General features: G+C 37.3%; 1 protein-coding gene across 1 annotated transcript; it reads right to left on the bottom strand.

The window, feature by feature from the left end:
• Window positions 1-20,295: 20,295 nt before the first annotated feature.
• Window positions 20,296-48,724, bottom strand: Tmem47 (transmembrane protein 47). The gene is made up of 3 exons (XM_046468117.2): window positions 48,243-48,724; window positions 33,417-33,557; window positions 20,296-23,703 (listed from the first exon to the last, which is right to left on the bottom strand). The coding sequence occupies exons 1-3, from the start codon at window positions 48,466-48,468 to the stop codon at window positions 23,525-23,527; spliced, it is 546 nt and encodes a 181-aa protein (XP_046324073.1). The 5' UTR covers window positions 48,469-48,724; the 3' UTR covers window positions 20,296-23,524.
• Window positions 48,725-72,089: the final 23,365 nt, after the last annotated feature.

Genomic DNA, 72,089 nt, shown 5'->3' with positions numbered 1-72,089 from the left:
TTGTGCAGTGGGGCATGCCCTTTTGTGCTATGAGAATATGTCCAGGACAGACTAATAGAAATTAAAGCACATGTACTATAGAGTCAAGGACACTAAGTCATCCCAGCCTAGGTCATTTGAGATCAAAGGACATTTTACCTACTCCCAGACTTGTTAATGGGACCGAACACGATCAGTACAACCATCCTCTAGCCAACCACCATCTATAAATTTGTAGTTATAAACTACAGAGGATTTACCTTTATTATAGTGGCCATAACTAGCAGATACAAATGAACCTAATTTAATTCACACAATGAATCTGAAGGCACTATTATCATCTCCACTGGACAAAATAAGATGCTGAGATCCAGGGAAAAGTTCCCTTAACTGCCCTGGGTTATATTACCAGACAGTAAATGACAGAAGAAGGGTTTGAAATTAGAGATCCTACCTCCAGAGGCCATATTCTAACCAGTACACTAAATGGCTTTGTTCTCGTGAAGATGACATGAGATCTTTTTTAAAAAGTGCTTTGTCAATGTTAAATCACACTATAAATATAAGGCATTATTATGAGAATGCAACTCCTTTTCAAAGATGCTATAAAATTCCAGTTAAATTTTTTCTTTGTCTCATAATAAAAAGAAAGAAAGAAAGAAAGAAACTCCAGGCAAGCACTAGATGATTTAAAATGCACTGTTCTTTGATATGCTAGTTACATAGGGAAAACTGATAAATGGTGAAATTTAACATGCCACCTTCCTTCTGAATCAGTGATAGACCGCTGCTATTTGCTAGGCAACTACCAAGTAAACAGAAAAATAAAGCCACAGTTTTCTTGGTAAGTGTCATTAAAAATAGATTAAGTTTACAGTAAATGTAATCTGTAGCATAGATCATATAGACAAAAAACCTGAAGGGGAAATGAGGACATTAATAAGATATTTCTTAATTTTATGAAGCGTTACACACATCAGCTCACTGAACCAAAATAACCTTGGGGAATCGCAATGAAACAGGGCATTTATTCCTCAGCTTCAGAAGGCATGCATATACAAATGGTGCAAAACAGGAAGCAGATTATGCCTTGAAATTGGAATAAACAGAAAAAAAGGTCTGGAGATGCTAATATGCATTAAGTTTATGAGGTGTGACTTTATTTACATGGAGTATTCTCTGTGGACATAAATTTTTTAAATTTCATTTGATTTTTCATCTTTCCATGTATTGAAACCTCTCAAAGTTTTTTTTTTTCTCTTGAAAAAATTAACAATAGAATGCTTTTGTGGGTGCAATGAGTAATGGGGAGCATGACTCTATTGAAGTATAGGAACTAAATTGAGCAGGGCATGACCAGCAGAGGGTTCTCTTGAATTGAAAGGTTTCAGAGTATAATGTTCCCTATTTATATAAACTTCAGAAATTACACTTTTAAAAAAGGAGAAAGAAAAAAATGTACTTAGAAGAAAAACAGAGGAGAAAAACAGAAAGCAGCCAAAAGAAATGGGTCAGGCAGCATAAGAAAAGGTAGTTCAACTTTGAAGAAGATAACTATGACTTAAATAATTTATATAAAACCTGTTGTTTCATAATGTCTCCCCCAAATCCTTGATTTGATTTGACTGGTTCTTATTTTAATTGTTTGCTTTTTTCTTTTTCTTTCTTTTTTAAGACTGGGGCTTGAACCTGGGGGCACTTAACCACTAAGCCACATCCCCAATCTTTTTTAATTAGAGACAGGATCTCACTAAGTTGCTGAGGCTGGCTTTGAATTCAGGATCCTCCTGCCTCAGCCTTCTGAGTTGCTGGGATTATAGGCATGTACTACTGTGCCCGGCTCATTTGCTTCTGTTAATAATTTAATAAGTGTCACCTAATTTTCATTTTCTTTCAATAAAAAGGATTTACATGGAAAGAGACACCATGCAGATAAGCCTTATTTTGGAGTATTTATAGTCTCTAATATTCCACTTTCAACACAAACCATCCAATCATTTATTTATCCATTACTCACTAACTTAGCAAACATTGAGTGAAATGGTCATGCCTTGTTGGGGGTTGGCTAAACAAACCGTTATGATTTGGATGTGAGGTATCACTCAAAGGCTCATGAGTGAGACAATTCAAGAAGGCTTAGAGGACAAATGATTGGGTTATGAGAGCCTTAACCCAATTAGTGAATTAATCACCTGATAGGATTAATTGAGTAGTAACTAAAGGCAGATAGAGTGTGGCGGGAGGAGGTGGGGCTTTGGGGGCATGGCTTTGAGGTTTTTATTTGTATTTGGCAAGTGGAGATTTCTTTCTGCTCCATCATGTGAGCTGCTTCCCTCTGCCACACTATCCCACCATGTTATTCAGCTTCATCTTAAGCCTTGAAGAATGGAACCAGCTGCCTATGGACAGAGACCTCTGAAACTGTGGGCCTCCAAATAAACTTTTCCTCCTGTACAATTGTGCTTGTTGGATCTTTGAGTCACAGTGGTGAAAAAGCTGACTAAAACAAAGCTCTGCTTAGACAAAATTGTCCCTGCCAAATTTGATTTGGATAGTACTTTTCCTTCTGATTGCTACATCTTAGTGACATCCCACCATCTTTATCACATAAAATTCTGTGACACTGTTTCTTCATATTACTCTTGGCCAGATGATGTAGTTTTGTACAGCTTCAGCTGAATTTTATATTATTTCCATTGCTCTATCATCCTAGCCTGTTATTAGTTTTCATCCTGACCATATAATTCTATAATGCTAGTGATAAATTCTTGCATACTCTTAAAGTCATAGAAAAAATTTTAATAAGTCAAATGATCAAAATATTAAAAAATCAGAGCTGGATACAGTGGTGCATGCCTGTAATCCCAGCATCTCAGGAGGCAGTGGCAAGAGGATCACAGTGTGAGGTCAGCCTGGGAAACTTAGCAAATCCATGTCTAAAAATAGAACAAAAAAGGGCCAGGAATGTAGTTCAGTGGCAGAGTGCCCCTGGGTTTGATCCACAGCACAAAATGAAATAAATAAATAAATACCAGAAAAATTTAGCACTCTGTTGAACATTGCTGTTGGGCACACAGATTGGTACCACCACAGGGGAAAATTGCTTAAGACTATTAGGTTGAAGTTGTGAATTCCCAAATTACCCATTAATTATGTTACAGCTTATAAATATGCAACAGAACTGTGTCCACAGTCTTATATAGGGGCCTGTACAAGAACAATTACAGCATCAAATTTGTACTACTCTAAACTGAGAGCCACCTGTATATCCAACTATACTGCTTTTCAATAACTTGACTGCATATCTATTTATTGCTATACATCCTTGGTTTGTTTTTCAGTTTAGGAAAATTTGGACTTGTTTGGTGATTTCTATCTGTCTTATTTTGCTTAACATTATATTCTTGAGATTTGGCCATATGGATGCTCACTCTGAGAATTTACTAAACTCTACATATGTGTTTCTACACTTGTGTGTGTGCTTTATTTCACAATGAAAAGATAAAAAACCAAAACCAATTCTAATAAGAATGTCATGTATGAAAGCACTTCTGTAAAATTCTCTCCTATCTCATTAGGGTTAGTCTAAGATTCCACTAAGTATCATAATTTTAAGAAATAATTGCTTTTATATACAGCAACTTTTTCATATATTCTAAAGAAAGTCTTATCTGACATTTATCATCATTACTTTGTGACTAAATGACATATTAACCTGAATTGCTAGGCTAGAAACATATATCAGAAAATACACAGAGAAGACTCCTAATATTAAATGCAATGAAAAATATTGATACAAAGGTACTGAAAAGAGTGATATAAAGGTACTGAAAAATAAAGATGAAGTAAAGGCACATAAAAATAAGATACATAAAACAACTGACTCTTTCTAAATCTCAGATATTTTAATTGTAACCAAGAGCTTATTGTGTGATGAGTATTATTTAATTATTTACAAATAAGTAATAATTATGTTTTTTTCAATCATAAGTCTTTTTTTTTTTGTACTGGGGATTAAACTAAGGGGTGCTTTACCACTGAGCTATATACCTAGTTTATTTTATTTTATTTTTTATTTTAAGACAGAGTCTCACTAAGTTGCTGAGGCTGGCCTAGAACTTGGGATTCTCCTGCTTTAGCCTTCCAAACCATTGGGATTACAGGAGTGCACCAGCACACTTGACTCAAGGTGCATCTTATAATCAATAGTATCTTCAATCTATGTCAGCACAGATTGAAGTAAAGGTTTTCCAGAGAGAATTTTTACTGTTTTGCTATTTACATTCAGATAGTACCCCCCTGAGATGACTTTAAACAGAATTATCTGCTTGAGGTTGTTTAGACCACAATGGAATTATGAATTCATCTAGTGTGTCTGAGTACTGATAAGTTGTTCAAATTCTCCACCCAGTGTCAAAATTTATAAGTTGAGTCTTCATTGCTATTTCTTGTTCTGTGGCTACTCTGTTGAGTCACATGGTCTCACACTGAATCTATAGCCTTTGGTGTTCTAGTTTCATTCAGGGGATTCCTATTAGACTACCCTTCCATGAAAGCTTTATTGTGTTTGTCCTTTCTTATTAGTACATAAAAAATTGGAATTAAATTGAGATTGTAAAAAATAAGAAGTCACCAGTAATTAGAAATGTGCTTTTTTTTTCCAACTGGACAAGAAAACTCAGAAAGATTCTTACATGTATCATTTTGTTTAACCATGTATTAAATTTGGTCAAAATGCTCTTATATATTCTATGTTATTAATAAAAGTATGAGGTACATTAAATTAGTGAACTTACTTTGAGAACTATAAGTCTTTCTACAATATAAGGCATAATTATTATTTCTATGAACATACTTTGTGTTTCCAACCTAAATTATAAATTCCTGGAAGTCTCAGATTATATCTTTAATAATGTCCTGGTGCTTTATATAGTATTGCACCCATATTAAAGATGCAATGAAACTTGGAGAAGGGTTGGAGGGCTGTGTTATGGTGTTATCTGGAATGTCCCCCAAAAGCAATTCAATGTTAGGCAATGCAAGAGTGTTCAGAGGTGAACTAATTGGATTATGAGAGCTATAATCAGTGGAGTAATCCATTTGATTAATTAACAATTTGAGTGGACAACTGGGTGATATCTATAGGCAGGTGGGGCACAGAGGTAGGAAGTAGGCCACTGGGGGTGTCCTTAGGGATTATATCTTCTCCCCTCTTCCCCCCACCTCTCTCTACTTCCTGGCTGCCAGGATCTAAGCGGCTTTCCTCCACCATGCTACTCCACCATGATGTTTCTGCCTTGAAGCAGCCAACCATGGGCTAAACTTGTGAATAAACCCAAAATAAATCTTTCCTGCTCTCAGTTGTTCTTTTTAGGTATTTTGGTTACAGCAAAGAAAAGCTGACTAACCTAGGCTAGAAAATAAATATATGAAATACACTTGTAAGAGACAAACAAAAATGTTGGCAACAGGTCCACCTTGGCCCCTGGAGCCCTACCTCCACTAGTTTGTTCTGCATGCCAGTGTGGCCAGCTCACAAGGCCATGGCGAACTTGCGGTTTTTCTGTTCCTGCTTGTCCGTCTGAGACATATGTGTCCCACGGGAATGCCTTGACCTTTTCTGGTCTGATGGACTTATTGTTAAGGGAGGTTTCGGTACCTGACAATAATAGATGTTGAAACTAAATTTCTCCCCCCTCCCTCCTGCTTTTGGGTAGTTTTCCACTTCTGCTGCTTGGGGTATAAAAAAAGGTGTGTTAGCAATAAAGATTATTATTGACTCCTGGATGAAGAACCTTGGTGTCCTGTGTGTCTTTTAACCTCGCCGTCCCTCGCCGGACTCGGCTCCCTTGGCCGGACGCGGCAATTGGAGGTCCCACCGAGATCCGGAAAGCAGGGGTAAGCGGACGGGGCTCACCTTCTAAGAAAGAAGGGGGAGGATTGGTTTAAAGATATTTTAAAGAGACAGGGTACGTACCATGGGTAACTCAACAGCGAAGGTTCGTCTGGCCAACGAACTGAAAGAGCTGTTAAATACACAAGAAACAGAAATAAAAACTAAGACTGCAACCGAATTCGTTGAAATTATTGCCCAGGCTTGTCCTTGGTTTCTGACAGGAGGATTTCTTAATAATAGTGACTGGGACCTGGTGAGGCATGACCTTCAGAAATTATTGAGGGACCGGGGCTCGGACAGTGTCCCAGTTGCCACCTTTTCCTTATGGAGGTTGGTAAAGGATGCTTTATTAACAGATAAAGTAAAGATCAAGGATCAGCTTGCTGAATGTGAACAGGCCCTTAATCAGGTGCAGGAAGAGCAAATGGCAGAATCCTTAAAGGATGAGGGTCCTCTTGAGGACTCGGGCTCGGAGGGTAGGAAACACCTCCAGATTTCTAAGCCCAAAAATGATCCTGAGGACCTCAGTTCTCTCTCTGAGGAAGAGGAGGGATTAGAAAGGGAGATAGAGAAACTAGAACATCACCTTAAAAGGGCAAATGTGAGGGTGCCTAGGGCCCCCTCAATTGCCGCACCTCCTCCCTATAATCCTGATTGGAATGAGGACGCCCCTACTAGACGGGCGGGGGTCCACTGGGGTTCTAGAGCGGCTCAGGTTTTTCCAATGATTGAAAACGCCGATGCTGATGGACAGCCGGCCAGAGCCCATGTCCCCCTAGCCTTCAAGGACATAAAACAGCTTAAGGAGGCGGTCATTAATTATGGACCTCATGCCCCTTTCACATTGACCCTCTTCGAGTCCTTCTCAGCCAGTCAACTGATACCTAATGATTGGCAGCAACTTTGCAGGGCTGTGTTATCTGGAGGGGATTTCTTATTGTGGAAAAGTGAATATCATGAAAGGTGCCGCGAGCTGGCTCAGATTAACCTGAATGCGGGCCATCAACGGCGAAATGCTGAAATGTTGACAGGAACTGGGCAGTATGCCACCATAGGCCAACAAATTAATTACGACCCAGGTGTTTATGCTCAAATAGCCTCAGCTGCAGTTCATGCCTGGAAAGCCCTGCCCATTTCTAAGACTGAAGCAAAAATTTCCAAGATCTCTCAAGGACCCTCTGAACCTTATTCGGACTTTATAGCCCGCCTAATGCAGGCTGCTGGAAAAATATTCCCTAATCTAGAACAGGCTATGCCACTTATTAGACAACTGGCATATGAAAACGCTAACACTTACTGCCAAAATGCTATTAAGTCCTCCCGGGCCAAAAGTATAGATGACATGATTCGAGCATGCAAAGATATAGATGGGCCTCATATTACTGGTCAGGTTTTGGCTGCTGCCCTTAAGACTGGAATGCAAAAAGCTGATAACAGGGGAACCTGCTCTAAGGGGTGTTTTAAGTGTGGGAAAGAGGGACATATAAAGAGAAACTGCCCGGAAAGGAGCGAGGGTGCTGGCAGAGGGATGCCTGGACTTTGTCCTCGGTGTCATAAAGGAAATCATTGGAGCAGTGAGTGCAGGTCAAAATTTGACATCCAGGGTAACCCAATACCGTCGGGAAACCGGAGCAGGGGCCCGCCCCGGGCCCCGGAAGCCAAAGTGTACGGGGCAGTGCAGGGACAGAACAGTGCCCCAGGGAGTGGGCGTCTCCGCCGCCTCCCACTGACCAACCCCTTTCTATCTGGGAACTCCCCAGGGGAACACCAGGAAGCGCAGGACTGGACCTCAGTTCCACCTCCCGAGCGGTATTAACTCCCCAAATGGGACCTCAGACGCTGCCTACTGGGGTTTTTGGACCCCTGCCAGAGAGGACGGTGGGACTAGTGTTGGGACGAGGTAGCGCAACTCAGTGGGGCTTGAAGATTCTTACGGGGGTTGTTGATGCTGATTATCAGGGAGAAATAAAAATAGTAGTAGAAGCTACCCAAGGAATTGTTATTCTTCCCCCCGGGGAGCGTATAGCTCAATTGCTGCTGCTACCCTTAGCTTCCATTCCTGGGCACACCCTCCGTGGGTCCCGGGGCGACGGCAGCTTTGGCTCCACTGGAACTCCCCAGGCCTTTTGGGTAGCTCATTTGGATTCGCGTCCCAACCTGACCATTGAGATACAGGACAAGGCTTTCAAGGGAATACTAGATATGGGGGCGGATGTCTCTGTCATTTCTGAAAAACAATGGCCACCTGCCTGGCCCCTCCAGAGTCCCTCGGCCATATTACAGGGGATAGGACAGACCCGACCAAAAAGAAGTGCTTCCTTTTTAAAATGGAGAGATGGTGAAGGACATAGTGGCCATTTCCAGCCCTATGTAGTGACTGGACTCCCCACGAATCTTTGGGGGAGGGACTTGCTTCATCAAATGGGGGCTATTCTCACTACCCAGACTTTGAAAGGAAATAATGACTTTGTTAATGATGCAATGCTAGACATGGGATGGATCCCTGGAAGGGGACTAGGAAAGAGACATGAGGGCAGAATATCACCCGTGGATCCAGCAGAACAGGTTACCCGGCGGGGAAGAGACCGGAGAGGACTGGGAAATTTATCCTAGGGGCCACTGAAGTGCGGCCACCTCCACTGTCCATTACTTGGTTATCAGATGACCCTGTGTGGGTAGAACAGTGGCCCCTAACTAAGGACAAATTACAGGCCGCTTCCCTATTAGTTCAAGACCAGCTTAAGTTAGGACATGTGGTGCCCTCTACCTCCCCTTGGAATACCCCTATTTTTGTTATACAAAAGGGGTCTGGGAAGTGGAGACTTCTTCAGGACCTACGAGCTATTAATAAAACTATGCAACCCATGGGACCCTTACAACCAGGGCTACCCTTTCCTACTGCGATCCCAAAGGATTGGCATCTTATTGTCATAGATTTAAAAGATTGTTTCTTTTCTATCCCCTTAGACCCACGAGACCGAAAGCGTTTTGCTTTTTCCTTGCCTTCCACAAACTTTAGGGAACCTTACCAACGGTATGAATGGACTGTCCTACCTCAAGGGATGACTAATAGTCCTACAATGTGCCAATATTTTGTAGCTGAGGTTTTGCGACCCTTTCGACAGCAGTTCCCACAGCTCTACCTCATTCATTATATGGATGACATCTTACTGGCAGGGCCCAAGAAAGAAAGGCTTCTTCAATCTTATGAAGTCCTCCAATCCCTTCTAAAAGGGGCAGGGCTGGTCATAGCACCCGAAAAGGTGCAGTTTCAACACCCTTACAATTATTTGGGATATATCATTAATAACATAGGAATCTTTCCCCAGAGACCCCAGTTCCAGATAAATCAGCTCAAAACTTTACATCAGTGGCAGACATTCCTCGGAGAAATACAGTGGCTGCGCCCATCCTTTCATATTCCAACTGGAGAGCTCAAACCCCTGTATGACCTCTTGCGAGGAGATCCTTCTCCTACGTCGTGTAGAGTACCTACACCAGAAGCCTTACGAGCACTGAGGCTAATAGAAGAGGCTCTGCAGGACATGCAGATTACGCAGATAGATTATTCTCTGCCCTTGTCATTTATAGTTCTACCTTCTAAAATTACTCCCACAGGAGTGTTCTGGCAAACGGGTCCCATTTATTGGGTCCACTTGCCGGCTTCTAACCCCCGGGTATTGACTCCCTTTTATGAGCTAGTTATTAACTTAATTTGGAAGGCTAAATATTTGGGTGATGCATTGTTTGGAAAAACCTTTGACATACTTATTCAACCTTACACTCAAGATATGATACACAAGTTACAACAAGAACATGACCTTTGGTGTCTTTTCCTGTGCAGCTTCAAGGGTCAGATTGATAATCACTTCCCTAAACATAGACTTTTGGAGAGCTTTAAAAGGTGTCCCATTATCTTCCCAAAGATTATGAAAAGGGAACCTATTCCAAAGGCCCAAACTGTATATACAGATGGGGCCAAAAATGGATTTGCTGTCGTTTTTGATGGATCTCAAATTCTCCGACAACCTGTGTCAGGTCAGTCGGCCCAAAAGGCAGAAGTTGAAGCTTTAATCATAGCTCTCAAAGTCTATAGCTCTATTCCTCTTAATGTATATACTGACAGCTTGTATGTAGCCAATCTGGCTCTAGTCATAGAAACAACATCATATATTGGAAAGCAATCCACCATCACAGAACAACTACAGGTAGTACAGCTTCTCATTTGGGCTAGACGAGATCCTCTATACATTGGCCACATCAGAAGCCATTCAGGGCTCCCTGGACCTTTGTCAGAGGGCAACGCAAAAGCAGACGCTGCTACTCATGCTGTTGGCCTTTCCTGTGTGACGACCAAATATGATAAGGCCTTACAATTCCATAACAAATTTCATTTAAATGCACAGTCTTTACGCTTCCACACAGGATGTTCACGAGACCAAGCTTTACAGATTGTCTCATTATGTCCAACCTGTGCACCATTTATTCATTCTCCTTCCCTTGGGGTTAATCCAAGAGGACTACAACCTAATGATGTCTGGCAAACTGATGTTACACACTTCCCTAGCTTTGGTAAGCTCTCCTTTATACATGTTTCCACTGACACATATTCTGGCTTCATTTTTGCCACCTTACATACTGGAGAGAAGGCTAAGGATGTAATCAGTCATCTTCTAAAAGCCTTTTCCTCCATGGGCACCCCACGATGCCTCAAAACCGATAATGGTCCCGCATATGTAAGCCAGGCGGTTCAACGGTTTTGCACCCAATGGGAAATTAATCATAAGACTGGAATCCCTTATAATCCACAGGGACAAGCTATCGTGGAACGAGCCCATCAACATTTAAAAACTTATTTACAAAAAACAAAAGAGGGGGAGATATACCGGAATTGTCAGGGACCACAAGCACTTCTAAGCATAACCTTATTTACTTTAAATTTTTTACTCACTGACACTGGAGGGCGCACGGCTGCACAACGCCACTTTTCCCCTCCCACTGTACAAGATGCTCAAATAAGGTGGAAAGATTTATCCACCGGAAAGTGGCAACCCCCGGCTCCACTCTTAGCTAGAGTGAGAGGAGCTGTATGTGTTTTTCCCCCAGGAACTGAGAAGCCCATTTGGATCCCAGAGCGCTGCACCAGACCGGTGAATGAAAATTCAAGACAAAATGAAGTTCCCAAGATGGCTGATCCTGCCGCTGTTGTTCTCACCCCTTCAAGTGAGTGCCGAGACACACCTCATGAGCTGGACCCCTCTTGTGGCATTCCTTCTGGACAGGTTTGCTGAAGGAGGGCTTGACCCCCCACCTGGGAATATTCATGAATATCTTTTTGGAGCCCCTTGTGAGTGTAAGGGAGGGCCCCAGCACTCGGCCCCCTCTGGTTATATCCAGAGCATTGATTGTGGGACTAAAGTAGCCTACATGGCGGCTGAACTCAATGAAAACATCGGAGGATTTAAGCAACCAAAATGGGTATGTGTTAATAAGCCCGGACTTGTTGTCCCTAATCCGACTGAGACTCTTGGAAGCTGTCCCGCCACTTGTCATTACACCCCGGCAATGCACATCTCCTGTTATACATCGGCCTCAATTTGTGTTAATAATCAAGGAAAACAGTATTTTGAGGCCATCCTAACTAACACCCGTGGAGAATGGGGGACCACTTATAATTATATTCCTTTTCTTGGTGACCGGGGAGGGGAAGGCATCACGACTCGGTTAACGGAGGCGGGATGTGAGGGCGTCGTGGGTAAACCTTCCTGCTGGCCCATGCAGGCCCCCATCGGAGTCTCTGATGGAGGGGGACCCACTGATGCTATCAAACACCTTCAGGTGATTAAGCTTTTAAAGCCGGAGATCCCTAAGCCTACATACCACCCCTTGATATTGCCCAAATCCCAGTTTCCTGATTTAGATGCCAATACATTAGATATCCTAGAAACTACCTTTTCTTTACTTAACAGTTCCAATCCTACATCATCCTAGATGATGTGCAAACCCTGTCGGGAACCATTAAAGACTTACAAGACCAGATAGACTCCCTAGCAGAAGTAGTTCTTCAGAACAGGCGGGGTTTAGACTTGCTTACTGCCAATCAAGGGGGAATTTGTTTAGCCCTTGGGGAGAGGTGCTGTTTTTATGCTAACAAATCTGGCATAGTTCGCACAAAAATTAAACAACTCCAAGAAGACCTAGAAAAAAGGAGGAGGGAATTATTTGAGAACCCTCTCTGGACTGGACTTAATGGATTTTTGCCTTATCTTCTTCCCTTATTGGGACCATTGTTAGGCCTCCTTCTAGTAGTGGCAATAGGACCCTGCATTGTAAATAAGATAGTACAATTCATTAAGGATCAAATTAATATCTTAGCCTCTAAGCCGATACAGGTTCACTATCAACGCTTAAAGATGGATGATCGCCTCTCTGAGATATACTTCAGACCTATCCGAAGATGAGTGTCCTCCTTAAAAGAAGAACTCCTGCCATATCTTTTCTCTATGCATACCTCTCCCTCTTGCTTTCCTGTACTAGGATCTTTGCTGTCTAATCTCTCGGTCCAATCACATCTGCCATTCGGCGGTGACGGTCATGGGTCCCGTGGGTGGAGACGGTTAAGCGTTTACCGCAATAGTGTCTTGATAGGTCATAACACCTTGAGCTGATCTTGTAGTACCCAGTGACGGGCAACTTTCACGCTTGCTGTGCGACCTAAGCCAGGGAATCGGGGCCTTCCCAGAGACGGGTAAGCATCGCAAGGGCTGTGAACGACCTAAGACAGGGGCTACTTGATTCCCACTGGCATGCAAAAAACAAAGGAGGGGGACTTGTTGGCAACAGGTCCACCTTGGCCCCTGGAGCCCTACCTCCACTAGTTTGTTCTGCATGCCAGTGTGGCCAGCTCACAAGGCCATGGCGAACTTGCGGTTTTTCTGTTCCTGCTTGTCCGTCTGAGACATATGTGTCCCACGGGAATGCCTTGACCTTTTCTGGTCTGATGGACTTATTGTTAAGGGAGGTTTCGGTACCTGACAATAATAGATGTTGAAACTAAATTTCTCCCCCCTCCCTCCTGCTTTTGGGTAGTTTTCCACTTCTGCTGCTTGGGGTATAAAAAAAGGTGTGTTAGCAATAAAGATTATTATTGACTCCTGGATGAAGAACCTTGGTGTCCTGTGTGTCTTTTAACCTCGCCGTCCCTCGCCGGACTCGGCTCCCTTGGCCGGACGCGGCAAAAAAAACTTTTGTAAAATGATGTGTGTGTGTGTGTGTGTGTGTACCTGAATGCAAAGAAAAGGTCGTCATTTGGACACACATCAAGGACAGCCTGTGGGCTGGTCTTCATTATGAAAATGTTTTGGCCTTGGCAGGAATCGATATTATGGAAGAGTGCTTGGGAGGGAATTGAGAAGCCTATCTACAATGCTTGCCCCAACAGATTCAATTCACAGCCTTAGCAGGTAATAAAAGAAGTCTCTGGACCATGTAAGGGATTGCCCAGGCATAGCTAGGTGCATTGGCCATTTTATGTATTAATGCCAATCTCAAATAAATCACTTTTCTGGTGTGCTGTGGAAGAAAAGAGGATATTTCTGTCAGTAAGTGAATGGAGGATTACTGACTTGCTGACCTTTCCTGACTGTGATAAAAGATGACTTCTTTCCTTTCAGCAATACTTCAAAAATGGAAATTGCTCTTTTAAACGTACTATGTGAGAATGAAGTAAGGAGCCAGCTATTATTCCATAAATAGATGGTGGCAGAGGGCACCCCTTGGGAAAGGGAGAATTATCATTAGGGCTATTTTTCTGAGCGCTGTCAGTATGCATGAGTTTGCATTTAAAGGCTGTGGAGAAAGGAGGAGGCAAGTCTTGACCGGATGTATTTTTAAGACTCTAATTTTATTCCTGGAGCATTTAAATATAGTGTGTAAAATACAGCATTCCTAAATGGCTTGTGCTCTGTTTGCTATGTGGATTCTTATGTCATTTTCCTGATGAAGGAGTCAGAGATGCAAAATTATTTTGCCCAGCATTGTTAGTTCCAAATAAGAATGGAAAATAACAAGGCATGTATTTTCCCTTGACCCAGGAAATGTGACGATTGCCTGGTATTTGAAAAACAAATGGGTCTTGTTGCTCAGTTACAGAAAGAGAATGTGCTAAAGGATTGGACTTTTTGTTAAATAAATTCAAGGATCTTTAAAGGCCTGAGACATTTAAATGAATGAGAAAATGATGATGTCGAATACTTAGTAGTATTGAATACTGAAAGAACTAAAATGACACAGAGGTCACCTACCATATTGCTAAAATTTTTATAAATTAAGTCTTAAGGGGTCCTTTTTGCAGTCACAACAGTTGTTAGAACTGCTGTTCTGTTCACGTGCTGAGTCTTTGTGGTTTCTGTACACAATTTGAAGATACTGTACAGAAAATTCAGGGATAGTGTATTGCAACAGTGGATGCTTCTGGTGATGAATCAGTTAATCTTATGGCCATCCGCTGTCATACAGAATCAAAGAAAAATGCCTGTTGAAACTGAAATTCACATCAATCAACAGAACTTTTTTTTTGAATTAAATAGTAGAAAATAAAACCTCTTAAAGTAGATGCTTTACTTAGTCCCTGAATAAAAGCTGCAGAGATGACAGATAATCTGACTACCAATGATACTTTGTAATAGGAAGCAAGTCATCTAGCATATAATTTCAACACCTAATTTTTGGTTCATTACAAGAATAAACTGTCCTTCCATTCTAAGGTGTTTACCTGTCATGATTGCACCTCCAATTGACATATATATTGCACATGTGAATTTTCATGAACAAGTCACAATCTTTTCTTTTAAAAAACAAATAGATTTACTTTTAGAACACAGCAGTGTGAAGTGGAGAATTTTACTTCACATGCCTTGTTTAACCCTAGGTTAAGATGTAAACACAAATATGCAGATGGTTAAGTCCTTCACCTTTGGTTCCAGCCAAAGGATGATGCAAGAATAGTTGTAGCCAGGCATGGTGGCCCACACCTATAATCCCAGTGATTTGGGAGACTGAGGCAGAAGGAGCCCAAGTTTGAGACCAGCCTCAGCAACTTAGTGAGATCCTGTCTCAAAATAAATTTTTTATGAAAGGGACCCTGGGGTTCAATCTCCCAGTGCTGAGAGAGGGAGAGAGAGGGAAGGGGCAGGGAGAGAAATTGTAACTGTTAGATCAACTTGTTTAAACAAACAAGTAGTTTGCATTTCCAGGGGTGTTGAATGGTTAGAATATTTCATCATAGTCAATAGGTCTGTTCCCACATGTTTGATTCTCTCTGGGCTTGATTTCACCTGAGCCTAAAGCAGCACTGGAGTGAAGGTAATAGAAACCTTAGTTGATAGTGTTGTATGTGTGAGATATTGGTCTTCCAGAGAAGCCATAAGTACAAAGAAACTGGTGCTATTTTAGGTGCTAAGGCAGAATGCCAATGTATCCTGGAGGTAAGATCTGGAAGAAACAATCACAAGTAATTTCGGAAATTCTAGGATTTCTTTCACACAATTTGATAATTATTGATCTTCCCCTTAGCACATGACTTTGATCTTGGGAAAAATATACATAGAAGAGAGAGTTAACACTAAAATATTTTCACTTAGTTATATTTTAATGTGAATGAGGTAACTGGGAGTAAGTTCTGATGGGAGACTATAGAGTGTTGAACACTCTGGAATAGGATAGGAAGTGTGTCAAGAAATCTTCCTTCCTTCCTTCCTTCCTTCCTTCCTTCCTTCCGTTTCAAGGATTGAACCTAGGGACTCTTTATCACTGACCCACATCCTCAGCCCCTTTTTTTTGTATTTTATTTAGAGATAGGGTCTCGCTGAGTTGCTTAAGGCCTCTATAAATTGCTGGGGCTGGCTTTGAACTCATGATCCTCCTGCCTCAGCCTCGTTATAGGCATGCACCATCGCACTAGGCTACTTCCTTATTCTTTCTTGGAAAGTCAGCACAACCAGAATACTGAACCCTCTGTTGGAAGGGTTTTTGTTAAGGTTCTCCTTTGTTCAACTAAAACTGGCTTAATCAAAACAGGATATTATTGGAAAGACACAGGAGTATTTCATAAGGCAGCTTGACCTTCTAGGAACTGAAACTACCTCTTCTTTCTCTCTGGGTCCTACATGGCTCCTCTTGCTACTTCTGTGTATCTGTTTTGTCCTTTTTTTCTTTGTTGTTTGTTTTTCTTGCATCTCTGCACACATTCCAAAGCCCCATAGTTTATGCATTTTATTACTAGCTACATGCAGAGACCAATTTCAAATTAATGGGCAAGAGAAACAGAGGGGGCTAGCTGGAGGCAGAAACCATCTCTGCTCTAATCATCTCTGTCCAGGGGTTCAGGGATAGGTGGTGTAAATATGGCTGCCTGCCAAGTCCTCTATTGTTCTCAAAGAAATATTGTGGGTGGAGCATAAATTCCCAAACTAATCAATGACATCAACTGTCCAGGTTTCTACTCTCTTTCTCATACCTGCAGTATTATAACATGCAGTTATGGCTAAGTGGCAACAGTTGGAAGTCAACTGTTTGATCTCCTTTTCCTGTAGGTAATTTCCCCAATCCTTACTGACTTCAACTTTGTATTTTCAAATTGTAAACAATTCTAAAAATGTTTCAATTCCAAAACAGATGCTATACAAACCATTCTAATTATATACATGCATAGAATATATATATATATATATATACATTTATTTATTTATACATATAAATCAAAACCAGGCCAACTTTAGGAAAACAACATATTACATGTGTTTTCCCCATCCAAGCAGCACAAAAGTCAAACAAGCCTAACTGAAGCCAGACAGTGCTTTTGTTCTGAATGAGCATACAAAGCTTTAATTATCTCATCTTTTAGAGCATTTCTTACTAGTTTTTGTTTGTTTTTTGGTACCAGGGGATTGAGCCCAGGGGCACTTACCCACTGAACCACACTCCCAGCCCTTTTCTAAAATTTATTTAGAGATAGGGTCTCACTAAGTTGCTTAGGGCCTCCCCAAGTTGCTGAGGCTCACTTTGAACTCATGATCCTCCTGCCTCGGCCTCCTGAGCTACTAGGATTACACGTGTGTGCCACCACACCTGGCCCTTTAGAGCATTTCTGACTTGAAGATGTCATGCAATAATTGGGAGCAGTAGGTTACTGTATTTTGAATCATACTTGAACTTTCCAAAGCTCATAATCTGGGCTAAATATGTACTAATGTCTATTGACTTTCTGTGAGTGATAGGAAAGAAAAGTTTCACGGCTTGCAAGTTGGCTGGAAAGATATGTGCCAACTACTGAAGGTCTCACAAAGATTCTGAGCAATGGATTTTCCAAAATTCTTCATTGTGAAGAATTTGAAAATATCAAGGTCTTCAGGAACTGTAACTGGAAATTACATATAAAACTTTGTCCCTGTGAGATTTCTGTATTATGTCAAATTTATGCCATGTTCCAATGATAAGTAGCATTCATAGTTTGGTGTCAAATGAGAAACATGCTTTTTATAATCAGGTTAAATGTTTATTTCAATTTCATGTTTTGTGTCATTTACATAGACCACATGTCTCAAGTAATTAATGCAATCATGGGAACTAGAAAATGTTTAAAGGGATGTATTACCTAAAAGGTAATAATGGGAAAACTTGTGCTACATGTGAGGAGTTGCCACATTCTCCTGAGCAGTGGTATGGACAAAAGGGAACTTAGTCTCCCCAAATGCTTTGATACAGCAGAAATTTCCCTGGGAGAAGTTGCCAATCATGATAGCCACTATCTGCCTTTGTAGTTAACACACAGTATCAAAGACCAGCAAAGTTGTGTTTCTTCTGCACTTAACCCTTAAAATTTAACTTCTTAGTTTCCTGCTCAGGTTTAAAACAATTTCTTTGAAGTCTTCCTTGGGAACTATACTTCTATTTTAAAATGGAATATTCTCCATGAATGATTAATATAAATTTCTTATTCCACCTTTATGATGATAAATTCAAAGCAAACTGAGGAGCAGTCTTCAGTACCATTATCTCTTACAGGAAATGTTTTATATTAACTTCGTGGCTGGCTGCCTCTCAACTATAATTTATAAGAAATGCCTTCAGGTCACCTACAGATGCATCCATTTCCATGCAAAAATTGTTTTCATACATACATATATAAAATACATATGTATACATGGCAGGATTTGTGCACTATTCCTTGTTACATGCAGGGGTTGAAGTGTTCAAGGTTTCCAGTGGTTTGATGACATGATTTTCCAGTACTTGTTCCAAGCTTCTTTTATAATCATTATTTCTATGAAGTCATTCAACTTGGAAATAATTGCTTGCCAAAATTGAGTTTCTCTGGTGAACCATTCAACACAGCTTTGGTTTTTACAAAGAACGCCATTCTTTCTGTGCTGTTAATCTTGGCTTAGAAACTACATATTATCCTTTCCACTTGAACAGTTCAGCTCCTGTTCTCTTAGTTATACTCTGGAGCCATTAGACTTACTTCTGGAATATAAATGTGAGTCACCTAGTCAGTGACTCTTTCAAAATAGATTTTACAAATATAACTATATGGAACCTCTTCCCATTTAGTAGCTAGTAGAAATTTGAGGACTCCCCAAACAGTTCCCAAACTCGCTTTGTATAAGAAAACTATTAGTTTTGTATTACATGGAGTTTTGTTACGTAGTCTCATTTTAACTTTCTTTGGTTTGTTTTTGGTACCAGGCATTAAGCCAGGGTTCTCCCCAGCCTTGTAAATTTTGATACAGGGTCTTGCTAAGTTGCTGAGGCTGGCTTTGAACTTGTGATCCTCCTGACTTAGCATCCCAACAGGCATGTCCTGAGGCCCCAAACTTCAATTTTAATTTTTGAGATTGTTGCAATATCATGTCCCAAAACTTGACATAGAAGCTAAATTATTAAAATAAATTAGTGCTTCCTGTAAAAATACGCCTAAGCACTTAATTCTAAATTTGTTTGTTCTTTTAATCTTACCTCATTTAAAATTGCACTTCTGAAATGCTGTTAACAGAAAGTCATAGCTTGAAAATTTGATAAACAAATTAATAATTTAGGTATTCAGCAGATTCATGTAAACAATACACTACAATTTCATTATCAATTTATCTCCCAAGCCGAATGACTCAAAAATCTTTGAAATGGAACATGCATGGACTCAAGAAAGCAGGCTGCTCATAGCCTGTACGTACACTATGGAAATTAAAATTGCTTTGTTTTATGTTCACAATGAAGTCTCTGAAGGTAGAGGATTTTCCTTTGTCAAATACTAGTGAAGTTATGTCTGCATGTCTTCCATTTTCAGAGAAACTGGGTCATGGATAATTACCAGGCAAAACATGTTTGTAAAGGTGATTTGCCCACAAGAATTCTCACACACTGAAAATGTATCAAATTCATGATGCTACTCCATCAAAATTGAATACAGGCCACTGAAAAGGGAAATGTTTAAAACAATAGAAAAACAGAAATTATATATATATATATATATATATATATATATATGGCTTGATATTAAATAATCAGGTGATTTAAATTTTCTTCTTAGCAGAAAAATTAACTGAACCACTCAAAATTTAAAGGTTCATATGAAAGAATGTCTTCATAACAAATGTATTTTATAATCAAACAGATTTTATCAATGCAAGAAAGTTTGCTTCATTGCGTACAAGTCTATTTATACCATCAAGAAAACTTTTGGGCATACATACAAATGAATTCTATTGCATGTCTAATTTAAACTGCTTTCCAATATGCTTGCCATTTATACACACGAAAGGGTGATGAGGAGTTTTTATTTTAATTTATGATTTTTTTCATACACATAAAAGCACATGTATATACATGTGCACAATAACATGCACTGAATTTTTTGTTTCTTTAATTAAAATAGAAAGCAGGCATGCCTGTTTTAATACTGTGCAAATGCTGAAAACTACACAAGAACAAAAAACACTGTCAAACCCTTTTGCTACTCTCATTTCTAATTGTGTGATTATAGAGTAGGAAAAAATGCATCTCCTTTCTGAGCATTTTAAAACAGAAAGTTTAAAGAAGACATTTAATAATATTCCTCACTTTTATCAATGATTGTTCATATAATTCAGGAGCTGAAGACAGTAGGGATCTTGGGTAAGAATTCAAAATTTAAAAAAAACTCTAAATCCTGTTTTGGAGACTAGGAGTATAGCTGTGGTAGAGTGCTTGCCTAGCATGTGTGAGGCCTTGGGTTTGATCTCTAGCACTTAAAAAAAATAAATTTGTCTCACATGCTGGGTTTCCTAAATATGTTTTAAAGAAAAAAAATGAACTGAAGACATGTAATTTAGAAGTGCTGTCTAAATGGTTTACACAGCAGAGAAGACACAAACCAAACCACATCAGTGAAACCACTTTTATTTTTATTTTTTTTCCACATAGATAACTTCATGTCAACTACAAAAATCATGAAATGAACTGCTCTTGAAACTGCAAACTCAAAATCACTGGAGTGATAAACAGGTTTACCCCAGATGACTGTTAAAAAAAAGTAACCAGGATAACATAAATTCATATTTAAGTAGTAAACATGTCATATATTTAAAAAATAATAAATACAGTATAGCAGTAGAGAAATTAACAGCATAAACAGCATGAAATATATTGTATTTTTTAAGACAGATGAAATTTCTAGGCACAGTTTTAGGCATTAAAGAGGACACAGAGGCATAGGTTAGTGTGTGCTGCTCTGTACAAAAATACAGTCTGAATAAATTACATTGCTAGCCATACAATTAGACATCACTTACCAGTCAATTCATTGCATGTTTAATAATATACAGGTACATGCTATTCCATATATATCATTTATATTTCAAACACATAGGTCTCTCTATTTATGACTTTAAAATTTACATGTTGAACTTACAAAAAGCTAATTACTTGTGCAAGAAATCCGAATAACTAGCCCTGCTGAGTACTTTTATGATATGCATGTGTGTATATATATATTATTTCTCTAAGATAAACAATGGGTCTGTGGTTAACAATTTTGCTTATGAAAACATCAAACAAACCTAAAGCCACAAAGACATAATGTTAATGTTAAGTGAAAACTTCACTCATGTTTATTCTGATAGACAAAATAGTTATTTCAGATGAGCAACAATTTTCCTGTTGTACTGAGCCTTGTTAATAATGAAACACTCCCAAATATTAGGGATGGTAGAAATATAGCATAGGGCTATAGGGCTCTTACTGGGAAAGGACAAACGTTTTAGAAGAAATCTACTTTTCAATAAATGGCAATTATGTATGCCTCAACCTATAACATATTCTGTCATTCACTATCCAGCTTGTCATACTGACAAGAAAATGAAAAGTTGATTAGACTCTAAAAATGATATTGGTCTAACAGCACACTGCATCCTCCACTAGATCCAAGAAAAGTGCCTCATTGATGTCAGCACCAAAGTACTGTACTTCCATTATTCAGGAATAAAGACTTCTCACAATAGCGCATGTTTAATAGCTGAAATCCCTATCCAAATATCATATTTCTCATACTGCTCTGACAATACACAATTAACTGCAAGATAGTCTGCCCCAGATTTTACTATTTCTCAAGAAAAATCACTTCAAAATACTCTATAATGCTAATACCTTTCTGGAAAATTTCCTCTCATAGTTTCTTATGATTCTTTACAGAATCATACACGTTTATAAAGGTTTCTCTCTAGGATACATTTGATCACCTTTGTCTATCACTACTAAACCTAGTAATAATAAACCTGGTACTTCATATTTACTTTTTGATTCTATAGAAAATTCACAAGATGTGGCCTTTTGGCATTTGAATAATAAAATAGTTTTATTTGAGGGGAGGAGGGCTGTTGTTTTGGCAACCATTCTTAAGACAAGCTGAAAGCAGAACTCTGTTCTGGGAGGTAAAGCAAATTATTAAACACTATTGATGTGGTCCTACTTTTAATGGATTTTTCAATACAATAGCACACAGGAACGTTTTAAGTTATTTTTCCAATGCTTCTTTCTGCAGAAGGGCCAAACCAGAACATATTATTTTAGTGTCTTTGTTAACAAAAATAATTATTTATAAGTTTTATAGAATTGTATATTTTATATAAAAATAGGTTCATAATTAAACTATCCAAATTTGTATATTAAACAGAATTAACATAAGCTTGCAATGAGAGATTAGTTGCAAACTTAGTACCTAGTATTGATATTTCCTTCCCTTGAAATAGTCAGTAAATGATTCTCCTAACATAAACCCATCATAATTGTGTGCACAAATCAGCCCATCGGTTAACTTTAGAGGACCAGGTGAAAACCAAATTCTACTCCTCTATCAAGAAATTTATATAAATCTATCACTATTTCTTTTTTTTTAAATGAAGACATTTAAAATACTTGCAAAAAATAGCAGCCTTCTATTTTAATGAATTTTACACAAAGTGATCATTCTAATTGCTACTCTCTTTTGAACTACAGTGCTTACAGAAGAATCATTAATTTTAAGGTTAACACCATTTCAATTTTTCTTCTTAGGCAATTCTATTAACACTTTCCAGTGAAACAGTACAGAACATAGAGCAAAAGCTTTAAGGTATATGTATTTTTTTTATAGTAAATAAGTGTGAATACCAATCTAAGCCTCTTAACAATGTGTACAAGGTTAGTGTTTCAATCCACTTCACTAGAGCAAATGTTAATTGTATGTGTAATTAGTAAATGATATGTGGATGGTTATGGAACAACTTATTACCATTTATACTAATGGTTCACATTCTATAAAAATACTTAGGCTTGTTACATATACACAATTGTTTGCTGCAATGTTTCGTAAATAATTTAAAGGGTACAAAAGCAACTCATACATATTTCTTTCTGATTGTCCCAGGGAAAGCAGAGACCCTTAATTTCCCCCCCCCCCCATTCTAGATGGGTCTGAGGCACAATTTCTAATCACATAATGAAAAGCATATGTCTCCAAGTCTTGACTTCCTTCCCAGGGAGATGCTAATTGCCAAAGCATAACCTCCCATTAAAGAGTATTCACTAAGGTGGAATGTGTACCATTAACCAGTTATATTCACAACTCCCATTAGAGGCTGAAGGGCATTCACTTTACAAGAGCTCACTCAAGCAAATAACCAACAGCCAATGTAATTATTGGGTGGGATAAGCAGGTGATAAGGGCTCTAACAGTGGAATCCTTTTCAGTGTACAAAGGAACTTCTAAATGCTGTCTATGCCAGCTGCTCCCCTGCAGGCAACAGGAGACTCAGGCAATTCTCATTCCAACTAGTTTCCCACAATGGTTGCTGTCATACAGACCCTTCACTTTTCAAGAAAAATGACATGAACATATTGGAAGTTTGCAGCATTTGCCTACGTCTAAACAGCTCTCTTAATTTGTGCAGGTCCCTAAAATGGATGTAAAAGCTGGTCATGATGTTGACAGCCAAAAGGCAAAGGATATTAAATCAACTGAGCAAACTGCTTGATGCTCCACAAGTGTTTTAGAAAATAGTGAGTTAGAAAAGATGCAGATGTAAATCTTTTGCTGGATGGTTGCTTTTTCTATTTTTTTAAATCTGAGACTTGGTTTTAGTAGTAGTCTTCATAGTTCTTAGGGTTCAGGCAGTAAAGGATGGCACCCCCAAATGAAAATATAGTTGCACCCCAAGCCAGGCCATAACCCCAGTTGAACTCATGGTAAATTTTCAAGCTCACAGTTTCAATGAACTTGATTGGGTAAAGAACCAGACTGCAAACCTGTAAAACAACTGAAAGAAAAGCAAATAAAAATTAGAAAATGTTATTTACAGGAAATAAAACAACATAAACATATAAATAGACATTTTAATCAAATAAGCATAAAAGCCAAAACATTTAAAACACTGGTTATTCTAGATGGTATATTTCAAAATATTAAGTTTTTTGTTTAAACACTTTCACAATATAGTAAGAATTGCCTTATTAATAGTTAGTGAATCACTAGTATTTGAAGAAATAATTGGTACAATATAATAATTTATATGAGAATACAAAGTAGTGATTCTCACCTTAAAAAACACATATATAATTATCACTATGATGGCAAATAGTACTAGTTAAACTCTTCTATTATACAAAACCTGTAAATAGTACCCTAAAAACAGTGACCTCAATGCAAACTTAAACCCTTGTTATTTATTTATGTGCTTGAGGAACTTGGGAATTCAAATTCACTTCTCCTGATGAAACTGGTCAACCAGTTACATTCATTCAGAATTCATCCAAGATACTCCTCTGTTTTCATTGTTGCTTTGCATCCAACTCAGTCCAACACTCCAGAAAGTTCTCCCTTGATGTGTTTCCTTCCATTGTCTTGATCTAAAACTAGTTTCATTTTTCCCTTTCATTTAGTTCATGCTTCTGATCTTTAAAAAGAGGCTCAAAAATAATCTTTTTTCAAGGAGCTACAACTAATTATACCGTTTCTGTTGGATCTAACAGATTATATTTACACATGTATTTCCCATCTACTTTCTGTCAGTGAAGGCATGGAAGCTAATGTTACTGAAAAACTTGGGATAATGATGGCTACTACAGCAGAGCACAAAATTTAGCTTTTATTTTCTAGTTAGCCCTTAGTTCCCAGCCAGGACCAAAGAGGAAATGTGATGAGTCATATCTAACAAAATAATACATTCCAATTAATCAGGAATGGAAGGGAAGGAAAGTTTTATTTAAAAACTATCTAAAATTAAAATGGCATTTATCCTGTGGATATTTTTATATGGATATGCTGGATTATAGAAGAGATGGTGTCATCTGTTTAAAATTCCTAACTCCCTATTGGATTCATTATTAAATAACTTATATTTTATTTAAATTGATTGAATGAGATTTTATGGGCTGTATCTGCCTCATTCTCTACTATATGACAGTTTTAACTCTCAAGAAATAGACAATAATCTCCCTAAAAATCTAGGGTACAGTTTATATATAATAGGGATCGGCAAACTACTAGATCTGGTCTAGTGCTTGATTTTTTAAAAACAGTTTTACTGGAATATAGTCATGTTCATCCATTGATATACTGTTCACATTACAATGGAAGAGCTGAATTCTTGCAGCAAAAACAAAATGGCCCATGAAGCCAAAAAAAATCTTTGCTTTCTGGACCTTCACACAAAAGAAAAGAGCTAACCCCTGATATATTAAGTAAATTTTTTAGCTAAAATTATTATTATTTAATTCATCCTAAAATACTGTAAATTTCTCAAGTTCAAGAATAAAAATGTTAACAATAAAGGGAACGATTAAGGAATAAGAGAAAAAAACAAATTTTGACATAGTTTTATACATACACACACACACACACTCATACACACAAACATATACATACATAAAACCTAAGAGGCATACATCTTTTGAAATAGTTTACTACACTTTTTAAAAAGAGCAACAGTATGGATAACATGTTTAATAATACTGAAATTTTATGCTTTAAAATCCACTCTCATCAATTCTTTCTGCTTGTAAAGAATCATTTTGTCAATGATTAACATTTCTAGAAAAATCTACTTAACAAATATTGATCTCTGGCATACAACTGAAGAATTATAACAAATTCACAAGGACGTGATTCCTCAAAAACATTACTTTCTCCAAGAACCTGACTAGGAAGTAAAGGGTCATCTGGAGTCAGATATATAATAATTCCAAACACCTTTGCCTGGTAGCTCAACATTGCTCTAAGCTCCCATCTATCTGCCACACTTCCAAGTTACTACTGAGAGTGGATGGATAAATAGGTTCACATAAAAAGTGAATCTCTTGATAGCCAAAATAGGAATCACATCCTGGTTTTAGCTTAAAAGACTTAGAAACTAAGGTTTAAGTCATTGTCAGGATTCAGTTGAGAACATATTATATAACCCACACTTCACCTATTTCTAGTGGTACAATCTATATTAATTTAAAAAGTCAGGTGGCTCTGTGCCTTTGTGAGGGAAAAGAGAACCTTCACATTTTAAATGTCTAAAAACTTACAAAAAGTCAATTGCTATCAACCATGAACTACATAAAAAGAAATTCCAAAGTTACTAAGTGTGTTTTTAAAAAAGGCATTTCTCCTTTGGTTTCTATACTCTGGTTGCTAGTCAAAATATGGCTGATCCTGCCAGGATATGATTGAGACAGGAATGTGAGTTAGATATAGGAATTCATTTACTCCTTCAATGAATTCATAATTCAATAAATATCTCAATGTTTCTAAAGTAACACAGTTTAGGGCATTATTGATAACAAAGGAGACAAGCGGTTATTGCCACGGGTAGGCAGCTCATTAGTAAATAAATACTGATGACAATGGCAAGTACTTTTAAGAGGCATGAAAATCCAAGAAAGCAGGACCAGTCAGAGGGATGAGTGCTGCTCTTTTAGATCAATAATGAAAAAAGGGAAAAGGCCCCTCTGGGAAGGAACATTTGTGCACAGACCAGAATGGAATGAAATGGAGGCACAAGTCAATATAGTGGGAAGTAAGTGCTGCAGGTAGAGGGCACAGTGGTTGTAGTACAGAGAGAGAAAAGCCCCAGAAGGGCCAGCGGGGACCTACTCACGTTTCATGGATAGCCTTGAGAACCATGATTAGGGGTCTGGATTTTATTCTAAGTGTGACAGGCAGCTGCTAGAGGAATTTGAGCATAGAAGTAATAACTAATCTGAATTATATTCTTAAAGTATTACAATGCTTCTTTGAGAACCAGCCAGTCCCTGGAGTAACGTGTTTACCTATGCTGCTTTTAATATTCATTTCAATGTGTTTTATTTAGCCAATATTTGGCTTCCATGTTATAATATAAAAATACTTTCCTTATAGTGCAAAAGCAGAAATACAATTGCATTAGACTCCAGTGGCATACTTTCTTGAACTGCTTCTTTTAGACCTTTATTGTGTTGAATAAAGCCAGACGTAAATTACCCTAAAATGCTTTATGCCTCTGAATTATTTTACTTTCTCTGGAATCAGAGAAAAATACATGCAATAGAAAAATATGATTCTGTATTGGTAAATAATTTTCTCCATGGATGTAGCTAAAAATGCCTCCTTGTCTTTCATAAATTCTGCAAAGGGAGTGGAGACTACTAGAGTTTAGAATTCAAGAAAACGTCATTAAGACTAAATTTCTATTTTACCATGAATCAAAGAAACTTAATAGGCACTGGCTGTGGTATTCTCTGCACTCTGCCTCACAGACAACATAGGAAGTTATGAAAAATTTCAGAATTTATAAAGAATTTAGGGTTCATTCATGTTTCCCCTGGTTTTGTGAAAAGAGGAAATGAAACTACTGACTAAAAATTATATGGAGAGAAGCATGACAAAGCTACTAATTCATGTGCTTTTACATGCATATTTCAATATTAAAATATTCAAAACACTCAATATATTGAAATACTCAATATTTTTTTCTATGGGAATATTTCAACAAACATTTATTGGGTGTCCACCATGTTCTAGGTGAAAAGAATAAGAGAGGACCTGGTCCTTGACCTGGACATTTCACATTATGATTTGATTTGTACTTATCTGATAAGTACAAAGCAATGTGTTCAACAGCAGTTGTGGACATATTTATTTATAATCCATTCAACATGCACTGACCAAGCTCCAATAATATGACAATTACCAATCCTGCTTAGAGAAGGAAGGGAGGGCTTCAGAGTGGAAGCACTGTTTGAACTGGTTCTGGAAGGATGGATAGGAATTGGCCAGAAAAGAAAGATGAAAAGACCCTTGGGAACCAGAAGTGGTTTGTATGAACTCAGAGGTATAAGAGGGTATACCTATAGATAGTTCATGTGGGTAGAATAAAGGATGCATGCACAGTAAGATGTTAGATTCAGATTATAAAAGCCTTAGTGTATCATATAATAATAGACTTGTTTCTCTAGGGAGACATCTGAGATGTTATTTTAATGTAAATGCTGTTGGTGCCCTATCCATATACTCATACTTACCACTTCAGTACATGCCATCTTGTACATGCCATTCAGTACATGCCTTCAAATTGTAAGCACTTGAATTTCTTTGCCTAAATTTCCTCTGGCCACTAAAGCTACTTTGCCTGTCTGAGGGGTGGATCAGAAGTTCTAGAAAATAAACACTGCTATCCCTCAATCACAACTAAGCCCCTTCCCACTGACTTGCAAAATTTGGTGTTCAAACAACCCTGCTCCCTAGTTCCCCAGTGAGGTAACAACTTCTCCAGGAAGATTAAGCTCCAGCTGCTTCTGCTCTGAGTGACAACTGGCTTGGTAATGTTCCCTTTATTGGCTGCCTTCCCAACCCTGTCTCATTTTCCATATCCCTTACCATACCCCTCATTTTAACCTCCCGAATAAAGTATTTACACTTGATTCCTTGTCTTGGGGACTGCTTCTATGGAAACCAAAGTGGCAAATGATGAGACTAGATTTCAGAAATATATCAGTTGTTTTTGTGCAAGACAGACTAAATGGGGAAGACAATAGAGAAGGAAGGGGGCACAATGTATCAGCCAGGCCTAGGTACCTGTGTGCAGTGATAACTAAGGTGGTATCAGTGGAAAAGAAAAGCCAGAGAATATAAAGAAAGACTATAAGAAAGAACTGCAAAACTAAATTCTAGGAAATGGAAAAGGAGTCACAGACATTTTAAGTCAGATATTGGTATAGAAAAATAAAAGGAAGTAGAGGGAGGCAAAATTTGGGAACGGAGATGTGTCACTTGAGGAACATATGTAGCTTCAACCAAGCGGTGTTGGGTGGTGTTGGGCTGGGGTGTTGTGGCTCAGCGGTAGAGTGCTTGCCTAGCACATGCAATGCCCTGGGACTGATCCTCAGCACCACATAAAAATAAGTAAATAAAATAAAGGTATTGTGTCCAACTACAATTAAAAAATAAATATTAAAAAAAGACTGAAAAAAAATAATGGTGGTGTATGAAGACAAGGTGCAGACTTAAGAGAAAATTAAGGCAGAATTGACAGGCCTTTCTAGCCAGGTCCCTAAATACAGAATTTACATAAAGTAAATGACAATTTAAAGAGTAAAGAGATTTGTCCATGAAGAACTGATATGAAGCTATCAATTTCTTTAACTTATAACACCAAAAGTAGTAGTAGTCTATGAAATTACTCATTGGGTAGCGACACCATAAATTATAGTAGCCAAAGTGTAGTTTGATATTGGTACTTGGAAAGTAACATGGAATCTAAAGAACTGTGAGTACAAAGTCCTTTGAAGTTTGAAATCTAAGTTGACTTTTCTGCTAAAATCTAGACTCCAAGTGACTCTAGCCATCTTGTATTAACTTACAGGCTAGTAAGGAGAGGTGTAAACCATAAGCCTCTAATTAGAGACAGCTCAGAAATAGAAGTAAGTTGCAGGACCCTGGAAAAAAAAGTTACCATTCCACATAAATAATCATAGGAGGCTTTTATAGATACAACAAAAAGGAAGCATCTTTAATAAAATAATAATTGGAGATTATGTTATTAAAAATCTGAATCATAAGAGACTAAAAATATTCTGTAATTTGTATTAATAAGGCTTTGGGGAAAAAGAAAAACATCCTAAATCCCTGTGGGGAATAAAAATGATCTCTAGCCAGTTCAAAATCAGACAATAAAAGAAGAGATCCAACAAAGACAATCACTCCAATTTTACCAAGTTTTTCATTAAGAGAACTGGGTGCCAGTTTTCAGAATCGTATCATATCCTGTCATTGAGAGGTATCCTAAAAGAAAATACTGTAGTAAACTGCACTAGAAACACACACAGATTTCATTATGTGCTATAGTTCAGTCATGCTGCACTGATCAGATGGTCTTTATGCCATCTCAAGTTGATGACTTCCTTCAGGTGTTATTCCTGAGATCGAGCAACTGAAGTTATAGGATGGACTCCAATTATAGTACACAGTTGGCAGCTGAATTCAAAATCCAGGTTGATTCTGCTTTGTTTTTTTGCATACATGATTCACACCCCAGTAAAGATGACCGGTCAATTCACACAGATGTCCTGAATGTAAACTCTGGCTCTCCAACTTACCAACTGGATAACTCTGGGATATTACTTTCCCTTTCTGAGCCTGTTTCTTCATAAATAATATGGGGAAAATAAGCATCTAATTTTAAGATTGTTATATCAGAAATAGCACATGTTAAAGTGTCTAAGACTGTGGCATATGGTAGATGCTTAGATGATGATGATGATGATGATGATGATTATTATTATTATTATTATTATTATCATCATCATCATCATAGATAACATCTGGTTCTGAAATCTAGATTTCTAGGACTGGTAAGAGAGTTATAAAAAATGGGGCAATGGTTTAGAAAGGCTGTAATGATGGCTTGCTCTTGCTCTGCTACCAACTTTTCAAGCAGCTAACAAGCTCCCTTGACCCTTGTGGTAATGAAGGACTTCAAGACAAAGAGAAGATACAATCTTTAAAATTCCTTTGCCTGTCTTTATGAGATTTAGTCATCAGCTTTCAGGAAAAAATCCTTAGAATTTATTATCTAATGTTAAGATATTATATTTGCATACTATAGGTGTCTGACATTTGTTAATGAATGAATAAAATTTTAAAATGAAAACAATCACTTTGATAATTATTACTAGCTTTGTGGTCATATGAAAGTTGCCACTTCATAAGTTCCAACAATAGAAATGTTTTTTTAATTACAGTTTCTTGTTTATATTTTTGTATTTCCCCACTGGATTATAAGCCACATGACTTAGTCATCTTTTTAGCATTTATTCAGAAACGATTTACTGAGTGCATCTGAGTACCAGGCACAGCACATGGTACAGAATTAACTATGTAACTCTGGATAGAGATGTTTCTAAGTGCCAGTGATATGTCTGTATTGAATTTATGTGCTACATGTCTCAGCAAAAGATGAAAAAACATTTCTTTTTTGAGATAGGCATCATTCTCTATGTGTGTGAACACCAAAATAATGCTTATTGTCACAAAGATTTAGGCTATTTGGAGAAGGAAACATTTTGAAAAGAGAAACACAGACCATTTACAAGTAGAACAAGATTTGTAAAAGGGGAAAATGGCCTGAAATACACATTTAGAAAGAATCACTACTTAAATGCATGTTTAATAAGAGGCAAGAAAAATAGACAACCATAACTTTAGCTGGCATTGTTTCAAGTAGGCAGATTATCTAACTTTTCCAATCTTAAGCATAAATCAATAATAGATTATTATGCATAATGAATATCTTTCTTATCCAGAGATCAGCTGCAGGCAATTCTTTAATGCTCTTAAAATGGAAGAGAGAAACCTTTATGTGACATGTTACAACAGCCAGTGAATTTTATCTTATATGTACAATGAACACTAAAATAATGGTTATTTCAAAATATGTCCATAATCACACTGTCAAATGATAAAAGAGTAAAATTAAATCTCAATATATGTACATTTAAAAAATATAGTAGTATAATGCTCATTTTAGGTCTCAGAGGGTAGAACAACACTATGTGAATTCTTCTCATCATTTTATATTTTAATAACATATGTAGTAGCTAGAGCTAAATCAAAATATTTATTTCAGCTAAATCTATTACCTTTTACTTATATTCATTTACAATGTATTTTCTATTACAACAAGTACTTATTTTCACAAATTTTCTGTATTTGTAAAAATACAGATATTTTTAGGAAAAAAAATCTGGAAACTTCCAGTTAATATTCGAAACATGTTTATAAGATATGGTATCAACAATGAACTTTTTGAGACAGAATTCCATTTCAAGAATTGTATATCATTGAATTTATCACGAATACTCTTATAATCAATTATCTAATCATTATGTTAATAAATCCTATCTGCAAAGATAGACATGATAAAATTGATATATCTAAATTATTTCATTCTAAGACAGAAAAAAAGTCATGGTAAATCCATGAACCAAGAAATAGATTAGAAAATAGTGATAGATCTTTAGGAGAACCTTCATGTTGTACTAAATCATTCACAACAGACTCTCATTACATGTGAGAGTAATAAAGTAATGATTACTATGGTCACTTCCTAAAACTTAAAAATGTTTCCTGTAACGATGCTTTCTAGGCTATTAGACAGTATCCACGGTGATATTCTGGCCAATTTTACAGTTGTCTTAATACAATGTTTCTATAACAGGTACCCAAGGAATAGTTCAATGAATGTGCGAAGGAGTCAGTAATGAATAAACCTTAAACTAGTTTAAATAAGTCTTAAACTAGTTTAAGATTCAGTAGCCTTCCAGCCCCAGCTCTGTCAGTAATTATTTTGTGATTTTTTGTTTTTGAGAAAAAGGAAAAAGAAGGTTTATTTCTTTGCTAGCAAAGGAGAAACACAGGGGACTCCTGTCCCATAGGCTATGAGTCTACTACTATGTGATATTGAGCAAGTCACTTAAATATATGAATTTGATGTACTTCTGAATTTCTTCAGCCCTTTAGGCCTTTGTTTTTATGACATTGACATTCTGACCATTCTTCATGGGTATAAGAAAATGAAGACAAACAGCAGGGGGCAGCAAAATACTTTGGATTTTACATTTTTAGCTCCAAGTACCCTTCAAAAATTCTGAGAAATTTCATCTATTCCAACCTTTAAACAGCTTTTAAAAATCCATCTAACAGCCTAGATGATTCTGTCAGTGTCTTCATTATTGACAGTCACAGGGGCTTATTTTGCAGTCTTCAAATCAGATATGATTGACAGGGTAAATTGAAGGCACCACAAGAATCTTTCAGTTTAAGTTGAAAAGAATAATATATTCAAGGATATTATTATAAATGAAAATTAAAACTCTCATCAAATAATATACTGGGCTTTTAGTCCACAAGTCCCTTTTCTACACAGTTCTCTTGCTTTTTGGTTTACCTTGGTTGATGTTTTACTTCAAGCTACACATCACAGAAAGACGGTTGTTAAATAAATGAACATACAATTGGCTTCATATAATTAATTTGCCTGATGGTTCCAGGTTATGTGGTGATTTTTCAGTATAACCATGGTTACTTCCAAAGAGATGTATGATTTTTGAGGGTGCACATTTTGGAATTTTTTTTTCCAGTTTCATGTCAGAAAAAAAAATGATGCTGCCTTAAGATCACCAAGGGGGCAGTATAAAGGAGAAAAAATGGATGTAAAAAAAGACTTGGTAAATACATCTGCTGTAATTCCTAAGGCAACATCCCTGACAAGATGTATTATTTATTCACATTTGAGTTCAAAGTTTAGAAGTTGCCACTGTGCTCTATGAAATGCTTAACATGCTAAAAACTGATAATATTATGTCTTCAGCCCATTTGCCTTAAAATATAACAAATGTTTCTCAATTTTTATGTCATATAGCAAATGTATACTGCTTCTATATGAGAAGAGATGATGGCAGAAAAGTTCTTGAAACTTTAATACTGGTTTGGAAGTATGAATATATTTACCTGCTGCAAAAAGCATGACAGCAACAGGTCTGTAGAAGCGCCTTCGAGATCCCACGCAGATAGAAATCAAACCCACCAGGAATGCAATGAGAATGATGGCAGCACCACCCAAGAGTAAAGCCAGAGTAGCAATCTGCCAGTCTGGAAAGAAAAAAAAAAAAAAGAAAGGCATTGCTTTTAAGCATTAATTCCTCAAAGAATCAACAGAACTAACTTAGCAGCCTTCACCTTGCTGCAGTTCAACAAATGTGATTTTACTGCACGCTAAGCATCCTCTGGGGTTTGAAATGTTTTGCAACAAAAATTAATATTAATGTCTTTATTCAGAAATGGCTCCTATGCTAAGCTCAGCAGAGTTTTTAGACTAGGGGTTTGCCATGCTTTTCTTCCAAGCACTCTTATTAAGCATCCGTGTTAAATTGAGTGTCCCCTCCATGACCTATTTTCAATATTAAGATTTAAATTTTTATTGATCTATAAAGCTCACAAATCTTAGAGAAAAAAATAAGGATGAGGATTAGTAATATATATGTATACTAATGTAATGACCATCCAGATTAATGAACAAGAAAGTTTCCATGTCCCTTCCCAGCCAATAACCACCATCCCACCTGGGTTAGTGATCACATCTATCACCATGGATTAGTTCAGTTTGCCTGTTTATAAATAATATTATAAACACTTTTGTGTGTGACTTTTAAATCTCTGAAATTCATCCATGTGGTTGTGTGTGGCAGTAATACATTCTTTTTTAGTGCTGTTCCTTCTTAGAAAGCCTTCTTTGACCTCATAAAAATTCTCCAAGTTTTTATTTGCCTTCCCTCAACCACTAAAACAATTCCCCAGCCAATTAACTTCAGGAGGATTTGTTGCTGTTTGTTTGTCCTCTCTTTTATTTCACTCTTATCTCACTCTCGGATTTACTACTACAAGAATAGTTTCTGAAATTAGGTATTCCTACGGAGCGAGAATGGACTAAAAAATGGCTGCAGGACCCCCCTCTCTTCATGCACAGATGAAACAGCCTATATTGACCACTTAGTATATGCAAGAATTATGGACACATCAACTGAGTCTCCCACACACTTCGTAAAAAGTAAACCTCAATGAATGTTCTCATTTCTTACAAAAAATAAAGAAGTAGTTATAGTATGACAGAAAACTGGCCCATTTTCCTTTCCTAAGGAAGGTAGAATGTTCTCTCAGAAGAAGCAATGTGAAATTATGAAAGCACTACTCAAGTTAGCAAGCATTACACTATACAGTGGTGGTTCTAAGTCCCAGACTGCCTCTTCTGGCCCTTAGTTTAATGAATATGTAGGAAATGCAAATACATTTTAATCTACTGTTAAATTGCAACATATTATAGTCAAAGTACAGACTCATGATATTTTGATGCTTTCTTTTAAAATTATCCTTCTAAAAAGCTTCCCAAGTAGTCAGGCATGGTCGTGCACTCCTACAATACCAGCTACTTGGGAGGCTAAGACAGGAGGATCACAAGTTGAAGGGCAGCTAGACAAATTAGTGAGACCCTGTTTCAAAATTAAAATATAAAAAAGCCTATGAGCATAGCTGGGTAATAGAGTACTTTCCTACCATGTGTGAAGCCCTGGAAAACACCAGAAACACAGAGAGGGGATGGGGGGGTGCACGTGGAAGTGGAGGGAAAGCTAACTTCCAAAGTATACTTTTCCACACTCTTTCCTAAGAAATCCTAATTTTTTTTTTCACTAGTACTTAACTAGAACTTAAATAGCAATCAGGAAATAAATAAATAAGGGGAAAATAGAACAAATCCACACTTCTTAAAATATAAAGATGAATCACAAGAAAGTAGAAAGCAGTTTTATGCCATCTATTTGTAAGAAAGTCATATAACTTCAAACAAACGTGTATCTGGCTTTTAACTAGAAGTTAAAAGGATAGCCATACTATGGCTTTTTCATTCCCGAACAGCATGTAGCTTTGAATTAAAAAAAGCCAAAAGAATAATCCTTACACTTGGAAGCCTCTAAATTTCTTTGGAAAAGTTTATACATAGCACATTATTTAATATATTGGAAATCCTTCTGAAAACTTGTGTGTAAATTGAAATTTCTGAAAGAAAAAAAATCAAAGTTTAATTATATCAAAGCATAGAGGGTACAAAGAAAAGAATAAAATCTACCCATCCATCCATCCATCAATGTAATTCCTGGAGAGTTCGGTAAGAACACCTATGCTAGATATTCTTTTAATTATCTACTACTTTTATAAAATGATTATTATTTAACAACTTTTAATAAATTACTTTATGTAGATTTTTTAAAGTGTTAGTTTCATTTAAACTAATATAAAACTAAATCTCTACCAATTAAAAATATCTTAAAATAAAACTACAATTAGTTGCTTTTTCCTGATAAGCTCCTTTTCATAACTCAACATGCATAAAATATAATACATTTGACTATTTTCACTTCCTATCCCAAATCAAACAGTTATAATTTTGGCTTCTCCTCTTTATCTTCTTTCTTTCTTTTTTTTTTAAAGAGAAAGAGAGAAGAGAGAGAGAATTTTTTAATATTTATTTTTCAGTTTTCGGTGGACACAACATCTTTATGTTATTTATTTTTATGTGGTGCTGAGGATCGAACCCAGTGCCCCGTGAATGCCAGGCGAGTGCGCTACTGCTTGAGCCACATCCCCAGCCCTCTCTTTATCTTAAATAGGCTCCAAGAATAGCTAAAAACACAATATACAATTGTTTTCATTTTATATAGGTAGACTAAGAAAAAACATCAAACTTTCTCTATAAAGAGCCAAAAAATTAATAATTTTGGCTTTTTGGTCACGGTCTCTGTTGCATCTATTTGACTTTGCCATGTAGCATGAAAACAGCCATACAAAATATGTAAACAAAGGAACATTGCTGTGTTCCAATAAAAGTTTATCTGCAAAAACAGGTGGCAGGCTAGTTTTGACCCTGTGGCTGGGTTATTATTTGGTGCTTCCTGGTCAATGTTTCATTTTCAAATGTTCAACTTTTTTTTCCAGGTAAAGGTCTCTCAAATAATAAAAATCACATAATAAAGTCAATTTGGATAAATGAGTAATATAGAGTAAAAAGTGATGTTTATCCAAAATAGCAATAGAAAATAACAACAAAAAGTGCTAATTTTACACCATGTTAAATTTCCTCCAAATAGCGATACTTTATTTCATATGGAGAACCAATAAAATGCCACAGTAGAAAACACCTGGAAAATAAATGTTATTAAAAGGCACTAGAACCTTATCAGGAAAGGAATCTCTTATAGCACAGGGAATACTTGTAAAAAGTAGGTGAACACAAGCAGTTCGTGTTTTCTACTAAATGTTCTATATATTTAGTATTGAGATTGTTGCTAATAAGAAAGTCACTCTAGATACAATGTCAACAAGGACAGTCACCAGTATCATCACTGGTGTGGTATTGCTACCCTTCCCTTTGATCTACAACCAAAGCTTCAACTACTCAAACAGAAAAGCTGTTTTATTTTCCAAGAGAGACTAGAAATGTCCATGAATGCCACTGTCCTAGCCAGAAGCTGTGCTTAGACTGGACTACTGAGACTATATCACTGATGGACAAGTGCCAAGTTTAGCATTATTGTCATATACACTTGGAAGGACTCAGGCTGTTTGTGTAGGACTAAAACTTTAAATAGCTGCCTACCTTAGCCTCAATTAGAAAGCAAAGAATTTGGTTAAATATGGCTACCATAGACAAGGAGGCCTAGGGTGCTTTTCAAGGTTCAGCCTAGGCATTTTGGAGCTGAGAACAGGGTTTGTGGCATCCTGTCTCTTTGAGAATATAAGCAGAATTCACTGTTTAAGCATTAGAGTCAGCCTGACAGGTGAACACAAAGTCAGAAACTGTGTAGATTGGATGGTTACTATTTCCTTTTTCTTACTGAACAAGACTAGGATATGGGGGAAAAAAGTAAAACATACTTTAATGATACCTAGCACTGGCCATTAAAATAATAGACTGGGCTTCCCATCACTCAATTGAAGCCCAGTACTAGCTTTAGCAAGAATATGTACATATAAAATGTTTTATTATATTCTACAGGACTTGGAGAATTTTACAGAAATATTATATCTCTACCCAAAGGGTTTCTCCATTAAGGTTTGCATGCAAATATTTGCTATCTCATATTCAGTGTTTGTAAAATAAATTAAAATTATGATATACAATTCTTAATTTTCAGCCCCATTTCTTTAAAAAGTCGTGTATCTTAATTTCTCATCATCAGTTCATTTCTGTACCAGTCTTAGTCCCCCAGTGAAAGTCCTCACAGTATTTAGTCAGATGAAGTGTTAAGAGTCCTTAGAGATTTATTACTCTGCATTAGTTTTCCAGTTTTGTAAGTGATGTACTTATACTATAGTAAAGCAGTAAACATAATCCAGCCTTGAACAACTTCAATAGCCGTGGTGCTGTTTTACAAATTGCAGTGTTCTGCACAATTAAAACTGGCCATTGTTCAATGTTAGGCCAGTTGATTGGAAATCTAAATTTGTTATCCAAGATGTAGGTGAGCAGGTGGTAATCAGTTTTGAGGAAATAATGTGCTGCCTTGGTTTATAAGCTGGTGAGGGCTCAGATGGGCAGGGTAGCACGTTTTGGATCTGGAAACCAAATCTGAAATGAGGCTGCCATATTACATGTCAGATTCCCTCAAGATTATTTTGGCAAAACTGACAGTATCACACTGGAGGCTTTGGAACTGAACCTAGAGAAGCTGACGTTCAAGAAAAGTACATTTACATGTATTCCCCCACAGTAATAAGATAAAAACCAGGCCATCCCTATATAACATTAAATTTAACATTAATATGCAACTCAGGAACTAAAGTAGAGTCCTCTTTCAAGGTATTTGTATTAGCTGGCATCAGAGTTTTCTATGTCTGTAAATGCTTTAGTATTCTGCAGAATTATGCTGACTTACTTAGTATAATATGTGAGACTAGGCTGAAATAGCCACTGCATTATGAAAATTCTATGGGCTGCATTAAAACTCTTTTTTTTCCTTGGGGAATTCACAGTCAAAATTCACTTACTTTAAGGAAAGGCAAAAATCTTAATGAGGGTACATTTTCCACATTTTGAAGCCAAAGTCAGAGCATCACACACCAGTGCCTAAAGCTTTTCTCCTCTATCCATCTCGTTTCCAAACATTTAACTTATCAAACACTGGCTAATTTATTTATTTCTGTAGAATTGTTTATATGCTGAGATTAGTTCTACTATATGTAAATCCCTAAGCACACAATTGCTACTTCTTTTAGGAAATTAAATATGATTAAAAATAAATGAAAAAACAGTTTTTCTAACCTTTTAAATTCAAGTTCCACTGTTTGTGTGGATGATAGTTCCTTCAATGTATTCATGGTTTTAATGGATGATTCTCACTTCTGTAATTCCCATCACAAATCAAAACATGAATTTTAAAAAAAGGTTTATAATCACATTCAAATTTGTCAGATAGGCACTAGTATCTTCATCTTTGAACCCCCAAAGGAAATTACATTAATTAAAATAGTATTCATAACTACAACTACAATTACTCACTAGATCATCTCTATCTTGACACCACTCTTCACAAGGTATCCACAAATTCTCTCTAATTCACCTAATAAAATGGACAATTTTTACTCATTTCAAGCAAATATTCAGTTCTTCTAAATAACTTTATTATCACGTAAGACATATTTATAGCAAAACATTTCCATTTAATTGGTGAGAACTTAGAAAGCTAATTCTGTATTGTCAATCTGTTTCTATCATCAGGAACTGGAAATAATTAGGATGCTATTTGTTTAGGGGGGGGGGGTCTTGGTTACAGAATAATACTTCAGACTTACATTCCCCAAATTATCCATGTCTTTGTCCCAACCAGCTCATTTTGTCTGAAAGTATTTGATTATTTTTATCAAATGCAACAAGATTTTATTTTAGGATTAATGCTACATTACATCTGATTTTGGCTAGAAAGGCCATATACTCAAAAAAATTAATCAAAATGAAAATATTATTTTGTGTAAAAGGAAGGTGATTATAGACTTAACAATCTAACTCCAGAATTATCAAATGATATACTTAACTTTTCCAAGTTAGTCCAAACGTGGCAAATGAAGTGGAAAACTGAAACAATTACTGAGGCAGTTTAAACGTTGTTTTCTTGGCCAAGTTGCATTTAGACCTAAATACATCAGTGTTGCATTAATTTTCCACTATTTCATTATATGGACACAAACAAAGGCAGCCAAGAGAAGAATTAGGATTCCAACTTTAATAATTAAAAGTCTTATCTCTTTTTTCCTCAAACAGATGATATTAAAATAACACTTTTTTCATGCAAACAAATTCTTAAGGCAAATAACTATTTGTATTTGATAAAATGGCAAACAATATGGATACCGTGTACACTGTGCTGCACAAAATGAAGTGGAGTATTGTAAACGCAGCTGCTTTAGATACCCATGTTAACCAAGTTGGCAACAATTTTGAGTCCTTCTCTTTAGGCCCATTCACAAAGCAGGAGTGTATCAAAAGTACAGTGTCAACCTGATTTTAAGCTATTTTAAGGCAACCATTCAAATGTGTGACACAGCAACTCTAATGACCAAACTGCATGTCAATTTTGCCAAACTTTTGGAAAATCCTTGCTGTCGAAACTGCCAGACAGGGTACTAGTTTTTGACCCATGACAATTTCAAATCTGCTTCATAGAATTTATCTTAGAAAACTCAGTGGAAATGTAGTTTATAATCTAAATACCACAAAATATCACCCTCCTCCAATAAAACTACTATATACAGAGCTTAGCAAGGAACCCTGCCATTAAAGCATGTTATAGTATTTAGCCATAAAGAAAGATACCATCACCTCTAATGACTGTTGTTTCTTACCATGAGCTATGTTACAAAGCTTTCACTATCATGTGATGATAATATTACCTAATGCGTACTGGTATATCTCTATAGTAATCTCAGAACATGGTATTTCTATATGATTGTGATGGGTTCGGTATACTAAAAATTGTTTCTTTCCCACTGGTTGAAAAAACCCTAAGAGGGTTACAATGTGAAAACTTACTTATTTAGAAAAGCAGGAAGAAGAAAACCCACACCAGGAATAAGAGTGGGTGACCTTCCTCTAAGTAACTAAGATGCTTTTGTGATAGATTTGGGACAGCTAATAAGCAAAAGCGTACACAGCCAGAGAGCCATCTACAGTCAGTATTAAGACACCTCTTTAGTAAATATGGAATGATAAAATGGGCAAGCATTTGCCAGCTCCTTCTTATACCTCTCCATAGAAGTAAAACTTCTATTGCCTTCTTTGTAGCACTTTGTACATTTATTTCATTAATTTGTTTACAAGATAACATTTGTTTTATTCATCCTCTTCTCTCAGCACAGAACTTTGCACACAAACTGGCTGTGTACCAGGATCATGTCTACCTGTTGCTAGAAAATTAATGTGTTTCAGTGAAATTAACTTCCTGGGTACATGTGAGAAGACAGGCAAATGGAGACAAGTCATTTCTATTTATGTCACCCAGTCGTGCTAAGAATAGATTCCAGGTTTCATTCACAGATCACCATGGCAGTGTTTTGGTGCATGTTTGGTTTAGGAATCTGAAAAATGAGAGTGTTAAAATTCTTTAAAAAAAAAAAAAACTTGTATTTTTTTTGGGGGGGTGTCCTTTTTTTGTACAGAAAATGTGATTTGTAGGTCCCAACTTCTATTTTTCCTATATTATTTTATCTAATAAACATACATTTGAATGCACAGTACCAATATTATCCCAAAACATGGCTCATTTAACTATCATTTTAAGCCTCATAGTAGTTAATAAGCAGATAGATACCAAGATGATATACTTGATGTTTCTGGGTTCTTTGGGAGACATGGATGTCTCGTATTTTTTTAAATGGCAGTCTTTGGTGCCCAAGGCAAGCTTAGAATAGGATAGAAAATTGATGATCTACTAGGGTCTCCAGATCTCACATAAACTTAGGAGCAAAAAGGCTAAAGAGAAGTGTCCTTGTCTACATTTCTAGGGAGATGATCCAATAATTTGCGAAGACTGGTAAAATTTATCTGTCAGTGCCTTTGACATGTAAGGCAGAAATTCTGCTTAAAGAAAAATCAATCTCTTTTGATAAATTACTATATATTTTTAATAAAGTCTGAATGCGATAAGTTGTCAAATGAAAATTTATATTCACTTCATCAATTCAAGATACTTACATGGCTGACTTCAACATACTTGTGGAATTCATTTTCAACTGAAAATTAAGCTGTTTTTTAGTATCCCATTATGGAAAAACTTAAAGCAAAAGAGTGCTTATTAAATAATTTAGCCATGATAAAAAATTAAATTTGATGATTAAAAAAATCTAACTGATTTATCAATATATGCAACTGTACCTATATTTATTTGAGAACTTTAAATTCTATGTAAATTTCAAATGAAATCAAAATATGTCTATTAATCTTATGAAAAGTGGATATTTCGCAAGTAGTCCTTAACCTCTTCATCAAAAATTCCATATTCAATGGTCCTTCAAACACCAGGAGACAGTTATCTACAATATTACAGAAAAATGTGAAAACTGACCCTGTAAAAATACTATGGCTGGGCTGGGAATGTGGCTCAAGCGGTAACGTGCTCGCCTGGCATGCACGGGGTGCTGGGTTCGATCCTCAGCACCACATACAAACAAAGATGTTGGTCCGCTGAGAACTAAAAAATAAATATGAAAAAATTCTCTCTCTCTCTCTCTCTCTTAAAAAAATACTATGGCTAAGTGCAATCTCTCTGTTGAGTCTTTAACACTGTATCCTGCTTCATTTTCCTTATTGATGCAATACATGTGATTTGACTAAATTATTTACAAAATCCTTTCTACTCTGTGCTATGATTCTGCAATTCAATACATGGCAACTATCGAGAGAAGAATTATGCTATTAAAACAAAAAGGAAGCAAACAAAAACAACTCTGCAGCTTCAATACCTCTAAAGCACTGCAAAACTTGACTCTTGTCTACAATTTTAACATTTTAATGCTCCTGTTCCAAGCATCTCATCAGATACACACAAAACTTTCTTAGAAAATGAGCAAAATGTTATTACATAACACAAAGTAACAGATTACAGTACAGATTCCTAATCAGTTCAGCCTTGGTTATCTAAAACCACAAACAAAAAATGGAAGGAGATATATCTTTTATTTCTGTCTGTCTGTACCTGTGGACAGGTTAGGCTCTTGAGTTCATTTCATCCCAAATCCTAGTGATCCCATGCAAGTGACCAATCACTAAAGCCATGTACTGGCTGAAGGCAGAAATTATGTGGTTGTTTTCTTTCTTCAGAGGTAATAAAGAATGAAGATTTGCAGCTAGACTCGGTGTCAGATGGATTGCATGGTCGGTCCATCAAGGGGTAAAGTCTAATTCTCCTCTCCTTGAACCCGAGCTTGACTACAGGGCTCCTTCAAAAGGATCAGAATGTGATAAAAGAGATGTGTGATTTGCCATGCTAGTTCAATGGGGCAGGTTCTCTTAGGAATCTTGTTCAGGGGAAAATCACTCATTATGTAAGTCTAACTATCCTAAATTCCCCATGTTAGAAAGAGTTCCTATAGATGCTTTAGTTAGAGTTCTAGTTGAGGCTACCCTTCCAGTTATTTATACCAAGGTGACAAATCTCTGAGTAAAACTATTTGGAAAAGGTTCTACATTTCCAGATGTTCCATTCCCAGGTCACTAAAGTCATCCTTAGGTATGGCTCTGGATATCTTGGATCAGAGACAAACCATCTTTATTATGCCCTATTTGAATTATTGACCCACATAACTAATGAACATAACAAAATGATTATTGTACAACACTAACTTTTGTTATGGTTAGCTTCCTAACATTAGCAATTGGAATACTCTTGGCAAATCTTGTCTCTACAGCCAATCAATTGAGATCTTAGTAAATTCACAAAAAGTTCCTGGTATTCTCAACAGTGTTTAGGAATTACATTAGCCACTATGCAAGTTTATGACATTGGGAATAATCATAGTATGTGGGTAGAAATGAATAATGGTTTTGTGATCATGACATACCAAGAATATTATTAAACACTAGGTAATACATATCAATATTTAAACTTGAAATTAAATGCAATGAAAAGAAATTTTACTATTTAAGAGGGAAAAGACCTCCTAAATCACCGAGTCTATTTTTCTACATACATGATATGAAATAAATAGTTTCATATATTTGATCTTCATGACAAATCATTTGAGAACTTATATAAGTTGTATTCAGTCACACGGTTGTTAAGTGGCCAAGTTCAGATCAGTTAGAACCCAGAGTCTCATGTATTCTCCATAATAATACTCTCTGTGCTGCCACTGGATTATGTTATGATTTAGCATAGTTCATATATAAGTTTGCTGTGGTATTCAGGTAATCAAGAGACTTATTTTGAAACATCTACAACCATTTTGACTAATATATCTAGTAGTACTGGCTGTATCTATAGTCTTTCAAAGGGTCTTACATTAAACAGAAACAAAGAAATTCCTCCAATGTATTACTGACAGCAGATAAAATCTATTGCTTGAAATATGCTTTTGTTTGTTTTTGTTTTGATATGTTTTATCAAAGGCCAGGCTTTTCACACACCCATCAAATCCCTTTGCTGCCAAAGACTGATCTAAGTGGCTCCCTGGGGATTATAATCCTTCTATGAATGTGAGCAAAAGAGGAATTATATTTGCCCACAAATTAAAATGTCCTTTGTAAAAGTTAATCTGGGGAATGTGAAATTCTAGAAGATATTTTTAAAAATCCTGAAGATCTTGAAATAAGTTACACTTAGTTTTCTCATGTTTATTAGTTGAGAAAGTTGGGGTACTAACTAGTACTGTTAATTTTTCACCATCTGTGCTGTACAGGTTTAATGAAATTGCATTTGTCCTACTTATGTTCTTTTAGAGGAAGTCAGAGGAGGTTTAACTGCAGTGACTTCCAGGTTTGCTGAGCTATGTGTAAACATCCATTAATATCAACTCATTTCAAGTAACAAGATGAATCTTCCCTGGGGCAAATCATATTGTGAGGTTTCCCAATGAAATTCAGTTTTCTGAATTAAGGTACACATTCAAAAGCATGCACAGATGATACATGTCTGAACTCAGAATCACTGTATCTGAGATCTTTTTAAGAACTGAAGGTGTTCAGGCAGTTCTATTGATCTTAAAGTACCACCTAAAACAGGTTTTCTTATAAATTCCTCAAAGTGGAGTTTTATACTAAAATTAATATTCACCTGTTATTAGCATACGGTACACTGCCATTTCAAAGCTAACAGTGACTCATGTTACAAATGCAGCTATTTTTAGTATAGTGCATGAATGATGTTAACAATATTCCTTGAAAAAGGCATTATTTGATCAAGTACTTTGTGGATAGAAAGATGGATAAATGCACTTGTTATATTCCCAAATGACTGTCAGTAAAATGTGTTCATTTGGCTATCTGTATGCCCCTGCTTTTTGTTGAGTCAATAAACCATACAGACATCAAAAAATGATCTGCTTCATATGTATAATTTTTAAAAAGAAATTTACGACCACCCTAGAGATTATACAGCACATCTAATATTGAGTTCAGGGCATCAGCCTTCTATGCACACTTGAGTCATCCTATTAGCACTAAGGATTCTCTCACAACTGCTATGGCTGTGAAACCCATACAACTATATTCTAAAACAAAGTTATCAAAACTAAACAAGAGTAAACAGAAATCTAAAACATTGGTACAACCATGAGTAAGCTTTAAGATTCATTAAAAGGCTGTCCTAAACAGTACTGTGGAAAACCATTCTTAGAAAGGAATTCTGTGGCCAGCAGCCATGTGAGTACTGCATATTCTAAACTTCCTAACAAGCTTACTTTATGTTTCTTTTCTTTTTGCACCACCAATGACAGTCAATAAGTCATTTTCTCATTTGTCTTTTTGGAAAACTTAAGGCCATTGTCTGCACTGTCCCTAGTACACTGAATTACTGAATTAGACGCCAGAGAAAAGCATTCTTGCTGACTGACAACCAGATTACTGGTTCATACTAGAAGTGCTGACGCAACCTTCAGTACACCAGGACACAAGAGGCATGGTTCTGCTTTCGCTTAAAACCATAAAATAGGTTATAAACAGCAAACGATGCATATTTGGTACCCAAATTAAAATGCAAGTTTAAATATAATGGCTTAGGGGAAAGTTTTTGTAGAAACTGGGCCTAACTAGGGCACACTGCCGTCAGAAGAAACATTCCCGAAAATTTCCTTCTGTAAATACAAGCTTGCCTCTTCCCGGCAGTTTTAATTCTAATTAAGACAAAGGTTTTTAATTAAGCCCTGAAGATCCTGGTGTAGGGCCTTCAGTGAAACTGTCCTTGGTGGTTCCTCCCAAGGTAATTCATTTCAAGAGACAAGGAAGTGGATCTCTTACAAACCTTCAGAGAAAGGCATTTCCCTCCCTTCCCTTTAGATACTCTACACAGCAAACAGACTGAAAAACGCTGTCTACCCTTTGGATCAGGCAAGCAAAACATTGCTGGTTTCGATTCTGGTGTCCCCCTTTGTTTCAAAAATACTGATAGAAGTTTCAAGTGCACATAACATAACATTTTAAAAAAGAACATTTTGTTAGTGGGGACATGGCAATTTTCCATCTTTTATTTCCTTTCCATCACCCCCCATCACCACCACCACTGTGGAGAGCAAAACTGAACTGCTACTATATTAAGTCAAGAACTTGTTCCAGATAGCCTCCACCAAAACCACCTTCACTTGTTACCCATTCGCTTACAAACTACATTTTCTAAGCTGAAAACTATTTTTTTCCATGAATATATGCATGGGGGTAGAAAAAAGTGCTTGAGGGGGAAGTGGTCAGAAACTGTGCCTGCCTCTTCTTTTTACATTGCAGAGTAAAAATCCACTATATTTGCATTAAGCTTGGGTCTCCTTATTTCTTTGCCTAGAGGAGAAAAAAAATGCTGAAATAAATGGGTATGGAGGCAATTAAGGAAAGATTAGCAAACACTGCATACTGCTCAAACAAACTTGAGCTGGCTTCTCACCATTCCCTACATTCCTGGCCAAGAGAAAAGGATAATGGCCTGAAAAGCAAATGGAAGTTGAAGCTGGTTTCTCTAACCTATCTGAAAAGTCTTTATGCAATCAGAGGGCTATTATTTCAGGAGACAGAGAGAAAGGGGCAAAAGATTCACGTTGCTAAGGAGACATGCTAAAGCTGGCATTCCTACATAAATTTCCATTTCTATTGAAGAGGGGAAAGAAAAGGTATTTTCTCCAAAGTTTATTTGGATCTCCAGGTTACTGAAGAAAGGCATTTTACTGATTTATTTTATCTGTAGTTGTAAACAACCAACTCTGAAAGAATTAAAAGACCTAAATGTTGACCTCCTGCTGCCAACCAGTCCCCTCCTCAGTGAATTAATCAACAAAGGCTAAACCTTTCAATGGGTATTTTGAGGTAAGAGAAAAGAAAAAGCTTTTGTAAACACAAAATTTAATTTATGGAAGGAACTTAACCAAGTGAACTAATCTCTCATATAACAAGAAATGAAAGACAAAAGAAAATCAGATTTTTGTGGCTTTTTGTGCTATTTCAACTTTATTGGAACTTGAAACAGTTCCAGTAAAGCTTTTTAAATGGTTTCAGAGAAGACATGACACTGTCAGGAAGGAATTTAATGTTTCTCAGGTGTGTGTGTGTGTGTGTGTGTGTGTGTAAAAATCACAAGCTCTTGGTCCTCTCTCTATCCCCCATTCTCTGTGCGGACATTCAGCAGCTGAAGAATTAAGATTGGAAAGGGAAGAGTTTGCAGCAAGAAATCGGAAGTGGCAGATTTCGGTTAAGGGCACAATTGGGACGCTGGAGGCAACTAGAGGGTCAGGGAGGGAGAGAATAAAGCCATAAAATCCCCGTGGGGCTAGCAGCTCCAGTGGCTACCTTCTTTGTACTCCACCCCCTTTGCATCCATTTGCAGTTTTCAGAGCTGGCTGAATAAAGCACAACTTTCCAGGCAACTGTGAATAGCTCACAGAGGAGAGAGGAGTTTCTTACAGTGAAAGAAAAAAAAAGGGCAACTCAGAATCAACGATGGTATCACCAAAAAGGGGGGGATTAAGACTGTCTCTCTCCCAGCTTACCATAGCCACCCCAAAATTTAAGGAAATATAATCTGCATCAAAATTCATTCGAGAAAACCCAGATACAGTGGAGCTGAGCAGGCAAAAACGTGGGCTCTAAGAGGTAAACTCAGGCAAATTCCTCTTTGAAAGAAGGAGAAGAAAAACTGAACAGGGAACCCACACATCTTGGGAGTTGGGCGTTTTAGCCCGTTTCTTTTTTAACGGGGGTGTGGAAGGAGTTGCATTTTTTTACACAGCCACATGGTTCTCGCCTTAAACGATAACAATTACCCAAAATAGCATACCTGTTACTCCAGAGCGGGAGGAATGGCCACGGGAGGAGGGAGAGGGCGTGGGACGCCGCTTTAGGCTAGGCGACCTGGAGCCGGGCGGGGAGAGGGGTGCATGCAGGGACGCGTCTGGAGGCCGAGGCTCCACGAAGGGCCGGGACAGGGGGAAACGACGGGAGCGGGGACCCGGAGAGGTGGGGAGGGGCGGTGGCCGTCGGGGCATTGGGGCGCGGGACAGTCCGGGGAGGGAGGCAGGGGTCGCGGCGCGCCGGGCCCTCACCGCTGCTGAGCGTGGACTCGCAGTGCCAGCTGTCCAAGCTGGCGGGCTTCCTGCAGGACTCCCACAGGGACAGGTAGTACTGGTGGTCAGCGGTGACCCAGGCCGGACTCAGCACCGCCCCCAGGTCCAGACACAGCGCCAGGAAGATGCACACTAAGCCGACCAGCTTCAGCGGGGTCAGCACCGACACGCGCACCTCCTCCATGCCGCTGCCCGCCGAAGCCATCCCGGGGCGCCGCTGCCGCCCGCCCCGGAGGCGAGGACACCAAGCGGGTCCGGAGAGCCTGAGCCCGACGCCCAGAGGAGCGAAGCAGCTGAGCCGCCGCGCGCGGGGACTAGTCCCTCGGGGCTCCGCGCCTCCAGCCGCGTGGGGAAGGTGGGTCTGTGGAGGCGGCTGGCCCGATGGGGGTCGATAGCAGCCGCCCGCGACACTGATCCCGTCGCGGACCTTCGCCGCGGGCTCTGCCAGCGCCCGCGCCTGCTCCGCCCCTGAGCGAATCCCACTCGCTCCGCCCCTGCCCCTCCCCGGGCTGCGAGAGGCGGCGCCAAAGGAGAGGGGCGGAGGGTCCGCACCCTGGCGGCTTCGGGCTCTGGCTCACAGTCCTAGAGACTCTAGCTAGTCCTACCCCGCCCTTGATTCTGCACCGGCCGGTGCCCATGCCGGTGCCTCTGCCGCTGCCCTTGCCTCAACCCCGCGCGCCCGCTGCGCTCCTCAGTTCCTCCAAGCAGCCCTGCCGGGATCCCGCCCCAGACCACGCTAGCTCTAGGGTCGTCCGCTCCAATCCTCGCTCAATCACGTGGATTTCCTTTTCCTAAGGAGCTCGGTGGGTCGTTTTCTAGAAGGCGTTAGATGTGAATTCCTAGGTTTCTTAAGCGTGGCCTTGAAGCAAGGAGAAGTCCCCTCTCTCTCTATGATGCAAAGCTCTCTTCCAAGGCCAGTTTCACATCCTGGAGGATTTGAAAGGTGGAGAAAAGTGACGAAGGGCATTTCGCCCTCTTTTCAAACCCAGGACGGGCCAAGGAGCCCTGGGATCCCTATTTCTTCAGTTTTCTAAGCCGGCTTCTGCTTCTGTTCTCTGGGCTCGCCTGCTTTTGCGCCCCCTATGAAGGGCGTTTGCTCAGGGCGTGCAGAACTTAGATATTACGGAAAATATAAAGAACCTTATTTGCATCTTCGCTGCTCTGTCCTTGGCGCGTTGACTAAAACCTTAATCTATTCCTGTTTGAAACATGCCCAGCTCTAGCCCCCGGCCTGTAATAAGAAAAAAGTGTTATTATCTTCCCTGAACGGGAAACTAATGAATCTACAAATATTTATCGAACACCTACGGGTTCAATAAATATTTGTAGATTCAGCCCAATAGGGCATTGTCCTGATTCTTAAGGAGACACGTCGTGTTTTTCCCCATGCATGACGACTAAACATCCCTTGAAACTGAAATTGCGGTTTTGAATTTGGGTAGTTCATTCAGTATGTGATTGAAGGGTTCTGTCTTGGCTACTTTCTAGCTTTCTGGTAAAATACATTTATCAACTAGATCATTGGAAGAGTTTAGGTTGTTCTTAGATCATTCACTATCTCCAAAACTTGGTGGGAAACCCAAAATAGGAATTAAGACCTGAAGATGGAAAAACACTCCCCCTTTTTTGAAATACCAACCTCAATTTGTTGGTAACAATTCTTTTTTAACCACCTCTTTGCATAAATTGACACATCTTGATCGAACCTACGTTTTGTGTCTAACAAACAACAGAATTGGTGTCAAAAGACTCGAGAATAAGAACCAATCCGATGGAAAATAAAACCCCACTATTTTCTTACATTTATAAACGAGATAACTGGTGACAGTCCCCTAACCGCTCAGCTCAATCATTATCATGCTAATTACTGTAGGACCATTCACAAAGAATGACGGTAGCACTCTGAGCTCCATAACCTGGTACTTCCAACCTTATTTTTTGCCTCCCCAGAGTAAATCAAGCCTAACAGCCTCTCCTTGAGAATATTCTTTAGGGAATACTGAAAAATGTAAAATCCAGGAGGACGAACAGGGGTGACCAGGCTTGTAAACATCTTTAAAAAAAAATCTGGACTTATCTGTGGGCTTACAATGTACTTTCAGAAGTAATCTTTTTTTTTTCTCAGAAGTAATCTTTAAGAAAATTTCTTGACCATGCTCTCGAAGTTATAAAGAAATATTTTCCCAAGTTCTATCACTTTCTCTTTAATAAGTTACTTTTCAAGTTAGCTAATATTTTAATCTTTGTTCCTTTTAATTCAGGCTATCCTCCCTGGCTACCCCTACCCATAACCTCTAACCTCCACATCTGTTTTGTTTATTTACTTTTTCCCCTGGGTTATTCTCAACAGCTTACTTGAGTTATTCCATTCCTCTTTGTATTCCTAAAATTTTTTCCTCAACATTATTTCCAAAATTAGGAGAAAAAAACTTTTTTTAACAACAAAAAGCCAAATTCTCATTCCTCTATTCCTCTATTATTTATTTATAACATTTGCACAGCATAAGGACGATCAACTATTCTTAGTCTTCTTCAAAATGCAAAAAGCTCTCAAAACAAAGTATTTTATTTCTTTTTGTAAATATGCAACAAATTCATTTGGTGGAAAAACCTATTTTAAACATTATGATTTTGATTTATCCCACTTCATGCAAATCAGTGCACATCCACTATATAATTTACAGTATGAATACCAATGTATTCTTCAAATACCTGAAATTTTCTGAATTTTTCATCATAGCTGGCTAAACAAATTTTCATATAAGGGATGATAGACCAATATTTACCCTAGATGGAAAAAGTAGAGGAGGTATTCCAACTAGCATGCATTAAATGAAAACCTACCAAAAAACAGTACATGCCTGGAAGTGGGGTGGAAGATGGGGTGAAAGGTGAGAACTAAGATACACACTTGCATGCACACACACATACACAGGATCAAAATAGACCTAGATTTGAGAATGAGGGTCTACATTGAACTGAAGAAAATTAGAGCACTAAGGTTGGGAAGAATTGACTCAAGATTACTTAGAAGTGATGTTTTTGTTGACCATGCACTTTTCATGTGACACAAGGGCCAGAGTCCTTATCTTTTGCTTGAGTCTAGCCTGAGACACTGTATCACCATGGTCACCCCTGTCTCTGGACTGCAGCAGGGAAGAGCCTATCAGCTGTGATCCTTAACTCTGTCCTTTGGTATAAGAGCTCCATGAAAATTGAATACATGAATTGTGTTGCTAGGGAAAGACAAGAAGGAGTTTCTGAAGTCGGGGAAAAGATCAGCTCAAGCTTGAATCAATGAGGCCAGAAAAAAGCAACAACAAGGACAATAACCAAAAGAGAGAGAGAGAGAGAGAGAGAGAGAGAGAGAGAGAGATCAGCAATGTTGAATGTGAAATTGGATGTCTAGAAGATATTGGGAAGTCCATCAGGAAAGTAGAAAGTGTCCTGGGGATTGGGTTAGGTTACAGACATCCAACTTGTCTTAAGGGAATAAAGAGACATTAATAGCCTGAGATCACACAACATATCAGCAAGGGAAGCATCTTCTATATTTGCTTGGTAGATTAAGTATGCAACTACTGTTTCAGTCATGTGGAATAAACACAGGGGATTTAATCAGGTAAAAAGGTAAATTATTCATTGTTTTCAGTAATGAGCCCAACAAATTTTACACATTGCTCAAGTCACTAACTTGTCATTCTTGCAGCAGCTACTGGGTGCTGTCAATCCTAAACCCTTCTTTAGATGGGCAGAAGGAGGTTTCCTCCTTTTCTAAACTCAGACCACCATCCCTATGGAGGTAGTCTCTGTCCAGAGAAGTCTACTTTTAGTAGACTTTACCAGACCTGGAAATATCTTTCAGCTCTGGGATCTCTCCAGGAACGCACTGCTAAGACCTGTTTGCTAACTCAGAGAAAAAAAAAATGGAGGAACGAATTGCCTGGAAGAATAAAGAATGAAGCAGTCATCGAAAGATTAGAAATACCCAACAACCGCATTTCCAATGTAACAAGTAATAAGGTGGTCAAAATATTTTAGGAATAAGAAACAGATAAATACTTCTGAGGTGTACTCTCTTTAAGTCATTTTCAAGGTCACACAACATGGACTGTGATGTGAGGGAAATCAAAATATAATGACCTAAGTCTACTACTTATGATGACTAATGAGGTCAAGAGAGTTTCAGGCTATGGTGCATTCTGTATTGCATTTCTGGGATTTTTTCTTGTATTGTGACAAAGTTCTTGGCTTAGAAATATATATAAAAAAATAACCATGACTAAGGATTGATATTTCTTCATTTATTTTAAAAAGTATTTACAAGCTGGGCATGGTGGTGCAAGCCTGTAATCTTAGGGGCTCTGGAGGCTGAAGCAGAAGGATCACAAGCTTAAAGCCAGCCTCAACAATTTAGAGAGGCTTTAAGCAACTTGGTGAGACCCTGTCTTGAAATTTTAAAAAATAATTTAAAAAAGGGCTGGGAATGTGGCTCAATGGTTAAGCACCCTTGGATTCAATCCCTGGTACCAAAACAAAAATAAAAAAGCATTTACAAAAATTAAGAATAAAAGAATGAAAACAGCTTATTTTAAAAATGTACTATATTGTGGCATCAGTTAAATTTAAGTCAATAATAAATAGTACATTCTTTATTCACATTGATGTTTTGATTTCCAGTGAATTGATGTTTCATAGTACCCATGACCATAATAATTTACTCTCCCACAAAGAAAGGAAATAAATCATGGAAGTGAAAACACTAGAGGACACTGAAGGAGAAGGAGGATTAGTTTTAAAATAAATATGTTTATCATAATGAAAAAAAATGTGAGTCAGATGCCCAAGAGGTTGGAATATGGGAAAATTAGAATAGTCTCAATGGGACTAATTCTAAATGACTTTTCAATCTTTTTAAAGCATTTATTTCTTTAACAAATTTTCCCTATAGGCACAAATCTTCCTCCACATTTGTGTTTTATTTGAATTCATTCATAGCTATGTGGACAAATGACCAAGTATAAGCACATCATGATTTTATGTTGAATCTTTTTGTTTCTTTGTTTCTGACACTACAAGTCAATATAGTTTTGGTTATTCTGAAGCAAGTGCATGCTGCCCACAAACACATTCTCATGCTGATAGAATTTCAGGTATCCTTGGACACCATAAGAGTGATACTTCTTTCCTATATCTATTGCTAAGTGCTCTCTATGTTTTGGAATTGAATTGAAAATGAAACATAGACAGCCTCAGAAACGCTTACCCTGAATAGTTGAAACAGTAAGATGAACAGATTTAGCTTATGCTTGGAGGAACTTAAAGGGGCTTACCATTGAATCATGACTTAGACATTGACTTGGGCACAGACCAAGGAATTTAGTGTAAACATGGAAGGGAAAATCAAAAGACATCATGAAGAGTTCTTCATCATTTTCCCCTGCTCTCCTTAGGGATGATTAGCTAAGCTTCTTCCATGACTTTAAGTTTTAGTCTAAAGCCACCTTTGTGCACTTCTTGGTGAGTTATCATAAAGACAACTTTTCATAGAGACCTTTTGCCCTTGGGCATTTGAGTAGGGGTACTTGCAGCTAGATGGAAAAAGTCTAATACCTACTTAGATACACTTTCCAAATGAGAGTGCTGTAGTGTCAGTTTCTCAACTTGACAGTAAGTTCATACATTATGATTGGCACTGCGTATTCTCTCTCATGTGTTTAGCTTTGTAAAATAGTTATTCTAAAAACTGTTGTAGCTGAGAAACCTTCTCCAGTGTTCTCTTACTAGGGTTTGTATCTGGTGTGTCAAAAAATTCTTCTTCATTGGAAAATATGGGTCCCTCCTCTTCTTTGTGGCTTAAAGGACTCTCATGCACCAAAATAATAATAATAATAATAATAATAATAATAGGCCTCAAATTATATATCCCAAGTACACTGAGGCTCAATGTTAATTGAAGGAAAGGCTGATGTTAAAAAGGATTAAGTAGAAAGGGTACCTGGGGCAATTTATACTCACACTTCCAACTAGAAGAATACAACTAAGCTATTACTCTCTGGGGTTTCCAAAAGGTGGTCTTAAATGTCAGCAGTGTTAAGGGATTGAGGGTAATGGAAAAAAGGCCCTCCTAGGAATTTTATTTCAGTGCAGCTCTCACCTCTAGATTTCACCTTTTAAAATTAGTCTGTAAAGTGACTAAGTAGTATTGCAGGATATGTCTGCAGTCTGTCAAAATTCCAAATGTCAGCTCATTCAGGTCCAAACAAACATGGGTGCAAAATATCAGAACAACATGAAGATCAGTGCTTTCTGTCATTTCCTGAATATTTTTTTTCCACTTTTCTTTAGCTTACCTCATTTACCTTTTTTCTCTTTCCTTTCAAGCTTTTTATGCTTCGATAAATAAGAATGGGAATTTCTTTTGATTCAACAAGACCAAGGTTAAAATACTCACTCTGAAACCTACGGACTATGTAGCTTTGATCATGTGACTAACTTCAGTTCCCTTTTGTATAAAATGGGGTGATATGTCATTGGGTTGTTGTGAGGATTAATGAGTTAATGTACATAAGGTGTAATTCCTGGCATATGGTAAGCACTAATCATAATTATTACATTATTCTAATCCAGATGTCAGATAAGGCCTCCAGGTCCCTGGAGATTTAGGTAAACTTTGCTCAAGTCTCTGATTTCATGATCCTTTATAGTCCAAACTCCTTTTCCAAATTCTTGCTTCTTTTCTTCTTTGTATTTGGCTCTGTAGCTATTAAAATACATAATTCTGCCCCTAGCAAACCTATGTGCAAATGTCAGACTCTTCACCAATTTCCAGAAGAAATAAGTCAAATGACAAAATATAGGTTTGAAGTTACAAACTTTTCAGAGTACTTAGGAAGTCCTAAGGAAGGAGACCTACACTAGAAAAATAATACCTTCCATCTCTTGCCTCATCAGAAGTCACATCTAGTTTCTCATCTTTGTCAGTCCCATCCCTCCCTCCTCTCACCAATTGCTCCTTCAATAGTTTCCATCCCTATCATTCTCACTTCTTGCATCATAAATGCAGATGCCAGCAGTACTGGAATTACTGGAAAGTTCACAAGAAATGCCAATTTATGGCCCCACCCCAGACCTATTGAATTAGAATCCGTAGTTTAATGAGATCCTTAAGTGAAAGTTTGAGAAGCATTGATCTACATTATCTTCTCAGGCATTGCAGGGCTTGTCTTCTTCTGAAAGTGGCTGGACAGTCCTCGACCAGGTTGTTTCATTATTCTTCCATTTCTGCAAGCAATGATTCTCAGTGTAGCTTATGATTCTGACAATGTATTAATTTACTGTTAATAAGGATACCTCTCCAGGTGCACTTTAAAAATCAACTTTTATAACTGAGGAATACAAAGAGTGACACCTGGCTTCTTGTGAATTTACCTTGTGACATTCATGCGGCCTCACAATACATAAGTGATCTACTATAGATGTAGAAATAAGAGGCAGAAGTTCAACTATCCAAGTCGTCTAAAAGAGTATCATGAAACAAAGTAAAATAGTATAGCTAATCCACACTGACAAAGACCATTAAATAAGGAGAGTTACCTGCTTGAAAATGAATATCTATGTGAAGTAAGAGGATGAAGCTGCACTGTTCTGGTTTGAAACTCTGGCCACTTTGATGTTTGTTCCTAGGGCTCCTTTTGAATTTCTTGCCCTTTGCAGACCCAGTTATCAGATTTTGGAATCTTATGTATAACTTCCTTAAATAACAAAAAGTGGTGTGTCTGTGATCAGAGCTGGAAATAGAAGCTGCCTATTAATGCAAAAGCAAGCTAGAGAGGTCCATGAGGGAATCCAGGGGGCATGATGTATAGAAATTGTGAATACAGGTTTTTGAGAATGATGGAGAGAAAATTAAAGTGGAAGGCAAGTAAAATTTACTTTAAATGGAATTTAAGAAGTTCAATTCATTTGAATGATTGGTAAATCAGGAGAAAAAATAGAATGTAATTAAAAGTTATTAATTATTGCAGTTGACAATTAAGATTGACTGACAAGCTAGTAACCCTTTTAGGGACCATTTTTTCATGGCTGACATTGAATCAGGGTGATTGACATGACTATTCTATGTTTTGACACCACTGACCTACAGTGAACCAAGTGAAGCTGTGATTTCTCATAACGCTATTATTTCTTGACAAGATATTAACAATTTTGATAAAGCAAGACAGATAAAGCAGATTCTTAATCATTGTTCAGTATATTTTATTCAATGCCTATTGCAATTTTTCTCATAAAATTTTGAATCTTTTTACCAATTCAGTGTCATTTCATTTCAATTTGTGGACACTCCTTTGGTCATACATTTTAATACTTTGTGTGTACCCAGGAGAAGCACATATTGTGTGTGCACACACACACTTGCTTTGAGTTCTTTCATCTGTTTAACATATTTTTTATTGACTGAATTGATGTGCACTGCTGTTGCTCATGTCTTTCCTGGAATATGTTTCTTTCTTAGAAACAGTGTTCCTTTTAAGAGAAAAAACCCTAAATCTGGTTTTCATTATTTGCTGAAGTTTCTGAGTGCAGCATCAAATAATATAGGAGAAAATAAATATATTAAAGTTGTGTTTTCCAGTTAGCAAAACTAGAGTGGTAATTATATTAAAGGGTATGCTTTTAATTATTGATATACTTGCTTGCAAAATACTTTCAGTTGTTCACTGATTCTTAATTCTAAATTCATTTGTGATATCCTTTTAAATTCATGATGTTTCCATGTTGGTTTTCAATGTTTACTCCCATACCCCAAATCCAAAGTGAGAGAAATAGAGAAAGAGAGAGGGAGAGAAAAACAGTCAAAAGGCATTCCTAAGTATGTATACACAATTTACTGTTCCTCATTTAAAAAATCTCACCCTATGGGGAGTAGTTAGTGGTAGAGCACATGCCTAGCATGTGAAAGGCCTGGTTCCATTGCCAGCAACACACACACACACACATACAAATCTTAAACCTTTTTATTCATTTTTTCTTCTTTTGTCACATTCAGTTTCTACATGATCCATGTTATTTTTAATAAGAAAACAGTGAATCAAATTGTCTAAAAATACACGCATATGCATACACACACACATAAACATATACACAGCCCATATCGTATTGTTTTATGACATTGTATCTTTGTAAATGTCCTTCTTCTGCCCCCAGGAAAAGAGTAGAATTGTTTTTGTTGTTGTTGTTGTTGATGTATAGTCACATTTCACCAAACTGAAAATGATCTACATATTTTGGGATAATGTTTCTACTGACATTTTACTTAATATGATGCTGGTTTTTCTATTACTAAGTCAGATCCATGCCAGCCAGCATGTTTATCAAACATAAATTTAGGATACAGGGTCTTACAAACTGTTCTGAGGGAACAACCTGACAAAATATTAAAAATCAGAACTGTCATGCAAACCCGGACATATGCTTGCTGAAACTGTAGTATAAAATGCTCACTCTGTCCTTGATCTCTGTTTTCAGATAGACATTTTTTTGCTGTTGAAGCCACACTTATGTGGCTTTGTCATCAATCCATTTTTCCTTTACTCTTTCAAATGTTTTTCCAGCTGTTTCTAAGTTTCTCATCATACCCACCAAAGCTGCACTATTTAGTCTTAGAAGATGTTTCTTGCCTTCTTACCATCACTCTGGGAAGTATCAGAATAATGCAACACAGAATAGATTAAGTGCATAAAGGAGGATAGTTTTAGTAGTTTCCATTAATGATGCTTTAAATTCAAAGAGATCAGAAGTAGTCTAGAATGGAAGTTAATCTTGTTTGAATTAGATTTCACTCTACAGCTGAATGATTGATTTGAGGAGGATCTAATAAGAACGAAAAGTGTGGGAAGGTATTGAATAGAAAAAATGCAAAGACTGTTTGGAAACAACCATTGTATTTGGATACTAAAAAGTAAAAACTTTGAAATTATTTCACCATTTATGAGTAACTGGTCTTTTTGAACAAGCATGAGTCAAAAGCCAACTTTATTTTTTCTTTATCTTCTAAGGACACTTTAAACCTTTTTAGTGTTGGGATAATCTTCCTCCATTCCTTATTGAAATATGTTTTAGAGCTCATGGGTATCTGTTCACTTTCATCTAATAAAGAGTCTTGTGATCAAATACAATCTCAAGTCAGCAATTAGAATGTCTTGCTGAGAAAGAGAGAGGATAGAATGAATACTGTTCAGATGACTGGTCAAGGACTGTCAGAGTCTTAAGAGTCATAATACAAATGTATTAATGATATAGAATGTAAGAGATATGAACAGCTCCAAATGAGATTTCACTACACATCATTTTACTTTTATTATTAACTGTAATTTATTGAATGCCTACTATTTGCCAGCACTTCTAGGTATTTTACTCATGCTCTTTTATTATTATTATTAAACGAATATGAGCACACTAAGAAGAAGATGCTTGCCCTTTATTTCAGGTGAGGGAATTGCACTGCATAAAGTTTGAGTTATTTACCTAAGGCCATGTAATCAAGTAGTAAATTTGAAATTTCAAAATTACATCATTTGAAATTGATAGAACATCAAGAATGTTTCTCTATTCTCAGCTGTTTTAATTTTATTTTTTTACAAGGAGAAATAAAGGAAAGTTATACAGAGAGAAGAAGGACTGACAAAAATTGCTAATTGCCTTTTGCTTATACCTGCTAGTTGACTGCAGCTCAGGACTGACCCCCATTCACCATTTTTCTTCCCCTGGCACCACTAATTACCTTTCTCTCCACCTTGAGACTTAGTCTTTAAGACTAAGCAGTATGTACAAAAAGCACACACCAAACTTACTTTGTGTAAAGCATGATCTGAATACAAATGCAGGCAAAATATTTGTGAGACTACTAAATTAACCAGAGATGAATGAATATATTTGAAATGAAATATAAAAAAAAATATAATGTGGGGGCACCTATATCTCCCAGTTCAGATTTATTTTGTGTTATAATACTTTATATTTCATTTAAATATATCATAATCTCATGTAAAAACCTCTTTCTACTCAATCAGCTCACCAAATTAATCAACATTCTTTACTGCCTCTGTAAAGCAAGCCAAGGCATAGTCAAGACTACTGTAGGTTCATTCACACATGAAGATGATGTTTATCAAGAACAATTTGTGTTTGTTATGATACCTGTTTGTGGTATTTGCACATGTTCTGGTAATTTTCAAATCAACTTAGAGAGGAAAAAAAAGATAAATATTTGGGAAATAATTGAATAAAAATCTACATGCAATTCAAAACCAGAATGACTCTTTTTTTTTTAGCTTCATTTTTTTTTTAATTTTTTATTGTTGGCTGTTCAAAACATTACATAGTTCTTGATATATCATATTTCACAATTTGATTCAAGTGGGTTATGAGCTCCCATTTTTACCCCATATACAGATTGCAGAATCACATCAGTTACACATCCATTGATTTACATATTGCCATACTAGTGTCTGTTGTATTCTGCTGCCTTTCCTATCCTCTACTATCCCCCCTCCCCTCCCCTCCCCTCCCCTCCCCTCCCCTCCCCTCCCCTCTTCTCTCTCTGCTCCCTCTACTGACATTCGTTTGTCCCCCTTATATTATTTTTCCCTTTCCCCTCACTTCCTCTTGTATGTACTTTTGTATAACTCTGAGGGTCTCCTTCCATTTCCATGCATTTTCCCTTCTCTCTCCCTTTCCCTCCCACCTCTCATCCCTATTTAATATTAATCTTCTTCTCATGCTCTTCGACCCTACTCTGTTCTTAGTTACTCTCCTTATATCAAAGAAGACATTTGGCATTTGTTTTTTAGGGATTGGCTAGCTTCACTTAGCATAATCTGCTCTAATGCCATCCATTTCCCTGTAAATTCTATGATTTTGTCATTTATTAATGCAGAGTAATACTCCATTGTGTATAAATGCCACATTTTTTTTATCCATTCATCCATTGAAGGGCATCTAGGTTGGTTCCACAGTCTAGCTATTGTGAATTGTGCTGCTATGAACATCGATGTAGCAGTGTCCCTGTAGCATGCTCTTTTTAGGTCTTTAGGGAATAGACCGAGAAGGGGAATAGCTGGGTCAAATGGTGGCTCCATTCCCAGCTTTCCAAGAAATCTCCATACTGCTTTCCAAATTGGCTGCACCAATTTGCAGTCCCACCAGCAATGTACAAGTGTACCCTTTTCCCCACATCCTCACCAGCACTTGTTGTTGTTTGACTTCATAATGGCTGCCAATCTAACTGGAGTGAGATGGTATCTTAGGGTGGTTTTGATTTGCATTTCTCTGACTGCTAGAGATGGTGAGCATTTTTTCATGTACTTGTTGATTGATTGTATGTCCTCCTCTGAGAAGTGTCTGTTCAGGTCCTTGGCCCATTTGTTGATTGGGTTGTTTGTTCTCTTATTGTCTAATTTTTTGAGTTCTTTGTATACTCTGGATATTAGGGCTCTATCTGAAGTGTGAGGAGTAAAGATTTGTTCCCAGGATGTAGGCTCCCTATTTACCTCTCTTATTGTTTCTTTTGCTGAGAAAAAACTTTTTAGTTTGAGTAAGTCCCATTTGTTGATTCTAGTTATTAACTTTTGTGCTATGGGTGTCCTATTGAGGAATTTGGAGCCCGACCCCACAGTATGTAGATCGTAGCCAACTTTTTCTTCTATCAGACGGCGTGTCTCTGATTTGATATCAAGCTCCTTGATCCATTTTGAATTAACTTTTATGCATGGCGAGAGAAAGGGATTCAGTTTCATTTTGTTGCATATGGATTTCCAGTTTTCCCAGCACCATTTGTTGAAGATGCTATCCTTTCTCCATTGCATGCTTTTAGCCCCTTTATCAAATATAAGGTAGTTGTAGTTTTGTGGATTGGTTTCTGTGTCCTCTATTCTGTACCATTGGTCCACCCGCCTGTTTTGGTACCAGTACCATGCTGTTTTTGTTACTATTGCTCTGTAGTATAGTTTGAAGTCTGGTATCGCTCTACCGCCTGATTCACACTTCCTGCTTATCATTGTTTTTGCTATTCTGCATCGTTTATTTTTCCATATGAATTTCATGATTGCTTTCTCTATTTCTACAAGAAATGCGGTTGGGATTTTGATTGGCATTGCATTAAACCTATAGAGAACTTTTGGTAATATCGCCATTTTGATGATGTTAGTTCTGCCTATCCATGAACAGGGTATATTTTTCCATCTTCTAAGATCTTCTTCTATTTCTCTCTTTAGGGTTCTGTAGTTTTCATTGTATAAGTCTTTCACCTCTTTTGTTAGGTTGATTCCCAAGTATTTTATTTTTTTTTTGAAGATATTGTGAATGGAGTGGTTGTCCTCATTTCCATTTCAGAGGATTTGTCGCTGATATACAGGAATGCCTTTGATTTATGCGTGTTGATTTTATATCCTGCCACTTTGCTGAATTCATTTATTAGCTCTAATAGTTTCTTTGTAGACCCTTTTGGGTCTGCTAGGTATAGAATCATGTCATCTGCAAATAGTGATAATTTAAGTTCTTCTTTTCCTATTTTGATGCCTTTAATTTCTTTCGTCTGTCTAATTGCTCTGGCCAGTGTTTCGAGAACTATGTTGAACAGAAGTGGTGAGAGAGGGCATCCCTGTCTTGTTCCAGATTTTAGAGGGAATGCCTTCAATTTTTCTCCATTCAGAATGATGCTAGCCTGAGGCTTAGCATAGATTGCTTTTACAGTATTGAGGTATGTTCCTGTTATCCCTAGTTTTTCTAGAGTTTTGAACATAAAGGGATGCTGTACTTTCTCGAATGCTTTTTCCGCATCTATCGAGATGATCATATGGTTCTTATTTTTAAGTCTATTGATGTGGTGAATAACATTTATTGATTTCCGTATATTGAACCAGCCTTGCATCCCAGGGATGAATCCTACTTGATCATGGTGCACAATTTTTTTGATATGTTTTTGTATCCGATTCGCCAGAATTTTATTGAGGATTTTTGCATCTAGGTTCATTAGAGATATTGGTCTGTAGTTTTCTTTCTTTGAAGTGTCTTTGTCTGGTTTAGGTATCAGGGTGATGTTGGCCTCGTAGAATGAATTTGGAAGTTCTCCCTCTTTTTCTATTTCCCGAAGTAGCTTGAAAAGTATTGGTATTAGTTCCTCTTTAAAGGTTTTGTAAAACTCTGCTGTATACCCATCCGGTCCTGGGCTTTTCTTAGTTGGTAGTCTTTTGATGGTTTCTTCTATTTCCTCAATTGATATTGGTCTGTTTAGGTTGTCTATATCCTCCTGACTCAATCTGGGCAGATCATATGACTTAAGAAATTTATCTATGCCTTCACTATCTTCTAATTTATTGGAGTATAAGGATTCAAAATAATTTTTGATTATCTTCTGTATTTCTGAAGTGTCTCTTGTGATATTGCCTCTTTCATCCCGTATGTTAGTAATTTGAGTTCTCTCTCTTCTTCTCTTCGCTAGCATGGCTAAGGGTCTGTCGATTTTGTTTATTTTTTCAAAGAACCAACTTTTAGTTTTGTCAATTTTTTCAATTGTTTCTTTTGTTTCGATTTCATTAATTTCAGCTCTGATTTTAATTATTTCTTGCCTTCTACTTCTTTTGCTGTTGTTTTGCTCTTCTTTTTCAAGGATTTTGAGATGAAGTATGAGATCATTTATTTGTTGGTTTTTTCTTTTTTTAAGGAATGAACTCCAAGCAATGAATTTTCCTCTTAGAACTGCTTTCAGTGTGTCCCATAGATTCCGATATGTTGTGTCAGTGTTTTCATTAATCTCTAAGAATTTTTTAATTTCCTCCTTGATGTCTTCTATAACCCATTGATCATTCAGTAACCTATTGTTCATTCTCCAAGTGATGTATTCTTTTTCCTTCCTTCTTTTATCGTTGATTTTCAGTTCCATTCCATTATGATCAGATAGGATGCATGGTATTATCTCTACTCCTTTGTATTGTCTAAGAGTTTCCCTGTGGCATAATATATGATCTATTTTTGAGAAGGATCCATGTGCTGCTGAGAAAAAACTGTAACTGCTTGATGTTGGGTGGTATATTCTATATATGTCAATTAAGTCTAGGTTATTAATTGTGTTATTGAGTTCTATAGTTTCCTTATTCAACTTTTGTTTGGAAGATCTGTCCAGTGGCGAGAGAGGTGTGTTAAAGTCTCCCATGATTATTGTATGGTGGTCTATTAGACTCTTGAACTTGAGAAGAGTTTGTTTGATGAACATAGCTGCACCATTGTTTGGGGCATATATATTTATGATTGGTATGTCTTGTTGGTGTATGGTTCCCTTAAGCAGTATGTAGTGTCCCTCTTTATCCCTTTTGATTAACTTTGGCTTGAAATCTATTTTATTTGATATGAGTATGGACACTCCTGCGTGTTTCCGAAGTCCATATGAGTGATATGATTTTTCCCAACCTTTCACCTTCAGCCTATGTATGTCTTTTCCTATCAAATGCGTCTCCTGTAGGCAGCATATTGTTGGGTCTTGTTTTGTGATCCATTCTACTAGCCTGTGTCTCTTGTTTGGTGAGTTTAAGCCATTAACATTTAGGGTTATTATTGAGATATGGGTTGTTCTTCCAGCCATATTTGTTTATTTATGTTACTAAACATGGTTTGTTTTCCTCTTTGATTATTTTCCCCCCTTTACTGTCCTACCTCCCACTGTTGGTTTTCATTGTTATTTTCCATTTCTTCTTCCTGTAATGTTTTGCCAAGGATGTTTAGAAAAGATGGTTTTCTAGCTGCAAATTCTTTTAACTTTTGTTTATCGTGGAAGGTTTTAATTTCATCTTCCATCCTGAAGCTTAATTTCGCTGGAAACACAATTCTTGGTTGGAACCCATTTTCTTTCAGTGTTTGAAATATGTTATTCCAGGATCTTCTAGCTTTCAGAGTCTGTGTTGAAAGATCAGCTGTTATCCTGATTGGCTTACCCCTAAATGTGATCTGCTTCCTTTCTCTTGTAGCTTTTAAAATTCTCTCCTTATTCTGTATGTTGGGCATCTTCATTATAATGTGTCTAGGTGTGGGTCTCTTATGATTTTGCACATTCGGCGTCCTGTAGGCTTCTAGGATTTGGGATTCTGTCTCATTCTTCAAGTCTGGGAAGTTTTCTCGTATTATTTCATTGAATAGATTGCTCATTCCTTTGGTTTGAAACTCTGTCCCTTCCTGTATCCCAATGACTCTTAAATTTGGTCTCTTGATGTTATCCCATATTTCTTGGATGTTCTGCTCATGGTTTCTTAACAGTCTTGCTGAGCTGTCTATGTTCTTTTCAAGTTGAAATACTTTATCTTCATTGTCTGATGTTCTATCTTCTAAGTGTTCTACTCTGCTGGTAGTATTCTCAATTAAGTTTTTAAGTTGGTTTATTGCTTCCTGCATTTCTAGGATTTCTGTTTGTTTGTTTTTTATAACCTCTATCTCCCTGTATAGTTGATCTTTTGCTTCTTGGATTTGTTTATGTAATTCATTGTTGAAGTGATCTTTCATTGTCTGATTTTGCTGTCTGATGTCTTCCTTGAGACTCCAGATCATCTGAAGCATGTATATCCTGAATTCTTTATCTGACATTCCATCTGCTGCAGCTATTACCTCTTCTAACGTTGAGTTGACCTGCATTGCTTGTGGTCCTTTCTTTCCTTGTCTCTTCATACTGTTCGCGTTCCTTTCTACTTGGTGAAACTGTTGTGCTATTGAATTTTCCCCCTATATATTTATATTGGTCTTGTATAGTTGCAAAGTCTCCCTCGCAGGCGCGGGCGGCGGCTCTGCCCCTCCTCCAATTGGGGCAATGTGCCTACCACGCGGGCAGGCCGCTGGGCCTGCTCTGCCGGTCGGTAGCAGGTCCGCCTACCTTGCAGGCGCGGGCGGCGGCTCTGTCCCTTTGCGGGCCGCTAGGCTTGTTCTGTCGGTGGTCGCAGTTCTGCCTACTTTGCAGGCACAGGCAGCGGCACTGCCCCTCTGCAGGCCTCTGGGGCTGTTCTGCCAGTGGGTCGCAGGTCCGCCTACCTTGCAGGCGCGGGGGGCGGGGCGGCTCTACCCTTCCTCAGGCCACTGGGCCTGTTCTGTCTGTCGGTTGCAGGTCTGGCCTGTTCTGATGGTGGTCACAGTTCCGTCTACCTTGCAGGCGCGGGGGGAGGGGGCGGCTCTGCCTCTCAGCAGGCCGCTGCTCCTCTTCTGCCGGTGGGTCGCAGGCCCGCCTACCTTGCAGTAGTGATTGGAAGCTCTGTCCTGCTGCGGGCCACTGGGCCTTTTCTGTCGGTGGTCACAGTTCCGCCTACCTCCAGAATGACTCTTAATGATCTAAGTTCTCTTTCTACTTAAAAACTGAGCAAACAAATAAAAACAATGATTGTTTCTTCATGAAGGATATTGGGAAACTTCTATCAGTGGACCCTTATCCAAAGGAAGTTTCTTGGGCCTATAAGTCACAAGATTTATGAAAAGATACTCATACTCTGAGAAAAATCTCATTTTACCTAAAACTCAACAGCAACAAACAAGTCTAAGATAGTTTAATAAATGGGTCAAAGACCTTAACAGACACCTCACCAAAGAAGAGGTATAGGTGGCCAATAGGCATAGATGAGATGTTCAAAATTACAAGTTATTGAGGAACTGCAAATTAATATTTAATTTTTAGTTTTCGGCGGACACAACATCTTTGTTTGTATGTGGTGCTGAGGATCGAACCCGGGCCACACGCATGCCAGGTGAGCGCTCTACTGTTTGAGCCACATCCCCAGCCAAGGAACTGCAAATTATACAATGGTACATCACAACACATACGTAGCATGGCCAAAATCTGGAACAATGATAACAAAATACTAATGAGAATATGAAGCAATAAGACCTTTCATTTATTGCTAATGGGAATGAGAAATAGTAGTTACAATTTTGAAGGCATTTTAGGAGTTTCTTAAAAAACTAAATCTACTCCTACCATATGACTCAACAATTATGCTTCTGCGTATTTTCTAAAAAGAATTGAAAACTTATGTCCACACAAAAACCTGCGGGTGGATGTTTATAGCAGCTTTGTTCATAATTGCCAAAACTTGGAGCAATCAAGATGTTCCTTAGTAGGTGAATGCATAAATAATAGTACATCTAGACAATGGAATATTATTCAGCACTGTAAATAAATGAGCTATCAATCTATGAAAATACATAGAGGAAACAAATGCATAGTACTAAGTAAATGAAGTCAATATAAAAAGATTGCAAACAGAATGATTCCAACTATATGGCATTCTAGAAAAGGCAAAACTATGAAGATAGTAAAAAAGATAATGGTTGAGGAGGAGGAGGGGTGAATATGTGGAACATAGAGGATTTTTAGGACATTAAAACTATCCTTACAATACCAAAATGATGGATACATAATACATTTGTCAACATACACAGAAAATAAAATACCAAAAGTGAACCCTAATATAAACTTTGGGCTTTAGATGATGATGATGGGTCGGTGAATAACATTCAGCACTCTGGTGAGGGATGTTAGTAATGGGGCAGTTGTACATACCCTCTGGGTATATGTAATTTGCTGTACTTCCTTTCAATTTTGCTGAAAACTAAAATTGGTCAAAAAGTATACTTAAAAATTGGATTAATATTATTTTCTGAAAGATAGAGAACTTTCATCACTGAACTCTTATTCAAAGGAAATATCTTTGGACTATTATCATAAAATTCTTGAATAGATGTCCAAACACTGAAAGGGTCTCATTTACTCAGAAGCATAAGGGCTGAGAATGTGAATGTGAAGTTAAACACACACATAATGATGATGTTGGAGCCTAGATCAGGGTCCCCTTGTATCTTACAAAGTGTCCAGACTACAAAGAGCCCAGACCACAAAGACCCCACCTCATTGGTGGAATGCAATATTAGATAACAGAGAACAAGAGCCCAGCTATGAGTCCACATAAAAATAATACAATGGTGTTAGAACTGGGCTTCTTAGCTCTCAGTGTGCATAGCTTTGAGGAAGAAAATTGATTTCTTTGGACCAAGTAAATTTTGGTTAATGCAAGCTAAAGTCTTCCAAAAGGAGAATTTGAGTATATTTCTAATAAGGATATGTGAGATTTTAAGCAATCAATTTGTGAAATGAGAGATGTGAGCTCATTTGCCTCTCAACCTAGAAAAGGGTCATAAACATTAAATTTGATTCTAGGATTGTTAGATTTAATATAAAATTATTTGCTTATCTTTTCAAAACAATAAATAAATTTATATAATATCACTTCATTTACAAATGGGAGAAGTTATATATTTAGAAGGATTATGATTTTTCATCATAAACATTATAATTTCTTATATTTAAGGTTATTTTCTGCTTTTGATTCATCCAATAATTTCACTTGTAGATACATACTCCAGAAATATTCTTTAAAGTTCTATCATTAACTTTATTATTTTGGGGTTGAAACAGTGTTTGTCCTCAGTTCCATCCAGGTTAGCTGTTTCTTTGTATCCTAGAAATCTATAAATAGGCACCTAAAACATCTAAGCTAATGCAGGTGCATGTACCCCTTCTTCCTTCAAGAAAATGTGGGTAAAAAAAGGCTCTGGCATTGGGCCAGAGCATTATTTGTTCATGAGCAGTTCAGTGAATGCAGATAAAAGAAGAAGTGCAAGGGGCTACATCTTGGGGAGAAGCTAGGCAGATCATATAAACTTATTTTCAACCTTAAAGTGCTAGACCAAGAAGTAAAATCCAGATATATGGCAACCATATGTTACTGAGGGAATGAGATGCTCTTAAGATTCACAGTGAAGAGGAAATATGTAGAATGCAGGAAAAAAATCTTTGAGAAGTGGTGACGGCCATGGATATTTACAAGGTACCAAACGCCTGGTACTTGTTCAGGAGGGAGTTTTTATGAACTCTCTCGTGGCCAGAATTGTGGTGAGTGATTTTTTTAGTGGAACACATTTTGGAGGGCGGTTATACACAATCTTCTAATTTTGTGAAAACATCATTGTGGATGCATGAAGTGGGGATGGTACTGCAGCCTGGTAGGTGGATCCCTGGAGGGTGTTATACCCAAATCACTGTGAATATTGCAAATGAGTTTCTCCATTCTATAGAAGTAATTCCCCATCTGACAGCTTTAGCCTTTGAACAAATTGCCAACCCTAAAGCCAGTTTTCTTGACAACTACACCCTTTATTATGAAACATAGCATACTTACAAAGAGGGTATATAAATACAACCAATGACAATTAATTGAGCACTCATGGACTCATACCAAATTTAGAATAGAGTATCATCAGCACCTCAGAACACCATATGCAAATTACTGTTCTCTTTTTCCTCTTTTCAGCTAGATGCACTTGTGGTCCAAAAATATATATTAATTAGTCTCTTGCTTTTACTTTTTTATTTTTGTAACAATAACTTTGGTTTTACCTCATTGAGTGCTACGTGAATATAATCCTACAGTATGATTTTTATGTGATTCATTTCTGAACTTTATTCATACCTATGCAGATAGGTACTATCAGTTTGTTTTTCTCTGTTGCATAATATTCCAGTGTGTATTTGTACCATAAATTAATATGCATCCACTCTCCCAGAAAGGCTACTTTGGCTGGTTCCATTTTTCACCTTTAAGAACAATACTGCTAAGAACATTCTTCTAAGTATGGCTTAGGGCATATGTGCAAGTGTTATGTACTTAAGAGTTAATAAAGTATGCTGTTGTTTATTTCTATTAAACAGTACCAAACCATTTTCCAATTATACTTTCAGCCCTGCAGAAATTTTTTTTTCAATATATCTTTTCATGATCACTTGGGTTATCTGGGGAGCTTTGAGAAAAACATATCTCAGAACTATCTACCTGAGAGAAGCATGGGCTCTTTTACCCTGCTAGTCAAGATGAACTCAAGAGCTGTTAACTACCCTGTACTTTTAGGTTTCACATGTGTGCATGCAGGTGGGTTCATGTAAGTAACATTTGACAGCATGAGTCAAGGAAGGGAGAGGTAAGGATGCAGATCCAGGGGAGAGAGCTCCTGAAGGTAGCTCCTGAATACATTCATTAAAAACAGCATGGAAGTAGTTGCTGCAACAGGGGATGATAGTTGATATATAAGAGGGTATGCAACCATACTACCCAAAGCGCTATACAGATTCAATATGATTCCAATTAAAATTCCATCATCATTCCTTATAGAAATAGAAAAGGCAATTATGAAATTAATTTGGTAAAATAAGAGATCCAGAATAGCCAAAGCAATCCTTAGCAAGAAGAGTGAAGCAGAAGGCATCACAATATCAGAACTTAAACTATACTACAAAGCCATAGTAACTAAAACAGCATGGGGGGCTGGGATTGTGGCTCAGTGGTATAGAGCTCACCTAGCATGTGTGAGGCACTGGGTTTGATCCTCAGCACCACATAAAAAAATAAACAAAAGAAAGTTATTATGTCCATTAAAACCAAAGAAACCCTGAAAAACCCTGCATGTTATGGGGACCAAAATAGACATGTAGACCAATGGTACACAGTAGAAGACACAGAGACAAACCCACATAAATACAGTTATCTCATACTAGACAAAGGTGCCAAAAATATATATTGGAGAAATGATAGCCTCTTCAACAAATGGTGCTGGGAGAATTGGAAATCCATATGTAGCAAAATGAAAATAAATTCCTATCTCTCACCATGCACAAAACTCAATTCAAAGTGCTCAAGGACCTAGGACCCTGTGTCTAATAGAGGAAAAAGTAGGCCCAAATCTTCATCACATCAGATTAGGCTCCAACTTCCTTAATAAGACTCCTAAAGCACAAGAAATAAAATAAAGAATTAATAAATGGGATGGACTCAAACTAAAAAGCTTCTTCTCAGCAAAAAAAAAACAATCAATGGGGCTGAGGTTGTGGCTCAGTGGTAGAGCACTTGCCTAGCACATGTGGGGTCCTGGGTTCGATCCTCAGCACCACATAAAAATAAATAAACAAAACAGATATTTGTCCATCTACATCTAAAAACATATACATTTTTTTAAAAAAAGAAACAATAAGGTGAAGAAAGAGCCTACATTTTGAGAGCAAATTTTTGTCACACTCACGTCAGAGAACTAATCTCCAAGATATATAAAGAATTCAAAAAAATTAATGCCAAATAAACAAACAACCCAATCAATAAATGGTTTAAGAAGCTGAACAGATACTTCTCAGAATAAGAAATACATTCGATCAACAAAAATATAAAAAAAAATGTTCAACATTTCTAGTAATTAGAGAAATTCAAATAAAGACTACTCAGATTTCATCTGATGCCAGTCAGAATGGTAGTTATCAAGAATACAGACAATAGGGGCTGGGATTGTGGCTCAGCGATAGAGCGCTCGCCTAGCATGGGCGGGACCTGGGTTCGGTCCTCAGCACCACCTAAAAATAAAGGCTTTGTATTGTGTCCATCTACACCTAAAAAATAAATATTAAAAAAAGATATTGTGTCCACCTAAAACTAAAAAATAAAATTAATAAAAAAGAATACAGACAATAAATATTGGCAAAGATGTGGGGGGAAAGGCACACTCATACATTGCTGGTGGGACTGCAAATTGGTCAACCACTCTGAAAAGTAGTATGGAGATTCCTTAGAAAACTTGGATTGGAACCACCATTTGACCCAACTATCCCATTACTCAGTCTATACCCAAAGGACTTAAAATCAACATACTATAGTAAAGCAGCCACATCAATGTTTATATCAGCTCAATTCACAATAGCTAAACTGTAGAAGCAACCTAGATGCCTTTCAATAGATGAATGAATAAAGAAACTGGTATACATACACAATGGAATATTACTCAGCATTAAAAGAGAATAAAATTATGGCACTTGCAGGTAAATGGATGGAGTCAGAGAATATCATGCTAAGTGAAGTTAGCCAACCTCCAGAATCCAAAGGCCAAATATTCTCTCTGATTAGTGGATGCTCATCTGTAATGTGGAGGCGGGGCATGAGAAAAGTGAAGAAACTTTGATTGGGCAAAGGAGAAGGAGGGGTGAGGAGGGGGCATGGGGACAGGAAAGGTGGTAAAATTAGATGCATATCATTTTTCTAGGTACCTGAATGACTGCACATATGCTGCGATGCTACATAACCAGAGAAATGAGAAGTTGTGCTGCAATTGTATACAATGAATCAAAATGTATTCTGCTATCATATATACCTAATTAAAATAAATTAATTAATAAAAAAGAGGGTATACAAGAGTTTTTATAATTCTTCTAGTTTTTTTAAATTTCATGGGTGGATTATATTTTTGTTGAAGTAAAATATGCATAAAGTAAAACTCATTGATTTTTAAGAGTACAATTTAATGAGTTTTCGCAAATGTATGTATAGTCATGTAACCTCTACCTTCATCATGATATAAAACATTTCTACTAGCCAAAAGTTCCCTTATGTTCCTTTTTATTTAATACCAGTTTCTCTCCTCTGTCCCAGTTGTCTAGGCTGTGGCAACAGTTGATCTGCATTTCACAATTGATGATAGAAGTTAATGATTCCCTTTTATTACTAGTTCTCTAAAAATTGTTAACAGGAAAGAATGCTAAATTCTATAAAATTTATTATGTTCACTGTTGATGTGGCTCAGTGCTTCTATCCCTGGAACCAAAAAATCATAAACCAAAACCAAACCAAAACAAACAAACAAACAAAAAAAAAACAGCATTATGTTCACCTGTGTATATGATCATGTTTCTTTCCTCTTATAGTCCCTTACAGT

The sequence above is a fragment of the Marmota monax genome, unplaced genomic scaffold (genome assembly GCF_021218885.2).
Source record: "Marmota monax isolate L192 unplaced genomic scaffold, Marmota_monax_Labrador192_F-V1.1 WCK01_AAM20220418_F8-fsc00340, whole genome shotgun sequence".
Taxonomy (NCBI): Eukaryota; Metazoa; Chordata; class Mammalia; order Rodentia; family Sciuridae; genus Marmota; species Marmota monax.
This window is presented reverse-complemented; position numbering and strand designations above follow the sequence as displayed.

What these genes read in the sequence shown, in the direction of transcription:
- Tmem47 (XM_046468117.2), bottom strand. Translation starts at nt 48,468, where the DNA reads ATGGCTTCGGCGGGCAGCGGCATGGAGGAGGTGCGCGTGTCGGTGCTG. An exon ending in CGAGTCCACGCTCAGCAGCG is followed by an intron (nt 33,558 to 48,242) that starts GTGAGGGCCCGG and finishes TTTTCTTTCCAG; the next exon opens with ACTGGCAGATTGCTACTCTG. An exon ending in TGTCATGCTTTTTGCAGCAG is followed by an intron (nt 23,704 to 33,416) that starts GTAAATATATTC and finishes CTTTTCTTTCAG; the next exon opens with TTGTTTTACAGGTTTGCAGT.